At 31.7% G+C, this 72,089-nt stretch overlaps 1 protein-coding gene across 1 annotated transcript; it reads right to left on the bottom strand.

Annotated features, from left to right (window-relative positions):
• Positions 1–19,409: 19,409 nt before the first annotated feature.
• On the bottom strand, positions 19,410–65,241 carry LOC107848712. The gene is made up of 3 exons (XM_016693480.2): positions 64,242–65,241; positions 63,358–63,897; positions 19,410–19,898 (listed from the first exon to the last, which is right to left on the bottom strand). The coding sequence occupies exons 1-3, from the start codon at positions 65,049–65,051 to the stop codon at positions 19,800–19,802; spliced, it is 1,449 nt and encodes a 482-aa protein (XP_016548966.1). The 5' UTR covers positions 65,052–65,241; the 3' UTR covers positions 19,410–19,799.
• Between the last annotated feature and the right edge of the window lie 6,848 nt (positions 65,242–72,089).

Here is a 72,089-nt window from a genome sequence, read left to right as displayed (position 1 = left end):
AGAAATTCAAGTTCTTCAAGTTCAAGAACCATCAAGAAAACATCAAGATCTGTGTTTCCCAATCCAAGAACGTTCAAGAAATGTTAGTTATATTTCAAGATTTAAGATTTTGAGGTATGGTATATGTTGATTCATGGGTCCCGTTCACCCATGAAGTCCAAGAATCCTTTTTCAAAAATACAAAGATTATGATTTATGATTTTCATGCTTGAAATAGATTCAATTCATGTTTATGATATTAATTGAGTTTCAAATCATGTTTAACTATAAGTTTCCATGGAATTGAAATGGTTATATGATGAATTATATGTTAAAACCCTAGAATTTAAATTGAGTATGGTATTCATGATTATATGTGTTGACCATTGTTATGTGAAATAGTTCATGCTCCTTATGTGTTTGATGAAATGCCTATGTGAAAGAAATAGGGCTATTGTAACATAGTAGCATGTATACCCCAAGTATTTATAAGTAGATTCCTACAACCATTTGTTAAATTGTATATGAGAATGAAATAATGCCATTATAGCATGCCAACATGTATTCCCCACTCATGTATAAATTAATGCATTACAAGTGTTAGCTGACATGTCAAGATTATGCTTTGATTTACTTTTATGCCGTCGAGTCCTGGGGTATTTATACCCGACAATTTATCTTCTACCTAAAGCCAATATCAGTTATAGTATTCTCAATCATGTCATGAACAGTAGTATTCTCTGTCAGCTATGGAATTCAGTAGAGTTCAGTTGGCATCATGACTTAGCAAAGTTCAGTAATCTCAATAACATCCCAGTCCAGTTCAGTAATTAATTTAGAACTCAGTAGTACTTTGTTAGTCAATGAAACTCAGTGAAATCAGTTTAACTCATTTAATCAATTTGATCAGTAACAGATTCAGCTTAGTCAAGTACAATCTAAGAATTAGTTCAGTGTCTATTCAGTTGGGAGTAGGATTCAGCACCGATTAAGCCCAAGGATGGGAACTCACCTGGTAGTAGAGGGTGTGATTCTTAGAAGCAATCCTGAGCTCCAAAACTACGTAGCCAACGTAGGTTGAGATATCAAGCCTGTTAGATGAGGGTTCTGCCATTCTCGTTAGAGTACCTGTTAGATGAGGGTCACTAAAAGCTTTTCTTTACCCGTGGCACGGTATGACACCCTTCCAACTGAGGTTACAGGTTTGTAACAACTAGATTTTCTAGAATTGGAATGTCACATGGTGCTCATGATCCTGAAGGACTACAAGCAAACCCTCTAATAATATTTGTACCTGAATACTGTATAATATAGATAATAAATGCGAAAACTATCCATAAGGTTCAAAACATCTAAAAATACTCAAAATTGAAAACTGAACACTATACATCTATCCAAAAAGCCTCTAAACTGTCTGAGCTGTGGTGTTGATGGGAAATGTCCCCAACTAACTCCGTCTACTAAAAATAAACTAAGTCTAATGCGATAATAAAAAAAGGATCATCCTCGACTGAAGAGGACTCACTGCTTTGTCTACTACTGCTAACTGAGACTGAGCATCTAAGGGTACTCTAGATCTCGCGCCTCTGAACCTATGGTGTCAAATAAAATACCATAGCACAAATATGTCAGTACGGGAATGTATTGAGTATGGAGTTGAGGTAAGGCTAAATTCAAGGGCTTATCCATGAACAATTACTTAACTGAATAATCATAATAGTACTGAGTGATAACACATGCATGAATGCACAAGTCATAATCGAACTCATCGTGACTCGAAATACTGAAACTCGAATACTAATTTACTGTCATCCAAACTTACTACTAATTCCTGAGATACTGAACAACTAAATCATCTAATACTGATAACTGAGTACTGGAGTTGAGATCAGTCTTATCTAGCAAGTGATCTCGGGATCTAATATTAAGAATACTCAACTGAATCTAAGACTGAGATCAAGCCTATCTGACGGTGATCTCTAGATCTAATAATAAGAATACTCAACTAAATCTGAGACTCAGATCAAGCCATCTGATGGGTGATCTCTAGATCTGATAACAAGAATACTCAATTGAATCTGAGACTGAGATCAATCCTATCTGATGGGTGATCTCTAGATCCGATAATAAGAATAAGAAAACTGAATCTGAGACTGAGATCAATCCTATCTAGCAGGTGATCTCTGAATCTGATAACACTAATACTGAATAAATTTATATGGGACCAAACCTATTTGATGGGTGGTCCATGAATCAATGAAACTATTTGAGTTTCTCACTGAGATAGATGATTGTATCTGACAGTCCTGATTTCTGAAGATTGATACTGAAGAGGCAACTATGGGAAGTAGTCACTTACCGACATGCCCCGATTCTCAACTGTTGGGGTCCAACCTATAACCCCAGCTGGAAGGGTGTCAATACCATGCCATGAGTAAATATCTCTCTGGTCAAGCCTATCTGATGGGTGACCCGTGCAGAAAGTCAAGCCTATCTGACAGGTGACCAGCCTTTCTTGATGGGTGAATCCTACATCCTGCACTGGCTACGCAGTTCTACAGTTTAGGGATTGCTCCTAATGACTCTGCCTCTCTAATGGGGAGCCGCCATCCCTGCCCTCGCTCGGTGCTAGCTCCTACTCCTAATTGAAAGACTTTGAACTGATTCTTAACTAAACACAAACTAAGCTAAATCTGATACTAATCATGTTTCTTGAATGATCTGACTAAGTTAAATTGAATTTACTTGGTTTCGTATCTGACATAATACAACTAAATATCGCTATCTAATTGAACGACACTGAGCTTTGAATAGAGTACTTGATTACTATAGAGGTCAGAACTGAACACTTGAATACTACTAGATTTGAGCTAGGTACAGAAATGAGGCTAGATTACTAGCGATACTGAGATTACGGTGATTAAAGAGATTTCTTAAGTTCTATATTTGTATGAGAATATAGAGTTCTATAACTCACTCAGTTCTGAGAATTATGGCTCGACTGGAATTATCATGAAAACTGACACAGGCTCTAGACAACAGCTAAATTGTCGGGTATAAATACCCCCAGGACTCGATAACATAAAAGTAAAACATAACCATTCTTAAATAATCAAGACCATGGACAATCATTCACCATCACAATCACTAAGGAATCACTTCAAGCATTTAGGAATCCTAAACATGTAATAACATAAGGGGACATGCTATTGGATCATACTCCATTCAACAAGGCCTTGCATCAAGCACTTCGTACATATTTAAGTCTTGGCATGTACCGGAGAACACATAATTAGGGAACTTTATGCTATCATGTTACAATTCATTCATCAAACACTTAGCATGTATTTAAGTCTATGCATGTATCAAAGAGCACATAATTGGGGAATTTCATGCTATCATGCCACAATTCATTCACTAAGGCTTTTCAACAAACATTTGGCATGCATGGGCTTACACACAGTTGGGGATTTCTAGTCAACATTCTATAATGGCTCTAATTCATTCACATAAGCATTTTATCAAGCATATGGGGAGCATGCTTTTCTTATTCAACAATTTCTACACTAAATTGACATGAACACATCACTTAAGAGGCAACTTGAAGAGGGTTTGTTATGAACATCACATGGGTATCACATACTAGGGTTAAAGCTTGAAAACCTTACAAACAACCATGAATCAAAACTTAATAATAGCATAAACATCAATTTCAACTCACATAAATCATAAGAACTCATAAACATAAAATTTTTGAATTTTTAAAAAGGGTTCTTAAGCTTCTTGGATGAAAGGGACCCAAGAATCAATATCTACATACCTTAGAGAAACTCTTTCTTGAAAGCCCTTGGGAGAGATTCTTGATTTCTTGACTTCTCTTAAAGAAGAAGGAAGGGTTTTGATTTTGTAGAAACCTAGCTCTTGTTCTTGAAAAACTTTGAGAGAAAACTAGTATTTTTAGGTTAAAATAAGGACAAATCCCGTGTTAAGGAGTATATATAGGGGTTAAGAAAATACCCTTTTCTCCCTTGGAATTAAATTAAAAAATCCTAATTTTATACGCTGGCGTGATGCGCCATAATTGTGCTAGCTCACTAGAAATTGAACAATCGGGAAACTGCTTGATGGCACGACGTAGTGGAAATCATGTTTCCTCCTTGGTTACGAACTGGAAAGGCACCGCGATGCAATGGAATCGTGTTGGTGCACTGAAAATTGACAATCCTAAAATAAATCATTAGCGCGATACACCATAATCGTGGAGGCTCATTGAATTTTGATGATTACCATTTTGGCTGGATTCGCGATGCGCTAAAGTGCCAGGTGGCACATTGTCTCACTAAATAGCTCTAACTCTTTGCCCGAGTGTTGGATTTAGGAAAATTTGGTATCAACAGAAATCTTATTCGACGCTCTACATGAAAGAAAGTTGATATTAGGGAAATTATACACGGTTCAAAATGCTTCTCACTTGGGAAGACACTTCTCAACCTTTTAGGGCCAAATTAACACTTTACTGAACACGCTCTAAGGCTTGAACTACGAGAGAATTTTGTGGGGCCTTACAAGGTTGGACCCCAAATTAGCTAGAAGGGACATATCGGTTAGATGATTACTTCCCATATTTTTAGTTTTAGTCTCAGTCTTTAAGATAGAACTCAGTTCAATATTATAGAAGGCTATTAGATACAGGCCATCAAGTATTAATACCTATTATAGAAGTCAATACTGTTAGATATAGGCCATCAAGTATTATTACCAATAGATTTAGAGAACACCTGCTAGATAGGGTTGATCTGAGATTTTGTCAATCATTCTCATTATTAGTAGATCAATAGATAACCTGCTAGATAGCATTTGAGATCAACTTCAGTCAATCAGTAATAGTATAAATAGACTCATTTATTCTAAATCCATTTATTAGAATTTAGTATTCAGTGTTATTAAGATTTCAGTTATAGTTTATGCATTCATGCATGTATCCTTATTTAGTATACTCATGTTATTCAGTCAGTAATGTTCATGCATATGAACCCCTGCATTTAGCCTTACCGCATCCAGAGTACCAGTACATTCTCACATACTGATGCATACTTTTATCTTGCGCTATGGTGTTTTATACTATAGGTTCAGAAGCACGGGATATCGAGCACCCATAGCAGTTTAAATTCATCTAGCATCAGTAGACTTAGCAGTGAGTCCTCATCATTTGAGGATGTTTCTTATTTTATTTATTTCATTAGATTTAATATTTTTAGTAGATGGATTTAGTTGGGGGATTGTCCCACCAACTCCTTATTCAGACAGTTTAGAGGCTTTCAGACTAGAGTATTATCAGACAGTTGGTTTAGTTTTAATATTGTTAAACTTTCTTTAGTTTTATTTAAGTATTGAACCTTATGGAAAGTTTCCATTAATTTTCCACATTTTACAGTATATTATGCAGTACTCAGTTACAGGTATTAGTTAAGTGTTAGCTTGTGGTCCTTCGGGATTATGAGAACTATGTAGCATTCGAAGTACCAGACTCAGGGCGTTACAGTTTTCCATCTTGTTTGAGTTAAAGACTCTAATTATGAGGCCCCAAGTCTCGAGTTAGTTTCAATAGTAAGGGAATTTCTAGATGTGTTTCATGAAGACCTTCTCGAAATTCCCCCCAAAAGGGAAATTGACTTCAAAATAGACCTTCTTCTAGATACCCAGCCTATCTCTATTCCACCCTACAGAATGGCTCCATCTGAGCTTAGGGAGTTAAAAGAACAATTGAAAGATCTCTTAGATAAGTGATTCATCAAGCCTGGTATTTCACCATAGGGTGCTCCAGTGTGCAAAAAAAAGACTATTCTCTTAGAATGTGCATCGATTACTGTCATTTGAACAAATTCACAATCAAGAACAAGTATTCTCTCCCCAGGGTGCCAGTTATTTCTCTAAGATAGTCCTCAGGTCCAGCTATCATCAGCTCAGAGTCAGAGAATGTGACATTCCAAAAATAGCTTTCAAAACTTAGTATGGTCACTTCAAATTTCTAGTCTTGTCTTTGGTCTAACAAATGCCTCAATAGATTTCATAGACTTGATGAACAGAGTATTCAAGCAATACTCAGACATATTCATCATAGTCCTTATAGATAACATCCTTGTCTATTCTCATAATGAAAATGATCATGTAGACCACCTCAGAATAGTATTACAGACTCTTAGAGGCCATCAATTTTTTGCAAAGTTCAGTAAGTGCAAATTTTTGCTAAGATCTTTGTCTTTCCTTGGCCATATTATTTCTGGTGATGGCATTAGAGTTTACCCTTAAATGATTGAAGCAATAAAAAACTAGCCATGACCCATCTCTCCATTAGATATTAGGAGTTTCTTAGGTTTGGTTGGCTATTACTGACGGTTTGTTGAAGGGTTTTCATTTATTATGTCCCCCAGGTCCAGATTGACTAAGAAGAAAGTGAAGTTTCAGTGGTCAGATTGTAGTAAGAAGAGTTTTCAGGAGTTGAAGAATCTACTCACCTCAGCTTCAGTTTTGATGTTACCAGATGGTTCAGATATTGGAGTTGGTTTGGGTTTTATATTGATACAAAGAGTTAAGGTCATAGCCTATTCTTCTAGACAGGTTTAAAACCCCATAAAAAGAATTATCCTACCCATGATCTTGAGTTAGCAGAAGTTGTTTTTTCTTTGAAAATTTGGAAGCATTATCTGTATGGGTTGCATGTTGAGGGTTCATAGACCACAAAATTTTGCAGTATGTATTTTTGTAGAGAGAGTTAAATCTTCGTCAGAGAAGATGGTTAGAATTGTTGATGGACTATTGTATGAGTGTTTTGTATCATCCTGGCAAGGCCAATGTAGTGGTAGATGCCCTTAGTAGATTGTCTATGGGTAGTGTTGCTTATGTTGAGAATGATAAGAAGAAGTTAGTTCAGGAGGTTAATCAGTTAGCTAGATTAGGCGTTCGTTTGGTTGACTTGGCTGAGGGTAGTCTATGGGTTCAGAATAGCTTAGAATCTTCTTTGGTTGCCGAAGTGAAAAAAAGGCAAGATGGGGATCCCATTCTAGTTTAGTTGAAGGAGTTAGTCAGAGATCAAAAAGTAGAGGTTTTCTCCCAAGGGGGAGATAGTGTATTGCGTTACCAGGGTAGACTATGTGTGTCGAGTGTTGATGGCTTGAGACAGTGAATTCTGCAGAAGCGCATAGTGTGTGTTATTCTATTAATCCAGGAGCCACTAAGATGTATCGTGATTTATCAGAGTCTATTGGTGGAGTGGCATAAAGAGAAATTTCACAAATTTTATAGCCAAGTATGCTAATTTACAGTAGGTTAAGGTTGATTACTAAAGGCCTAATGGCACTATGCAGAAGTTCATCACCCACTTGAAAGTAAGGAGAGGTGAATATGGACATTGTGATAGGATTAACCCATTCGCATCATCAACATAACTCGATATGGGTTATCGTAGACAGAATTACCAAGTCAACCTATTTCTTACCAGTTTATACTTCCTATACAGTTGAAGACTATGTCAAGCTCTATATTAGAGAGTTGGTTAGGTTGCATGGAGTTCTATTGTCTACCATTTCGGATAGAGGTACTCAGTTTGCTTCTTACTTTTGGAAAGCTTTTCAGAAAGGTCTTGGTACTAAAGTTCATCTTAGTATAACCTTTCACCCTCAGATAAATAGATGGTCAGGATAAGAGGACCAATTAGACCCTAAAGAATATGTTGAGAGCATGTGTAATCGACTTTAAGGGTAGTTGGGATGATCACTAGCCATTGATTGAGTTTGCCTAAAATAATAGTTATAACATGGGTTTGTTGTTTCCTGTGATGCTTATAGAGTTGGTTTGGGTTGCGTATTGATGTGAAAAGGTAAGGTCATAGCCTATGCTTCTAGACATCTTAAAACCCCCATGAAAAGAATTATCCTACCCATGATCTTGAGTTAGCAGAAGTTGTTTTTGCCTTGAAAATTTGGAAGCATTATCTGTATGGGGTGATGTTGATGGGTTCACAGACCATAAAAGTTTGTAGTATGTGTTTCTGCAGAGAGAGTTAAATTTTCGTCAAAGATGGTGGTTAGAATTGTTGAAGGACTATGATATAAGTGTTTTATATCATTCGGGCAAGGCTAATGTAGTGGCAGATGCCCTTATTAGATTGTTTATGTATAGCGTTGCTTATGTTAAGAATGATAAGAAGATGTTAGTTCAGAAGGCTTTTCAGTTAGCTAGATAGGCATTCATTTGGTTGACTCGGTTGAGGGTAGTATATGGGTTCAGAATAGTTTGGAATCCTCTTTAGTTGCTGAAATGAAAAAAAAGAGCAAGATGGGGATCCCAGTCTAGTTAAGTTGAAGGAGATAGTCAAAGATCAGAAAGTAGAGGTTTTCTCCCAAGAGGGAGATAGTGTGTTGCATTACCAGGGTAGACTGTGTGTGACGAGTGTTGATGGATTGAGACAATGAATTCTTATAGAAGCGCATAGTGTGTGTTATTCTATTAATCCAGGAGCCACTAAGATGTATCATGATTTCTGGGAAGTCTATTAGTGGAGTGGCATAAAGAGAGATTTCGCAGAGTTTGTAGCCAAGTGTGCTAATTGTTAACAGGTTAAGGTTGATTACTAAAGGCCTAATGGCACTATGCAGGAGTTCATCACCCACTTGAAAGTAAGGAGAGGTGAACATGGACTTTGTGACAGGATTCACCCATTCACATCGTCAGCATGAATCGATATGGGTTATCATAGACAGAACTACCAAGTCAGCCTATTTATTGGTAGTTCATACTTCCTATACAGTTGAGGACTATGTCAAGATGTATATTATAGAGTTGATTAGGTTGCATGGAGTCCCATTATCTATTATTTTGGATAGAGGTACTCAGTTTACCTCTTATTTTTGGAAAGCTTTTTAGAAGGGTCTTGGTACTCAAGTTTATCTCAGCATAACCTTTCACCCTTAGATAGATGGTCAGGAAGAGAGGACCATTTAGACCCTTAAAGATATGTTGAGAGCATGTGTTATCGACTTTAAGGGTATTTGGGATGATCACTTGCCATTGATTGAGTTTTCCTACAATAATAGTTATCACTCCAGTATTCAGATGGCTCCCTTTAAAGCTCTATATGGGAGGAGATGTAGATCTCATATTGGTTGGTTTGAGGTAGGTTAGACTGTATTGATTGGGCTAGATTCAGTGTTTGATGCCTTGGGAAAGTTTAGTTGATTGGGGGGAGAGGCTTAAGACAACCCAAAGCTGACAAAAATCATATGCAGATGTAAGAAGAAGTGATATTGAATTTGAGGTTGGAGATTTGGTCTATTTGAAGATATCCCCACGAATGGAGTGAAGAGATTTGGCAATAAGTGGAAAATCAGTCCCCGATATGTTGGCCCTTACGGGATCTTGAGTTGTCTTGGGAAGGTGGCTTATGAGCTTGAGTTGCCTGCAGATTTCGTATTAGTACACCCAGTGTTCCATGTCTCCTTGTTGAATAAGTGTATTGGTGACCTAGCTATAGTTGTTCCTTTAGAAAGCGTAGATGTTCAAAATAGTCTTTCTTACAAAAAAGTTCCCAGTCGAGGTCTTAGATCACCAGATTTGTAAACTAAGGAATAAAGAAGTTCCCTTGGACAAAGTTCTTTGGCAGAATCAATCCACTGAGAGAGATACTTGAGAGGCATAAGCAGATATGTGAAACAAGTACCCTCATCTTTTCTCCGCAAGCTCAAACTCAATTCGAGGTAATAGTTTTCCTTTGATTATTTATTGTTCAGTCTTGGTTCTAACCATATAATTATCTTCATGTAATTGCATACATTCATGAATCTATTCAGTTAGTCACCATGTTTCAGACTCAGTCATGTAATCATGTTTTTAGTTATGCATGTTCAGTCTTTAATCTCAGCACCTCAGTATTTCTCAACTTAATCTATCTCATTTAAGGACAAATGTTCCCAAAGGGGAGATACTGTAAGACCCCATAAGATCCTATCTCATTTCAGCTTACTATTGCATGTTAAAAAGGGGTCCAAGACTTAAAGAATTTCACTAAGTGTTAAGACTTAGTCACTTTTGAAGCCCCTTGCACTTCAATGCTCCTATTTTTACCTTCCTGACCTTGGGACGTTAATTTCTAAGTTGTTTCATGATTGGGGTTGTTGATAGTTCATCCCGAGTGAGTTTTGAATTTTTTGAGCGATATTTGAGACTTGTTTGGATGATAAAAATAGCAAGGCTTTGCAATATGGTCGCGGCACGTCAGGTATCGCGTTAGAGGGGAACAACACAATGCGTCGCTTATTGCATTGACTGAGCAATGCGGCATGTCGCATTTTGTATTTGGAATTCCAGTTCAGTTTAATGAGTTTGGGTCCTTGGGGGGTTATTGAATAATTTCCCTCACTTTATCCCAGCCATAACATGGGAATTAGGATCCCAAAAGGCAAAAATTGATCACTCTTTCACAAATTCTCTCAAAAAGAAGTAATCCTCTAAAGAACAAACCCTAACCTCTTCCAAATTCAAGCTCAAGTTTCAAGAAATCACCAAGAACATTCACTAATTCTTCAATTAAGGTATTTTAGATGTTCATCCATGGGCCCTTTTCACCCATGGAGTCCAAGAACTTATTTGATGTTTTAATTCATGAATTTACATATTTACAATGAGTTATCTTTGTGAAGTTTTTATGAATTTTGAATATACATGATGTTTACATGTGTTTTTTGTTGAAAGTAGACCATACAAGTTTGAAAGAAGGAAATTCCATGTTAAATCCCCAATTTATGGTTTAAGTGTTATAATTATGTAATTCCTACATGTTTCAATTATTTCCATTCTTAATCCATGAATTTAAAGGATTTGATGAAATGCCTAAATGGTTTGGGCTTTTGAACAAGGACTATGTATTATATTTTTTTTAAGCTTCAGTATGTTCCTATTATTATTGTTATTGAGTCCTAGGGTTATGAATACCCAAAAACTTAGTTGTTTACTTAGCCTTAGTATTTTCAGAATGGTTTTGGATATGTAGGGGCACTATCAATCAGTCAGTTATCATATTCAGTTAAACCTAGCTCAGTTCAGAAATCAGTGTCTTTCAGTTGGGAGTAAAACTTAGCACCAAATGAATGTAGGAATGGAATCTTCCCCATCAGTAGACATGAGACGTTAGTAGCATTCCCTAGGTTCCAGACCTACGGTGCCACCGTAGACTTTGATGGGTCCCCCATCAGATAGGAATGAAACCCTCGTCCTTCGAGACATTAGATTAGTGGATCCACACAGCCAATGTTAATACTTGTGGCATGGTACTAACACCCTTCCAATCGGGGTTATAGGTTGGACCCTGATAGTACATTGGGGAATGTCGATTATAGCTAGCTCTCACAGTCTCAATCAAGTCATAGTTCAAAAGTCAGTTCAAGTTTGCTTGACCATAGCATCCAGTTATCAGTTATTCATTTATCAAATTTTAGTATTTCAATTTGCATACTACTTTGGTATCATTTGTATGCTTGGTCATGCATTTCTTAAATTTTACTTCTTTCACGCGTACTATGCATCAGTTATTTCATGCTATTTATTCAGTCAGTTATTATTCATACATATGAGCCAATGTATATCAGCCTAATCCCATCCAGCGTAATAGTACATTCAATGTACTGATCAAATACTTATTTTTTGAGTTATGATGTATCATATCATAGGTTCGGATGCTCGAATACTCGACCGCACTTAGACATTCCAGTATATCAGCAGTAGTAGTGGTGAGTCCTCATATTTTGAGGACCAATTATGTTATTTCAGTAATCAGTGGAGTTAGTTGGGTTCTTACCCCATCAACTCTTATTCAGTCAGTTTTCGAGGCTTTTGGACACTTCAGACAGTCAGTTGGTTTGCCATCACTTGTATCAGTTTTCAGACAATTGTTTTCCAGTAGCTATTTTTAGACTTATAATTAAGAAATGTTTTAGCATCTAAAACCTTATGGCATACTCAGTTATTCTGCATATGTGTATTTTATTATTAGTATTCAGGTCTCACGGTAGGTATCAGCTCATGGGTTAGCTTGTGGTCACTTGTGACCATAAGCACCGTGTGGAGTCTAGGGTGTACTCTCCGGGCATTATAATTGTACTCCAGTTATTCTTTCTTAGTCCTACTTAAATTGAATCTTTTGTATTTCAGGGTTTATTACCAAACCTCAATCTTAGCATTAACTTAATTGTAAGTCTCATCAATCAAAGCTATGTAATCTTTAAATAACATATACTATGACACCTTACCTTGGTCTTGAAATTGATGCATTAATGCATCCATCACTAAGGCAAATTAAAATGGACTAAGGCCTGAGCCCTGGTGCAACCCTATTTAACTTTGGAAGTTCTTCAAATATCATCCTACTCTCTTTTTAGGGTATTTTATCCATCATGCATGTCATTAATTTCCCCAATATACTCCACATGCACATTTTTAGACTCAAAGCATCTCCCTAGAACCTCTCTTGAGATTTTGTTATAAGACATCTCTAGGTTGATGAACCCCATATATAAGTCTTTCTTTCTCTCTTTATACGACTTCACCAATATCCTTACTAGATGAATGTCTTGAGTTATTAAGCATTCTAACATAAATTGGAACAAATTCTCAAAAATTTCCTCATACTCGTATTATAATATATTTTTGATTTAAGGCCCTAAGGTCTTAAAAAGGGATTAATATTTGTCCGTGGTATTATGTTCCCTCTTTGATTGACTTATTTATGTGTGTGTAAGATGTATAATATCCTCAACTAACATATTGTATAATCAACATAGTTGTATTTGGCAATGTTGCTTGAGTAATCATGAGTGAAAATTTTTATTCCACTTATTGTATGTTCATTAGGTTCGTTGATTATTAATTCACAGTAATGCTAAGAGGGAGAAGTTATATAGTTAGTTACGGACACATGACGTCACCCAAATTATACCTTTGAACAAAGCATAAAGCAATCTTTGAGGAATTCTAGAACCCCATGAGGGTGGGGTCAATCCTATAAGGAAGGTCGAATATCAATTAATATGTCTGTCGAAGCAATTTTTAGTAAGAAAAGGGGGGTTTGTAAATCAAAACATCAATAGTAACAATTTTTTGATTTCTTTGGATTTGCAATCAATGGATGTGAGGTACTAGGACTGTGTTTTCTATGTTTTCATAACTATGCAAATTGTTTGTACGAATAATCCATTATGAGCTGTTGCATGCAAAATCTAACAAAATAGGTTTATCTAAACGTCTCTCAATTCTAATCAATTAAATATCACCTTTCTCCTCTCAGTCTCTGAGTGTTTTATTTCTATCTCTTGTTTTTTATCTCAAATCAGCTCTCCCATCTAAGGTTGAAGTTATTAGTTGAAGGTTAATAACTTCAAATCTATATAGTTATTTTCTTTTCCTAATCTTCACTCCTCTCTCGATTAAGTTTTGAATTCAGGTGATTTCTTAACGTTCGCAACCATTAGAAAGAAATCACAGTGAAAAAAATAACAATACATACATACAAACTGATCTAGAACTACCAAGCACAGATTCTACCTTATTAATTTATCATGGTTCTCACAACCCTAGTCATGGTATTTAGCTACTCATTGTTGTGGTGATCATATCAATATTCAATCGAGAATGTATGATGAAAACACTTAGAATAATCAAGAAACTAATTGGAAAGATTATAGACGAATAATAGAGTGAAGAACAAATCAAAGTATGGAATTAATAGCAAAAGTATGATGAAGTAAGTTCAAAGTATGTTAGGATAATACCAAAAATGTGCATCTCTAAAATAAAACCATAAAATATGTATGTATAGACATAAGTAAGCATGTTCTAATCTAACTAATAGAATACAAAAACAATACGGCTCACATAAGCACTTGTAGAGTTGATTTTTGTAAAAACTCCACATGGGTCATATAAAGACAAACAACTCATATGGGTACTCGTATGGGCACTTGTATAGCTGATCTTTACAAAAACTTCATGTATTTTCCATGGTCAATCATATCGCTCGTACACTCTTCATACGATTCGTATGGGACTCGTATAGCTGAGCCTTCAAATATTTTCCAATATCTAAGTAATCCTCATACGAATAGTCATATGGTTTGTGCACCATTCACACAGTTTGTATGGCCTCTCGTATGGCTTCACTTGTCACTTTCCTTTCCCGTATTTCAGCACATAAGTATAATTCAGTCCTTTTAGCTTGCTAAGGAGTCCCAGACTTAGAAAATTCTAGCTAAGTATTCAGACTTAGTGTTATTTTAGCCTTTAAAAGTTGGCAATCTTATTTCGCGATCTTTACGTTCATTAAATATTGATATTTGAGTTAATTTATGATCAAGAATGTCAATAGGTATTTTCGAATAAGTTTCAGATTTTTTGGACCTTGTGTAGATCATGTTCGAATGACCAAAATAGTGATTCGACGCAATCTTGATGCGTCGCATCATCCATCCCATTGACAGATAATTTTTTCCTCAGCTCAGTGCAATTTCCAGTGAATCTACATGGATTCGATGCGGACTCGACGCGGTGCGTTGTCTATCGCTTCGATGCTAATGACGCGGCGCGTCGGCCTGCCCATCGATGATTTAATGTTTCAGTAATAAAAAGGCCACGTCCTCAGGGCTAATTAAGTCTTTTTTCCATGCCCTTCAGCCCTCATAACATGAAATTTAGCCCTCTTTTAGCAAAATATAATATTCTTTCACAAATTTCTCAAGCTCAAAAACCCTATGTGAATTAAATTCAAACTCACGGCTCAAGATCCACCGTTAATTTTCCAGAATTCGTCAACTAAGGTATGTGAAGTGTTCATCCAAGGGTTCCTTCCACCCTTGGAGTCGAAGAAACTCTTTTAAAGTTCATGTAGAGTGATTTCCGAATTTTTGTGATCTGAATTAAAGTGTATTCATGATTTATTGCAAGTTCATATAAAGTTAATTGATATGTGTGCTTCATCATGCGAATCCATGTTGAAACTCTTAGAATTGTGTAATTGGAATTGAATCATGATGCCTACATGTTGTGTTAGTATTGGGTGTATATATTGTGCCCCACAAGTGTTTGATAAATTGTCCATGTGAGTTGAATAATGAAATTATACCATGTTAGCATGTATGCAAGTTTATGTCATGCAAGTGTTTGCTTGAATGCCCAAATGAATGAATGATGACTAAGTAGTTAATTACCATGTCTCAAGATTATGTTATGTCTTTTAAGTTTATGCAATCGAGTCATGGGGGTATTTAATACCCGACAACTTAACTGCTTATCTAGAGACATGGTCAGTCACAGAGTGGAATCAGTCATATCTCGATTAGTAGAATTCAGTCAATTACAAAATGTAGGAAAACTCAGTGAACTCAGAATCAGTCCGCTTAGTTCAGTAAAATCAGTTCAGTTTAGTTATACGGTACGATCAGTAACAATTCGGTCTAGCCTAGTACAGTTTAGAATTCAGTCCAGTATCTATTCAGTTGGGAGTAGAATTCAGCACCAAGTGAACCCAAGGATGGGGACTCACTTGCCAGCAGAGGGTGAAATCCTTAAAAGCAGTTCTAGCATTCCAGAACTATGTAGCCAGTGTAGGTTGAGACATCAACCTACCAGTTGAGGGTTGATGAGGTGATCTACCTACCAGTTGAGGGTACCACTATTCTCGTTTAGAGTACCTTCTAGATGAGGGTGACTCAACACTTGTCCTTACACGTGGCACAGTATTTACACCCTTCCAGCTGGGATTACAGGTTGGACCCCAAATCAATTAGAAAAGGGGCATGTCGATTAGATGATTACTTCCTATAGTCTCAGTATGGAACTTAGTTCAGTTCTACTGATTCAGGACAGTCAGACACAGTCACTCAGCTCAGTGCAGGACTCGGTATAGTTTCAACAGAATCAAGACTGTTAGATACATTCATTCAGTTACCATTAATCCAGTATTCAGTGCTATTACAATCTCAGTACAGTTTACATATTTATGCATGTACTCAGTCATACTCATGATATTTATTTAGTATTGTTCATGCATATGAACCCATATATTTTAGCCTATCTCACTGAGCATACTAGTATATTCAAAGTACTGACGCATGCTTTTCTTTTGTGCTATGATGTCTTATATCATAGGTTCAGATGCATGGGCTCTCAAGCACCCTTAGCAGTTTGGATTCTTAGCATACAGAATTAGTGGTGAGTCTTTATAGTTTAAGGACGTGATTATTATTTCAGTATTTCAATTCATTTTTAGTAGTCGGAGTTAGTTGGGGACTTATCCTATCAACTCCATAGTTTGGACAGTTTAGAGACTTTTCAGACTAGAGTATTTTCAGACAGTTGTTCAGTTTTCAATATTGATGTTCAGTTTTGGTATTGTGATACCATATTCAGTATTATTTACAGTATGGAACCTTATGGCTAGTTTTTCGCCTAATTTTCACACAATTCAGTATTATTGTTATTAAGTTATTACAAAAGATACCAGTCATGGGTTAGCTTGTGGTCCTTTGAGATTATGAGCATCGTGTAGCGTTTGAAGTACAGACTCGGGCATTACAATATTAGCTATAATGAAGGGAACAAATATAGAATTTACGGTTTTTGAAAATCTTAACCAACCTCTTGAATATGCAAACCATATTAGTTCTACTATTTTACCATATGAAAGTATTTCTTTTTTATCCGATGTCTGTCAAGAAACAAACATCACTCATAAAAGTTGCAGTTGCATTATAATACACATTGATAGACAACCCAATTTTTCTTATGCTGAAAGTATCATAATAAAATCTTCTCCACAATCTACGAAAGTTTCCATTTATTAACCCAAATATTGAGGAAATTCCATAGTATTATCTACTGTCTTAATCACATGCTACATATATAAATAAATGTTATTATCAGTTCCCTCCATGCTCCTTGTGTGTTACCTTCACAGTGAGGTATTGTGTAGTATCCATGACCATGCCCACATGTACCACATAATTAGAAAACAACCAAATCTATTTTGAATAATTTTCTATTGTAGATGGTACATTAAATTTTTTTTATAGTTTTCTAGACTAGATGGATATTTGAAAGGCTCTATTAGCCCAAACATGAAATTGTGATTTTCTCTACCTAGGTTAATTAATTTCTCAAAATTCTGGTGAGAGTTAACTGGCCTAATTTCATAAGGGAAACGTTCAGAAATAATAAACTAGACCCATTAACAAAGAATTGGATAGAAATCTTTCCTAATTACATGAAATAGTAATATGCATATGTGTATTTGATGTGCAAGACAACATAAAATATATATACAAGTACAGTTAATTATCTTATTTTTAGGCAACAACTTGAGTTTAAAAAAAAGAGTTTCAACTTCATTAAATCGCATTCACCCAATTAATTGAAGATCCTATTTCTAAATAGGAAGTTTTTTTTAAAATGGATTTCAAAAGTTCTCCCAAATTTTCTCTCTTACTTATCTTCTATCTCTAGCCTCTCTTTTTCTTCCTATTCTCTTTATCTTTTTTTTTATATATATATTTTATACTTTATCTGTTCACATCTCTCCCTTTTTATATTTTATATTTTCACTACTTTCTCTCTCTTTCTTATTTTTTTACATTTTATCTTTTATATTTCACATCTCTCACCCTTTTTGTATCATACTTTTTCTCTTTCTCTTTTTTTTTCTTTTATACTGTATTTTCTTTTTAAATCAAAAAATACACTTTATATAAATTGTTTTGTATTTGCATGTTAAATTCATTATTTTTATTTATATATAAGCAAATATTATTTGTATCTGTATGATTCAAGTTGTATAAACATGAACCATTTGATATACATGTATCATTTGAGTAAGATATATATTTATCAAATACAAACTATTTTTATGATCTCAAATATGTATCACATAACTGTTTTTATGACCTCAAATACATAAAAATCCCATAGAACCGTTAACAAATACATTTCTATCATACAAAAGTCACTGATACAATTATACAATTATACAATTATATACAAAAATATATTCCAATTTCAAGAATTCACTGATACAAATATATTTGAATTGTACAAATTCACTTTGTATTGGATACAAATATCAAATGAAACTAAATAATCTAAAGTAAATTTATACATCAATACAAATATACAAATGTATACTCAATTTATACATTAATACAAATATACAGATAAAACATAATTGAAATCAAAGAAATTAGATGAAATAGAATGAAGAAGGGAAGAAAAATAATAAAATAAATATGAAAATACAAATGACACTCTGAATGTACTTTAAACTTATATCTAAGAAAGAAATTAAATATTTCAATCGTAAATCTAAAAACGAAATCTTGTTTAGTGAGAAGCTATGTTGCATCAGACAATTTGGAACATTGATTTATCTTTTTCAATTACTAAGAACAAAACTGAGATTAAGTCTTTTTGAAGCCTTTAGGAAGATAAAAAGAATAATTATGATGTATAAATCATTTGAATATATGTAGAAGTTGAAAGAAAAATTGTAGGAGATAAAATAGGTAAATTAATAGAGATGGAGATTCAAAAAAAAAGTAGAATAAAGCGCATGAAATCAGGGTCTCTAAAAGTATTGTTATTTCTGCTATCTAAAATAATTATGTTAAGGTGTTACTATGTGATCTAATAAAAGGCTTAGGTATACGAAGAGTAATGTTTTCCAAATCTATAATAAGGCCTTCTTTATCAATAATGAATTGATTTATAGGCAGTAATGAGTAACTGTCTGATTGATAGTGGATTTTCTATTTTTCCTTTTTCTATTTTGCCCTTTGTTATGGTTCCTTTATATGCTACCATTTCTTTGTAATATGTCGGTGTGCATCATAAAATTGGTAATGATCTATAATTTCATATTAATTGAGAGATGTGTCAATACATTTTCTTTGTTGCTTCTAAAAAGATATAATTTTATATTATAGTATCTCCTTGATATGATGCATGTAACTGTAAAAAGTATGATACTACAATTTTTAAAAGACCAGACACGAACTTTAAAAGCTAAAACAATTGCAATACAATGGATATTTTCCATATGCAATTTCAATTATGTGTTGTTAAAATATTTAAAAAAATCATCAAAGTAAATTTGTAATATATTAGATGAAAAACATAAGAATAACTTATACCAATTTGTTGATTATTTATAATAGAGATCGAAGTAATATAACAAAAAATAATTAGAAAATATTTATTTCTACCTCCAAAATAAAGAGTATTCACTTTCGATAGCTATTTTAGTAAGGTTATGTTTTACAATGATAATAAATATCAGAAAGGCTCATCATTCAGCAGTTTATGTTTGCTTAATTTTGTTTCGCAATTTATGTAACTCATTATACACATATACTAATATTACTTTTATTATTATCAAACATTGTATCAATGAGTACATATCCATCTTTTTTTCTATACAATAAGAGTCCTTGTTATAAATTTTCTCTAGTACACACACTCAACATCCACCTCATCATCGCATAAAATATGTATACAGTATACTTACATAGAATGTGGATCCACGCATATAATTAAAGACTTCATTTAAATATTTATTTTATCTTACTTCGAGATTTTCTTGTGAATACTTTATTTCCTTGTTGGGTAATGTTTTGTTAAATTTCTGTATTTTTCTTTAAGAAAAAAAAGATGCGTACAAGAGACAAAGCGGATGGTCATACTTTTAATGGTAATTAAACAAAAGTAACAAAAATGCTTATACATCAACTTGATCAAGCTATTATCTCATTTATCCCGCATTCTCTATACTTGATAGCAGCTTTAAAGGATCCAGCCTTATGAATTATGTCACAACATTCACATCTATCAATCTGAAAGAAAAATAATAAATTAAATTAAGAAAACTATAAGGATCATATTAGAGATCTTTTTGTAATTTTCATACAATTAGTAGATGTCGTTTTTCACATTTTTCATATTAGGGAGGGGTGGAGAAAATATGTTATTCAAAATTCCTTAATTCTGCTTAGTATATCTAATAAGTTTTATTTGAATGTATATGATGTATGTTTTACTTAAATTCATCTTTTGGATGAAGTAAAAATAAACATACAAATAAAACATCAACAAATAATAAACTTTAGCAATGCGACCCCACATTTAGAGTAATTGCATTGTTTTGAATATATCTTTTATACTGGAATAACAATTTATGATTTTTTGGTATAATTTGGTTTATTCTTGAATGATTCTCATGAACTAAAAATCAGGTCTGTCATGATTGTAGTCTGTATGGAGTAAAAATCAGATTAGACATGTGGTTTAATTAGGGAAGGAAACGAAAAGATGGATAGGTCAGGTTTGACTCACCGTTGAACAAGAACCAGATATCTCACTTATAAAAATTAGAAGTTATGATCACGTTTGCATAGAAGTCGGATCGATGACAACTGACAATGATTTCACGCGATCAAGCTCTAGCTATGGTATCGAGGGACTAAATATCGTCATGATTGGGTCAAGCTAAGGTCAAAAGTAAATCTATTTTTGAATGATTTGTGTTCCTCTCTCAGCTGTTAAACAATAGATGCAAATGCTAGTAAATGGGAGTCTTCATGGGGCCAAGCTCCAAGAAGCTACTTCCTAAGGTATTAGTTATAAATAACCTCCTAGGAATTAATTGTATGAATCGAATTATCATTCTCTCACTAAGAAATACATTGTTCTTCTATGCTCTCAAGCTCTTAAGTTCTGTTATTTGTTCCAATTCACATCAATAGGATCAAGCATACCTAGTAATGTTGCCAACTATCAACACCAGATCTCGGTTTTGTTCTATTTTTTATCTTGTTATTTCTGTTCAATTATGTATTTCCTATATTTTCTGTTATATTCACATTAATTAAGCAAGTTATGATATAAAATCATGTATTTTGGTCATCTTATTTTGCATGAACTTGAGCCACACTTATAAACCCAACTGTACCATTCTTAAGAGTAAATAATCTGACACCAACTATGATGACATGACAATTACGGTATTATTTTTACCTACTAATCCACTACTAATTTTATTGGTTTCTCTGTGTCATGCAAAATTAAAGTTCACCAATGATGAATCCTAATGAAGAAACATGCTATCCAAAGTTGATCAAGGCAATAACGGCTTACCAGCTCATGAGAAAATTGATGTACTAATTGATTTCGATGGAGATTAGTAATACAGTACCCAAATTTGAAAAAGAGATGGATATGTGAACTTATTCACTTGAGTGGATCATCGAACTTCATGAAGTCATACCTTCAATGACTTGTATAAGGATAAAAGTGATTATGACAGTCAAACTTGGGGAATGACTAAAACTTGTCAGAACTAATATAGATCATAACTCAACAATAGATAGTTAATCCAAGAATTCCAGTCCCTTCTACCATCACTACTCTAGTCTAAGAAACTCCAAGCGAATGTCCAAAATACCTTGGGGGCCGACTTCCAAATAAATAATCAAGAAGGATAGTAGATTCAAAACTGAATATATCAATATATATGCTTTTTCAAATTAGTTCATAAAGTGAGTTAATGATATACATTCCTAGATGGATCAGATTTGGGGTGCACCCCCAATCTAGAAAGATTCAAACTCTTAGAAATACTTATTATTTTCTTATAAATCCAGTGCAACTCCAATACTCATTCTAAATAAATTCAAGATATTGTACATTCTCAATTATGAGGGTGCCACTAATCCACAAAAGCATATAATGATGTGATCCATCACTGTCAATGAAGAAATGCATCATGATCATGATCACTGTAATGTTTCATCTTTTACCATTATATTTATTAACTATTTCATTATTTACTATTTAGTTAGCCTACAAAACTAGTTAATTATTTTTGTATTAGTCAGTTAGTTGAGTTAGTTAGATGGTTAGATGTGAGCTATTGATGAGTTGTCATCGTTAGTTGGGTAAAATATATTTTTCACATATCCATGCTCCATCTATGAATATAAAGATCAGAGCAGTTATTATAAGATTTTTCATTCAGATGACCATTGAATAAAATTTTATCTCTACTTTTTTCACTTTATTTTCAATTTTCTATCTGGTTTATCAATAGAGTTTGAGCTTAGAATATTCAATTATCACATAGTATCAGAGCAGTCGATTGTGGATGTTTAGATAAGTATTTTGATAGAGTAAAGATTCTTACTATTAGTTATTTTCAATTTCAATTTACCTCTTCATTTTCTTCTTCCTTTATCTGAATTGGTTAATGTAGTTTTAAGTGTGTGTGAAGAATTTAGATCTCTTATATTTAAAAGATTAACAGTTTTTGTTGTTCTAATATCAATAATGGTACCTCAAAAAATCAATCAAAAGGATTCGATGTATATCAATCCATCAAATACTTCAGGAGTAGCATTGATTCCTATCAAATTGATATGATCAACGAACTATGAAATTTGAAATATATAAATGACCATTGCATTGTTAGAAAAGAAGAATTATGGCTTCATCACAGGTGCTTGTACAAGAAGATTGTATCAAGATAATCTGCAGGAACAATGGAAAGCGTGTAATGCAATTGTGTTGTCCTGATTGACTAACACAGTGAATGAAGATATCCTTAGTGAAATTTAATATTTACAAGTGCATTTTATGTTTGAACTAATTTGAAGGAGAAATTTGACAAAGTTAATCAAATGCACATCTATCAATTACACAAGGAAATTACTACACTTTAACAAAGTACAAATTATGTTGCACATTACTTCTCCAAATTAAAGATACTTTAGAGTGAATATGATCGTATTATACCACTACCTTCTCGTACATGTACCCTGTCTAAAGAGTATGTAGAACACAGGGCTCAAATGAAGTTAATTTAATTCTTAAGTGGTTTAAATAATTCATATGATCAGGCTAGAAATCAGATCTTATTGAAAAGAGTTACTCCTTCTTTAAGTCAAGCATATGCCATGATAATTAAGGATAAAACACAACACTCAACATGTATGGCTAGTGGTTTTTGTGAAACCAGAACTAGTGGTGATGAATGTTAATAGAAATTCGGGAAAAGAGTATTATAAAGGAACAAAATGTGAATATTGTCATTTCATAGATCACGCTAAAGAGAAATCTATTGGTTATCCCACAAATGGGAAGAATAGGAAAAAGTCTAATTATGGATAAAACAACAACAACGTCAACGGTCAAACAACAGGCCAAACTCATTCTTAAGGAAATAAACATAATGCATATATTGGTGGTTTTGTTGAGCAAGGACATGTTACCTTTTGAAAAATAGGAGAACATCCTTTATCAAATAATGTGTCTAGTGGTGTACGTGATCAGATACAAATGGCCTAATCCATATATAGATCTAATAATGCTTCTTTAGCTAAGGGACCAGTTTTTATTGAGGATAAATACAGACAGATCCGTGTACACATTGATTTGGAATGTGAAATTTAGTAAGAAGGCTAATATAACAGTTATTATAACTTATTTACTGACAAATATTTTTACACAACAATGGATTGTAGAGTTTGGTGCCTCTCATCATATTGTAGCAAATAAAAACCCGTTGCTTAGTAATAATGCATTGGTTAAGTCTTTAAAAGACTAATTACACTTAACTACATGTGATAAGGTGGAAATTAAATGCATTGATGAGCACTATTTTTTGAGGATGACTCTCAGAAGAATATCCTATATATACCAAACTTCAAGTTTAACCTGTTATCAGTTTCTAAAATCACAAGGGAATTACCTTTTATCCTATTTTTTGTGTTTTTAGGACCCCTTTAGTGGTAGGGTAACGGGTATTGGTAGAGATGAAAGTGGTTTGTATATATTCAAGATTAAAGTTGAAATAATAAAGAAGACATATGATTAAAAAAAGGTGTTTGCATGAGAAACAAGGCATGATGTCAGTTTATGGCAAAAGAGACTTGGTATCCCTCTTCTCGGATATGAAACATCTAGATTTGATTCACCATATTAAAGATCATGAGTTACTCAGTGATTGTTCCATCTGTCCATTATCTAAGCACCCTAAGATTTTACATTTTTGTAATTGATTCTAGAGCATCATGAGATTTAAAATTGTCCATATAAACTTGTGGGGACCATATAAGACACCTAATGTAGATAGCAAGTATTACTTTTTTATAGTAGTGGATGACTATAGTAGATTTGTATGGATTCACTTGTTGTAGTTGAAGTTAGAACTATTGTAGCCATTAAAACTTTTTTCTGGATGATTCAAACACTATTTGGTGCTCATGTTAAAGTTTTGAGATCAGATAATAACATTGACTTCTTTAATTCATAATGCATAACTTTATTTGATCATTTAGGAATTCTACATCAAATTAGTTGTCCTCACACACCATAACACAATGGTGTGGTTGAGAGAAAACACAGACATATTCTTATCATTGATATAACTATTAGATTTTAGTCTCATATGCCCATTAGATTTTGGGGATATTACATTAAAGCATTAGTATATCTAATGAATAGGTTGCCTTCTGCAACTCTGAACAATGAAAGTTCATATGAATTATTGTATCTTAAGAAGATAATATTGTCTTACCTAAGGGTCATAAGAGGTTTATACTATATCTCAGTCTTACCTAGAGGATATAAGTTTTCAGAAAGAGTTATTCTTGATATCTTAATAGGATATTCAAAGTTACAAAAGAGTTATTTACTCTTTGATATTCAGTCCAAGAAGTTATCTGTGAATGGAAATGTAATCTTCATAGTAGAATTATTTCCTTTTAGTTAGACCACTACAGGTCATACCAATACTACCAATCAGTCCTCTATTTTGTTAGGATTTTCTTTGGAGGAGGTAGTACATGAGTCTGATCATAGTGATGAAAATGATCTACCTGTAGAGGTACTACATGCTTCTTTTTTTTTCAAGACTAGATATACTTATGAAATTAGATAAAGATATTATTCGACTAAGTCCTATTGAATTTTTTTTATCCACTAGTTTGTCTGTTGAAATGACACCTCTCATAAGGGCTACTAGAAAAACCAAATAACCTACTTAGATAAAGGACTACACCACTGTTGGTATTAATCAGAGTAGCACAAGATATCCCATGATCAACTTCTTCTACTGTGATCATACTACTCCTACATATTAGAGTTACCTCACTAAAGTTTCTGATCTCAAAGAGCCTAAACACTTTAGAGAAGCAGCCAAAGATGAAAAATGGATATAGGCCATGAATCTTAAGATTCAAGCCCTTGAAGACAATAAGACTTCGAAATAGTAGATTTTCCAGAAGAAAAACATGTAGTAGGTTCAAATTAGGTACATGAAATCAAATATCAATCTAATGGTGAGGTAGAAATGTTCAAGGCTAGACTAGTAGCCAAACAATATAGTTATCAAGAGGGTCTAGATTATTATGACAGATTCTCTCCTATAACTAAGATGGTGACAGGTAGATGTATTATTGCCTTATCTAATTCAAAAAGGTGGAGTTTATTTCAAATAAATGTGTATAATGCCTTTCTTCAAGGTGATTTTGATGAAGAGGTATAGATGAAAATTCCTGAAAATTTTAAGAAACATAGTGAAACCAACGTATGCAAGTTGTGTAAGTCACTCTATGGCCCAAAACAAAAATCAATAAAGTGGAACATAAATCTCACTAGTGCCTTGCTTATTTCTGATTTTGTTTAGAGCTTATATGATTACTCATAATTTACTTTCAAGTAGGATGCATATTTGGTGCTTGTTTTAGTATATGTGGAAAACTTACTCATCACTAGTAGTAGTGCATAGTTGATTGATACAAAAAAACAAATACTACATTAGCAGTCAAGTAAAAGGATGTAGGAGATCTTCTAAGGGTTTTATTTTGAATCAAAGAAAGTACATCTTTGAACTTATTTTGATGTTGGCTTGAGTGCCAAGTATGCTAGTATTCATAGAGGATCAAATTTGAGGTTAACATTAGTGGAATATGATCAAGCAAATGGTGTTGCTAGTGATGCTATGCTGCATGATATAATATCTTACCAAAGATTGGTTGGCAATCTCTTTTATGCCACTATAATAGACTAAACATTATCTTTGAAATTTAGACTCTCAACCAATTTATGCAACTTCCTATGAGATCACATTAGGATTTTTCGGCAAAGGTGGTTAGATAATTGAAATGCATAGTTAGATAGGGGTGTGGTTAAAGGTACACTAGCTACAACTCCAACATATTGGTGTGACTCAGATTGGGTAGACTATACCACCATAAAAATATTTATCACTGGGTATATGGTTAAATTTGATTATTCCCTAATCTCTGAAAAATCCAAGAAACAACAAACTGTGTCTAGAAGCTTAGTTAAAGCTGAATATAGAAGTATGGCTTTAGGTGTTGCTAAAATCACTTGGGTATTAAGCTTTTTTACTAAAGTGAGAGTTTCTATTCAGATACAAGTTACAGTCATGAGTGATAGAAAATCAACCATACAATTAGTTGTTAATCTTGTATTCCATGGAGGAACTAAACATATTAAAATTGATTGATATTTTATTAGGGACATAATCAAAGACAAGCTCATTGAGACATCTTACATTACTACTCAACATCAAATTGCAAATTTTTACCAAAGGCTTAGGTCATGCTTGCCATCAGCACCTTGTAGGCAATCTTGGTGTGCTTAATATTTTGCACCCCACCACTTGAGGGGTGTGCTAAATTGTATCATGATCACTAATTATGATCACTGTAATGTTGCATCTTTTACTGTTACATTCATTTATTGTTCCATTAGTTATTGTTTAGTTAGCCTGCAAAACTATTTAGTTATTTTTTTGTATTAGCCAGTTAGTTGAGCTAGTTAGATAGTTAGATGTGAGTTGTTGATGAGCTGTCTTGGTTAGTTGGGTAGAAAATATTTGTCACATTTCATATGCTCCATCTATAAAGCTAAGATCAGAGCTTTTATTGCACTGATTTTTCATATAACCATTGACTAAAATTTTCTCACTACTTTTTTACTTTCTTTCAAGTTTTCTCTCTTGTTCTTTAACAAAGTTTGAGCTTAGAATGCTCAATTTTCACGGTTATGGGGAGTGACCTGGTGTATTGAAGAACCAGAGAGAAAACTTTATACAACTTAGTGGATTCCAGATGCACTGGATATCAACTTTTGAGCAAGTTATATTTAAATCCTATACGTCAATGCACATTCTAAACTTCAATATTAGCCCCATCGAGTTGGTTTCTACCATGAAAATCTTAAAAAGGCAAAATGGATAAAACTGATCCAGTTTGATCCTAATATAAGGGATGCTAGCCTACAGTGTGATTATCATAGGATATATAAATTGTCAACACTTATGAAAGAAAGTGGTCCATCTCTATAAAAATGGTCATTAGAGGGAGGTCTTAAGTAACGATCCAACACCAACTATGGTCAACCCAAAGATAGGAGAGGGAAACCAAAGCTCACTGCCCTATAACACACCATTAACATAGAATTATAAGGGGAGAAAGATAGCTAAATAGTATTATCAATAGCTAAGAAGAAACATATGTTCATTACACACTAAAAGGATAGGCAAAGTACTAGACAGTGACACCATCATATTCAATAATAAAGATACGTAGACTCACCCTAGCTCCCTAGTAAAATCTCTTAAAATATTATATTTTAAATTTATATATATGTATATATATATATATATGCTAAGTCATCCATGTCACTCGGTAATATGATTCAACTTCAGGTTCTTAAATAAAAAAGTTATCCAAAAAATGGTTCGATTATAAATTACTGGTCGAATTTAACATGGCGAGTGGTACTTAGAACTGGAAGAAGCCATCCACTTCATTGACTTCCCTAAGAGAAAGATATATTTGGGTATGGTACTTAGTCCTAAACTCAGTACAAACTCATTGATTTTCTTAAATCTAAAGCTAATTATTTTGCATGGACATACTTATATGACAAGTATCGAGTCATAGATAGTAACTCATAATCTAAGTATAAACACTAGTTACTTTCAGTGAAGCAAAAGTTCTCAATAGCCATGCTCCAAAATAGGGTTTTTATTAAAGAAAAGGTAAAAAAAATTAAATATAGGATCTATACAAGAAGTGAAATAATTTTGATTGATTAGGAAATGTAGTGGTAGCACCAAAAAGCTAAATATGTTTAGAATGTGCACTGACTTAAAGGCTTTAAATGCAACTTGATCAAAAATTGATATTCAGTACATCTAGGATCTACCAATTTGTATAAAGATTTTAAACAACATTATTGGTGTTGGAGCATTGAAGTTGTTATATCATTTTTTTTGGTTGTGATTAAATTACCAACATATAAAGGTTGAGCATTGAAAACCTAGGGTTCTAGCTCAGACCATCAAGATTCTACAACAAAAGTGAGAGATGATTAATATAAACTTTGTTGTGGGCTTACCCAGCATGAAGATCAAGTATCATTTGATATGAGTATGAATAAACTTACAAAATGCATTCAATTTCTTCATATGAAGACAATAGATACGACAACCCATTCTACTAAGTTGTACTTGAAGGATCTATCGAGGTTTCATGGACATCTGTCATCTATTATTTTAGATAGAGGTACACAATTCTCTACTAACTTTTCGAAGTCATCCCGAGTGTTTGGGGGATTGTATTATTTTAAGTACTGCTTTCTATCTCCAGATATATAGGTAGACAGAAGGGAATTTTTAGACTTTAAGAATATGTTGAAGGTATGTGTGATTAATTCTAGAATAACTAGGATGAATATTGGTCTCTTGTTAAATTTTCTCACAATAACAACTATCAAGCGAGCATCAAAATGAATTCATATTAGGATCTTTATGAGTGGCCTTGCATATCTCTAATTAGTAGGTTTAACCTTGATAAGTTGAACTATTGATTCCTAACCTAATCTGTATGGTATTGAGAAATTAAATATTATTGTGCATCGACTTAGGAATGCTCAAAATTGAAAGAAATATTACTAATATATATGAGATGTTGCGAATTATAATTTATCATTGGTGACAGGGTATTTTTAAAGGTTTTGCCTATAAAAGGTTTAATGCATTTTGGCACGAAAAATAAACTTAAGTCCATAATTCATTGTCCTCTGTGAAATCCTGTGAAGGTTTGGAAGGTGGCATATGAGTTAAAATACCATTCAAAATGTCCACGATACATTTTACTCTTTCATGTGTCTATCTTAATATTTTATAGGCATAATCCTTCTCACACTATGTCTCATGAAGAGATTAAAGTGAATGAGTATCTGTCTTACAAAGAAGAGCATGTATAGATTAGATCCTTCAGTTAGTCTATTGGAAACTAATTATATTACATCGATTAAGATCTTGAGGCCATAATCATAATATTGAAGAAGATAATTCAGAGGTTGATGAGGATATTGAAAGAAGATATCCTCACTTCATCCTAATTTAAGATATGTGTTAAGCCTTTTCACTATCATATGCTTGCAACATTTGCTAGTGGCATAGGTCATATTACTTCTTGAGAAGACTCGATCACTAATCCAAGATTTCTTTTTTGATCTTTAGGTGTTATGGGGATGGGAGACATCATGAAAGCATAGCAATATTACAATAACAATAGTTTTCTTACTGAGAAGGATTGGGCTTCACATTTTGGAGAATAAAATCCCACTAACTTGGCTTCTTAATATGAAGGATGGCTTGCCAATTTAGTTAAATAGTAAACTGAATCATAAAAGTAAAATCGTTTCCCTATAAACATGGGCTGGATTTTCCTACCCAAGCTACAAGAAAATTTTTACACTACTAAAAGATTTATTTGTAATGGATCTCAAAAAAACATTATAATTGCAACAAGTTAACTTGCATAGTATTTCCTTACCCCAAAACTCCACAAAGGATGATCTTTGTATCCCTTTTAGAGAGAATAAAAAGAGACTACTTTAGAAAATAAATATTTTATTTATATCACAATAATGTATCAGAAGAGAAAAAGCTAATAGACGATTCCTAACTATTCCTTACCTTCCGTTATATAGGAGTAGGAAAACAAGTACAGGATACCCTGATTTCTAAAACTAGTAAACTTTATTTTATATGACACACCTTTATAACATAAATTATTTAAAGTACATGGCACTCTTTTCTTAAAAATTGAGCCCCATAAAAATATGAAGGAGAACAATAAAATAAAAAAACACAATCTAAGCAGAACACAACATCTACAAATATGTGAAGTTGTAATATATACATGGGAGGCATCTGGTAGTATGTAACAGTAGGGTCCACTTTAGTCTTCTTTTGAGTAGTATGTGTAAAAGGGAGGGTAATAAGGATGAAAATAGGTGTATAAACAGAAGTTGGATAAGCAACTTGTATGCAGGTGGACAGGCAAACTTTTCAAGAAAGATTTATTTTAACATAGGTATTAAACTGTTGTGGGTAGTTTGTGGAGCTAAGATTTGAATTTTTTACATATCTCATCAAACATCATCAAATATGGTGTAGTACTTGAAAGTATTTATGGCACACTTTTGTATCCTTCCCCCATCCACTAGCCAATGCCATATTTATTTTTTGAAAAGCTCTATCTTATCTAGGCTTTTTATTGACCTTATATATTAACTTTTTCTATTGGATGGACCTACTACATTGTGCTCCCATTTTTGTAAGGGAACATTTAGTTTTATCTTGTTGAAGGCTTGAGTGGTTTCATCTCTGGTGATCCTATGAAACTTAATACTACTTTGTCATTTGTCGAACCTTTTTCTAGTGGGATGGTTATTGGTTTAGATCCATCATACCCATTTTTTGGCCATATCTCTTTTTCAATGCATTTATTTTATTGAAAGATTATTCTTTTTGCTTCATAATATTCACCTTTTAAGGATAAAATAAAAATGAAAAACTTCCGATGGAAAAAAAATTTTGATTGATCCTAGACCTTATTGTTAATGATTTCCAACAGGCGATGTAGCATGAATATCTTGACATCATTGAGATCTTTAAAACATTTAACCCGATATCTTTGTGGTTTGAACCAAAGTAGAAACATTTGATAGCAATTTGGATTCTATCAAAATCCCCAAATAGATTACAGTTTAACTTTATGAGGCTATAGTATTAATGATATAAGTACCAAAAGATCCATAAGAGTTCTTAAGGGAAGTCACTAGAGAATGGTATGAGCACATGGCATAACAAAAATTCTATATGAACTCCAAACGAATTAAAGATAGATATTCCATATTTTTTGAAAACTCATAGCTCATATAAAGTCCTTATTCCTATAAGGATGGATGGATCAAATGGGTCCATGCACTCTTTGAATAACTCTCGTGGATGATTTGCCATTTTAAAGGAAATTGTTCTTGGTGTGTTAAGCATAAAATATGGTTAGATGGCTTCTCTTTGATCTGCTCTTTGTTAATGATGTTGAATAACCTCGAGACTTTGATGGCTTGAATTGATTTTGTAAAGTTATTACCTAAGTTCTGGTCTCCCAACGATTCTGAGATTTTTATAAATATTAAAACCAATAATGAGGTCTTTTGTGGAAACATCAGAACTAAGTAACTTGGTCCTAAATAATGATCTTGGAAAGACTTCAGTCGTGATAAGATCATTTATGATAACCCTAGTAGTGAAGATACCTTTTTCATATAGTATTGAAATTCTTGAAATAAGGAATCCATTGATCTTCTGGAAGGACAACTAGGTTTAACATTAAAGATGCCGCATTAATATTTATGAAAGTTATCGCCTGGATCGGTTTAATCAATTTAGATATATAGATATCTAGTTGGATATGAAGGGCTTCTACATCTGAGATGATATTGATTTCTTCTTCCTTTACTTTAGACATTTGGTAATGGTCATGCCCATATTCCTTATAGACATTTATATCGAAGAGAGTTTACTTTGCTAGTTCTTAATTTAATGAGAAATTGACTCAAGATCATCATCTCTACTATGATAGATGGATGTTTGATCTCCTATCTCATCAAGAATCTAGATAGACTTGTTGGACCATCTAGATTAAGGAAAATCCATTGTGTAATATCTAACCTTATTGTAGAAGAAACATCTTTCATTTTTTTGGAAATTTCCAGGGCTTTTTCTAAAGTACATAGTACACCTGGTGAACTTGGATCTCCATTCTAGTGGATTCGAATCATCTTTATTTTTTGTATCTTCCTTGTTATTTAGTAATAGGGAAAAAGTAATTTGATTTTATGACTAGATTATATTTACCACATGCTCTATCTAGTGATGCATTGTTTTGTAAGATCTGCTTCAAAATAAATATTTTTGTGCAAATATCACTCAGTAAAAGATTTCTTACCAGTGGTTTCTTAATACAAGTATCTTTGCCTACCTCAAAATATATTTTTGCTATTTTTTGAAAGTGGATAAATGATATCTCAACCAAATTACACATACTTCATTTCAAAGAATTTTCTTAGCAGCTTTTCTTATCTTTGGCATATATCTTCATAGTAGACTTCGTGTAGGACTGATGTTGAAATCAAACTATTGGGATTTAAAAAATATTTTTTATCTTGTATCTCAAGTGAATTTCACCAATCTCTGAGAATTTCAGAGAACGTTAAAGTGAATTCTGACAGTATTATGTACTTTTCTTGTTCAACAATATTTTTATCACTATTCAAGTAAATAAATCTTGGATCCTTTGAGTCCTGGTTGAAATCTTGGTATCATCAAGAGTGAATGTAAGAAATCTAGTTTCAATAAATTTTTATGTTGTTGGTTCTGATTTTTTTCTGTTATTAGCTCATTTACTATTCTATCTTTATTATCATATACTTCAGAGACTTATAATTCTTTTATGCTGATTCATTGCTATGGGTGGATAGTATTTTTCAGATAAGCCAAGTGAGGAATCTTCACTTGCCTCAAAGATTTTTTGTCATCATATGAATATGTACATTGCTCAAAGTACTCTTTGATAGGATTACTATCATATGAATCTTGAGTATTGGATATAAGGATATTATTTACCTGTAGGCTATAGAGGTCTGGGATAACTTGATGTAATAAAGTCAATTCATCTTTCGACATAGTATGATTGAGATGATTAAGTCATCATTTGGAATAAACATAATCTGAAATCATTAAGTGTTCTTGGTCTGGATCTTCTGGACTTTCTCCAAATTCTTTTTCTTAATTGCTTTTAAACTACAATAGAGTCTTTTCTTTACAGAGAATGAAGAACTCAACAAAGCTCACAGTGAATATACAAGATGGTTGGGTATACAAGACAATCTGTTTAGGCAAAAAGCTCGAATAAAATGGTTTGAAGAGGGTGACAAGAACACTAAGTACTTTCATTCCATTCTAAAGAACAAGAGAAGGAGACCTCATATCCAGAGAATTCAAAATCATAAAGGAAGTTGGGTCCATAGTAGTGACAAAGTAGCAAAAGTTTCTAAAAGACACTTTAAAAATCTATTCAATCTACCAGGCCTAAAGATTCATGATGGAATATTGAACACCATTACACCTTGTATTTCAGAAGATGACAACCACATGTTAACTTGTATCCCTGATGGTGATGAAATTAAGAAGGTCGTATTTGATATGTCTCCAGAAAGTGCTGCAGGTCCAGACGGCTTCAATATAAGTTCTATCAGTGTTGTTGGGAGATTATCAAACCCGACATCATTGAGTTTGTTCAACATTTCTCCAGAGGAGGTAACATCACTAAATTTTTCTCCCATACTTGTGTAATTCTTATTCCCAAAAATGATGCGCCTAAGAGCTTCTCTGAAATGAGACCCATTAGTCTCACTATTTTCTCTAATAAAATTATCTCTAGAATCTTTGCCACTCGGCTTAGTCTGTTGTTACCTTTCTTAATTTCTGAGAACCAAAGTGGCTTTGTTAAAGCTAGACTTATTACTAAAAATGTTTTGTTAGCACAAGAAATTGCGCAAGATATCACTAAGTATAACAAAGGTGGTAATATGATAATTAAGTTGGATATGGCTAAAGAATATGATAGGATGTCCTGGTCTTTTCTAACTGCTGTTCTTACTAGATTTGGTTTCTCTTCTGTGGTACTCTATTATTATAAATGGTGTTAGACATGGCTTCTTTTCTTTCTCTCAAGGTTTGAAATAAGGTGATTCCTTATTTCCATCTCTATTTATTTTAGGAGCTGAAGTTCTTACTAGAATGTTGAATAAATTAAATCACCATCCCAATTTTAGTCCTTTCTTCATGAATCATAATGGCCCTATTATAAATAATCTGGCATATGCTGATGACATTATGATCTTCATGGGTGGTAATAATAAGTCCACTAAATTGGTTATATGATGTATAAGTGATTATGAAAAGATCTCTGGTCAAAAGGTTAACTGTGATAAAAGTTTTTTCATAACTCATCCCAAAGCTTCTGCAAGCAGAATCAATAGAATGGGGAGAATGACTAATTTCATGGACAAGAGTTTTCCATTTAATTATCTTGGCTGTCCAATTTTCTTAGGAAGAAAATTAATTGCTTACTTTGATTGTATGGTTGACAAAGTGGTTAACAAGCTAAGAGAATGGCAAGGTAATATGCTCTCCTCTGGGGTAGATTAATTCTTATTAAACATGTATTGCAATCACTTCCCATTTACACTTTGTCTGCTCTACGCCCTTCAAAGGGCACCCTCAATCTTATTGAAAAATATTTCTCTGACTTCTTTTGGGGGTCCTCCGAAGATAAGGCTAAGTATCATTGGTGTGCTTGGAAGAAGATGTGTTAGCCTCAGGATGAAGGAGGTATTGGAATCAGGAGCATGGAAGAGATAAGTACCACTCTGGCTATTAAAAGATGGTGGAGATTCAGAACCGTCCTATCTCTCTAGGGAGATTTTTGAATGCTAAGTATTGCAGTAGAGTGCATTCTATCGCAAGGGTTACTACCAATAATACTTGACAATGTTGGAGAGAAATGATGCACATTAAATACTTGGCAGAACCAAACATTATCTGGCACATCAGATAAGGAAATAGTAATTTTTGGTGGGATAATTGGTCTGGCATAGGGGCTTTAGCCAGACTTACTTAGGGAAGATATTATTATTCTAAAGTCTCTGTTAAGAATTTCATTATTAATGGAAAATGGGATATTTCTAAACTAACTAATATTTTAACCGCGGTAATAATTCAACACATTCTAATTGTGCCTATTGGAGATAGGAATGAAAAGTATTATGCTATATGGAACAAAAGTGAGGATGGACAATACTCCAACAAGTCAGCTTGGAATTCTATCAAGTACATCAAAGAGATAACTTTTGATACAAGCATGGTATGGCATTCCTGTCTCCCTTTTAAAACTTCCTTTATTGCTTGGAGGTTATTACTTGGTAAGTTGCCTATTGTTAAAACTTTCACCGATTTAACTAATAAATGTAATTGTTGTACTAACTCTCAATACGAGACCATGTCACATGTTTTTTTAGGAGAAGAAGCTGCTAAAAAAGTGTAGATGCATTTCTCCAGCAATATGGAAGTGGACTTTAATCCACGTAGCATCAGACATGTCACTCAAGCTTGGTGGAACACAAACTCTAGAAACAGAGTTCATAGACTGATGCTCAACATCACCCCAATAGTTATCATCTGGGAAATATAGAAAGCATTCAGTGCATACAAGTATGGAGACCAAAAACATATTTTCCTGGCTAGGATGATTTACTAAACCCAAAGAACTATCATAATTGCTTTAAACAAGATATTTCTAATGTTCAATATTAACATGCCACTGCATACTGTTTGTGACTTAATAAAAAAGCTAAGACCCATTCCCAATTGGAAGATTGTTTGCTGAAAGAAGCCAATGACAGGTAGAGTGAAACTTAACACCGACGGAAGATATCTTCATGATTCTGGGAAAGCAGGTGGAATAATCAAAAACAAAGATGGAGACTTGCTAATGGCTTTTTCGGTTTTGGTTGTTTGTAATAGCAACAACATGGCAGAGATATTGGAAACTAGTTATGGTGTTAATATTTGTCTAAGTTTGGGTTTCATAAAACTAGATTTGAAACTGGACTCGGAGATTATCACGAGAATGTTGCAAAATAAAGTCACCGACAACCTGAAGCTTAAGAGAAAGTTGGATGAGATCTTGAGCAAGTTGAGTAGAATGAATACAAAAATTAATCATTGCTTCAGGGAAGAAAATCATGTGGTAGATAGCTTACCTAAGATTGCCTCGAGCAAGAATATCAGGCTTCATTTTGACTTGGTCCAGGCCTTGCCTAAGGAAATGAGGGGTCACTATCAATTAGACAAACAACAACTCCCTAATCTTAGGATTAGATATGAAAAAACTATTATTTTGTTAGTTAGGCTTTGGTTTGTTAGAATAGGCTCCCTGTATTTAGTCCTACTCCCTTGAGTTTTGACTAAATTGGTTAACCAGTCAAGTGTTGTATTTCTTAAGGTCAGGCGAAGCCTCCATCCGTGTAATTCTTTGCTGAAATACAATGGACACTACCATCTGGTAGTTTAACCAAAAATAAAAGAGTCTTTTCTTTCCCACACTGATTTTGTAATGTCAAATTCATATTGATATTTTTATTTTTGGTAAAAGACATGGGTGCTTGTGAATTAGAAATGTAAGCAGAAAAGAAATGGTCCAACTTTGGTACTGGATATATTTGTAACGACATTAGAAAGAAGGTGAGTTTTGTAGGGTAACTTTGGGGGGTTTTGTGGTTCAAAGGAACCATATTTCAATTGCTAGATTTTTTTCTCTAAAGTAGCCATCTTTTAATTGTTGGTTAAAAAGTGAAAAAGTGAGGTACCTGGTAGATAGATCTCGAATTGCATGTTTCTTAGTCACAGTTCTAGGGCTTTGATAAGTCCATTATGTTGAGCGCTTATTCAATTTTCTTCTCTATTTTCTATACCTTACTCATCATCTTGTTTTGTATGTGAGCAACAATACCAAGGGAATTCAATTGAAAATTGTATGTGATTTAGTTGCAATTCCAACGCTTTAGTAAGTCCAACATGTTGATAAGATGCTTTCTCAACTCTTTTCTCTATTGTTAAGAGAAAGCACAAAACAAGTCTCAGATGATGACCTGAGCCAAGACCCATGGCCAAGCCTCACGGGTCATCACTTGGGTCAAAACGGACTCCAATGCTTTTTCACACAATTTTAAAAGAGATGATTGATCTTTTTCCATTCTTTTAACATCAAACCTATATTTTTTAAGTTACTCCAAGGCTGATATTAAGTTTAAAATTACCCTAATTCCCTATTACACAAAATCATTTGATACTTAACCTCAAGAAGAGAAAAAAATGATTATTATTCTTCCAAGGCGAACTAGGGTTCATCTCTTTCAAGATCCAAGTTCAAAGAATTCACTAGGTTTCCATCTCCAGATATGTGAGATTTCATCAATAGATTCTGTTTCACCATTAAGTCCCAAAGTTAACTCAGTTCATCAAGTTTAATTTACCCTTCAACCTCGGGTTTCCATGAAAAGTGTGAATTTCCTTAGCTTTTAGTTTCTTGCTACGACTAAACAATGAATATATGTTTTTCCATAATTTGAGAATATTTGGATATGCATGACTATGAACTCTCATTATACTGATAAATTCTTGATTCTTCGGCTTGAGTTATTAAATTTTTTACTACATTCAGTTTATAGAATTGTCATAGCAGTTGAATTCTTCAGCTATAGTGGATTATGAACACCCAATGACCCAGGATTTCATACGTATATTTATAAATATTCAATCCTTTAGTTTTCATAATTTGAATGCTTTGAGATAAAGTACTTATTTTCACTTTTCTAAATATTAATATTATTAAGCATTCTAATTATCAGTTGTATTCTAATTTCAAAAGTGTTGGTCACATTCTCTCGGATGAAAAAGCAAGTTCAAGCAATGATTCGATCTCTTCCCAATAGTTGGGAACAACTGAAGTTCAACTTAACCCACAATGACAACATTAAAACTTTTTTTGATGTTGCACATCACATTGAACTTGAAGATAAGTGGCTTGGTGCTGCTAAAGCTGCTTCTAATACCTTTATGGTAGAATCAAGTGGTAAGAACTCTTTAGGATTCAAGCGTAAGAATAAGTGGAAAAAAACAGAAGGGTAAAGAGATCGAAGAAGGACCCTCTGAGAAAAGAATAAGCCAAACTTCAAGAAGGAAAAAAAATTTTCAAGAAGAAAGACAAGAGCAAGATGAAGTGCTACAATTGCCAAAATCTGGGGCATTTTGCTCGTGAATGTCCTGAAGGTAAAAAGGTAGCATTTCTAAATGCATCTCTAAGTGCTATATATGTTTCTAGCACTATTTTATTAACTGAATCTTATCCTATATAGATTGTAGACTCAGGAGCCACCGACCATGTGAGTTGAGATCGAGAAGCATTTGTGGAGTTCCATCTAGTTTCACCTGGATCAAGGTTGATCTATGTAGGAAATAATGCAAGACTTGAAGTCAAAGAGATTGGCACTTGCAAAGTAGATTTGCGTGAAGGTCGGTCTTTAATGTTGCATGACGTCCTATATGCTCCAGAAATTCGACGAAACTTAGTATCTGTGTCTGTTCTCTTAGATGTTGGTTTTCATTTTTTCTTTAGTCGTAATTGTGTAAGAATTACTCTAGATAATATTTTTTATGGTTTTGGACATCGCTATGACCACTTATTATTTTAGATTGTAATCCTTCAACTTATAATTATTATGTTGACTGCTGTGTAATGCCGTGCTATTCTAGTAATAATGATGTTGAATTACTTACATGGCATGCTAGATAGGGTCACATAGGGCAAGATCGAATGAATAGATTGGAAAAGAAAGGACATATAGGTTCTTTCTCCAAAATTGAAATGTTAACTTGTCAAAACTGTCTTGCCGAAAAAATTATACGTAAACTATTTGGGAAGGCTAAAAAAGCCGAATTCCCATGATAATTAATCCATTATGATATCTGTGGTCCAATGAATATGAGGGCAAGGACTGGTGCTTCATATTTCATTACATTTATTGATGATTTCACATGCTTTGGTTATGTCTATTTCATATCTCATAAACCAGAAGCACTTGAATGCTTCAAAAGATATATGAATTAAGCTGAGAATCAATTAGTCAAAAGTATAAAAACATTAAAAACCGATAGAGGTCATGAATATTTGTCAAAACAGTTTGAAGAACTGTGTATTGGAAAAGGCATTATCAGATAATTGACTATTCCTTATACAGCTCAACAAAATGGTATAGCCGAAAGAAGGAATAAAATATTGTTGGATATGACAAGGTCTATGATGGCGCAGGCAAATTTACCAATCTCTTTCTGGGGAGATACGTTATTAACTGCAAGCCTACATATTGAATAAAGTGCCTTCTAAATCAGTAACTTCTACTCCTTATGAATTATGGACTGGTAATAAACCAAACTTTAATGATCTACGACCTTGGGGTTATGTAGCATATATTAAAGATCGTTTTGGTAAATTTGGAAAACTAAGTCCAAAAGGAAAGAAATGTATCTTTATAAGATACTCTGAACACTCCAAAGGATATGCGTTCATTGGTGAATTGGAAGATGGAAGTACGACTGAAATTGTATCACGAGATGTCACATTCCTAGAAAATAATTTTTCAAAAAGGAATGAAATAAAGGAAAATGAGCCTCTTTACGAAATGTTGAATTCAGATGACCAAATAATGTCGCAGGACATGCTTGATAATTCAATTGATCAAGAAATAATTCCTGGTCTAAGTGGGAGTTGTGCATCCCAAAATCCTATTGAGGAATCTGAACTTCAATTATGTAAGAGTACCAGAAAAGGTGTTCCTAAACTATCTTATGAGATTGAGAATTACGTCTTTCTGGTATCTACCACAGAATTAGATGAACCTAATTTTGTGATTGAGGCTTTATCGAGTCCTAAAAAGGATTAATAGATTGAAGCGATGAAAGAAGAATTAGAGTCCATGAAAGTCAATAAAGTCTAGGATCTAGTTGATCTTCCTTTTGGGCGTAAATCTATTGGGAACAAATGGATTCTCAAAGTCAAACGCAAATCAGATGGATCAATAGAAAGTCATAAAGCACGATTGGTGGCAAAAGATTTTACTCAAGAAGCTGGAATAGATTATGAGGAAACTTTTTTGCCAGTTGTGAAATTCACCTAAATTCGTATGCTTTTGTCTATAGTTGCATGTTTAGATTTAGAATTACATCAAATAGACATAAAGACCGCTTTTCTCAATGGAGAACTAAAAGAGAAAATCTACATGGAACAACCTCTAGGTTTTGTTGTTAAAGGCCAAGAAAAGAAGGTTCGTAAATTAAACAGATCAATATATGGCCTTAAGCAATCTTCAAGGCAGTGGTACCTGAGATTTCATAAGGAAGTGAGTTCATTTGAATTCACCATGATCGATGAAAACCATTGCATCTATGTGAAAAAGTCCAATGAAATGTTTGTAATTCTTTCGCTTTACGCAGATGATATTTTATTAGCCGAAAATAATTTAGAGTATGTAAAAACTGTGAGGTCATGGCTTTCAAAGTCATTTGATATGAAAGATATGGGTGAAGCAGACTATATATTGAGTGTTAAAATCCAAAGAAACCATTCCAATAAAATTTTGAGTCTATCTCAAAAAACATACATAATGAAAATTTTGGAACGCTTTCAAATGAATAGTTTCAAATTCATGGATACTCCTATAGCAAGAGGTGAAACTTTAAGCCTTAAAATGTGTCCAAAGACTGAAAAAGAAGAAAAAGACATGTCTCGAGTACCATATTCCAGTACAGTTGGGAGTTTGATGTACGCTATGATGTGTACTCGCCCAGACATTTATTATGTCGTAGGTCTGGTTAGCAGGTATCAATCTAATCTCAGAAGAGATCATTGGAAAGCAGTAAAGAGAATCTTTCGATACCTGAAGGGAACTACTGATTATTCACTATGCTATAGTGGATTCGATTTATTCATAAGAGGTTATACAGATGCTGATTGGTCTGGTGACCGGTATGATAGAAAATCAACTTTCGATTACGCTTTCTTGCTAAATAGTGGTGCAATTTTATGGAAAAGTAAGAAACAAATTTGCACAGCCCTATCAACTATGGAATCAGAATTTGTGGTTTGTGCATCTGCAGTACAAGAAGCTGTTTGGTTGAAGAGATTCTTTGAGCATTTGAACATCGCAAAGAATTATAAGGGCCCCATGATTTTATAATGTGACAGTGAAGCGACTATCGCGTATATGAAGGATCCTAAATATCACAGCAAGACCAAGCACATAGATATTAAGTATAACTTTATAAGAGACATAGTAGTAAGTGAAGAAAAAAATTTACAATACATTCCTACAACAAAAATGATAGCTGATCCCTTTGCTAAGACGATACCTACAGACTTGTTTGAGAAACATGTTATGTCTCTAGGTTTACATAGGATATGATTATGTTTATGTATTATAGATGACTTGATTATAATTATTATCAATATAAGAATCTTGAATTTATGTTCAATCTCATATGCATATGAAAATGTATTTTATTAAGACAATGTGTCAAACAAGTCGCGAGATTGGCTCTCTCACACGAGCAATCTCCTCTTACATCGAGGAACGTGAAGAGAAAATTTCCACCATAAGATAATGACTTATTTCATAAAGCCAGATGTGAGTTTCTGTAATAATATGGATTTAAGGATTATTAAAGAAAGAAACTCAGGTTAGACATTTAGAGACGTCTAAACCTAGATTTGTACAATGTTGAGTCACTAAAAGAATAAGACACACGCACCAATATAAGGTGATAACATCGTAGCACGTGTTTTATACTACGTGTGCTTAGCGACCAATGGGTTAATGGAAGAATGAATCCCTACTTCTTCATTGTGTGAGACCCTAAAAAGTTATTTTAACTTTTTATTGAAATACCTTTAGACCTTTAACTGTTTTTTAAAGTTTCGATCGGTGTTGCTACTTTAGCATGTTACTAATAGCCATGAGAGATCCGGCAATACGATGCATGTCTAAGAAAGCAGTTGATCAAAACAGATAGATTCGAGCAGAAACGAAAGACAATTAAAATGAATATTTTAACTTGTTTACACAAGCCGGCCATTACACTAACTATGTAAGAGTCAAGTGTAATTGTGTATATAAAGTTAACCATGATCTCGAGTTCACCTTTTTAAGAGGATGAGGGATCGGATAAGTAACTACTGAAGTACTGAATGATGTCTGGGGTATTGTGAGTATTAGTATCCTCATATTAGTAGAGAATTCTTTCCACAAGTGATTGGATTCCTAAATGTTGCTTGTAAAACCTTATAGGTAAAGCTCGTGATGCTCACAGGTCGCACAAGCTATTTGCCGTATGAATTGGTGATTTGTTGATATGGTACTGGTGCGGCTCTAGTCCACTATGTGCGAAGTGGGAGATGTAAGATTATGGGTCATGGGTCGCCCATGTGGACCCAACCCGACCCGATTTTGCATTTCTAATTATCTGGTAAAAAGGAAGATAAGAATGGAGCCAATTTTATTTGAAAATTAGGGGGAACAATTACTCGGTAACTGTTTAGCCGCCTAATGCTCCAAAATATATAGACTTCTTCTTCTTCAAAGCAATAGAGATAAGAAAAACGCAAAAAATAGAACAACATCAACAAAGAAGGCATTTGGTTTTGTGAAATATCATTCCGTTTCCAAGAGAAACGAAATCGACTTAGAGCAATATCCTTTCGAAAGCAAAATTCAAGATCCGCTGCAAATTCTAAGGTTCACAACTTATTGTTTTTGCTCCAAAATTACTTTCATAAAGAGATATTAAGAGGATGAGCTCTAGTAATCAATTATTTAACATTAAGGTTGCACGTAAGATTCTTTACAAAGATTAAGGTATGTATACTTTCGACGTGTGTCAATTTTTGAAAACCATCTTCTCACGTCTCTTTTCAAACATATTCTCAATCTTAAGATGATTTGAACTAGGGCTTTATACATGAGTGGGACAAGCTCACATAGAGCCTTCATATTTGATATTGTACTATACTATATAGTATGTAAATTAATATGATTATGAATGGATTCATGACACTTGTAAATATGATATTAATGAGGTTGTGAATTTTAAAAGGGTTCGATTACCATGTGATGACATCAATTGATTTTATTTGGTCTTCTATATGACTAGGGGATTTGAATGGTCTCCCTTCAGTGCCTTTGGGTGTACTAGGGATTTAAAGGATATTGCTTACCTTCGGGCAGACAAAGAACCTCAAAGGGTTTCCCTTTATTGCCTTCGGGGGATAAGGGGCTTCAAATGGTTTTTCTTTATTTCCTTCGGGCGGACAAGGGACCTTAAGCTGGTTTTTCCTTTTTTTCATTTATTTAGGTTTCCCTTTGTTGGCTTATTGACAATAACTTTATTTGAATCAATTGATGCATTACTTTTAAATATAATAAACAAGAAATCAAGACTTCTTTGAGTTTATGCGACTTCACTATTTTACTGAATTTGAATTGTTTTAAAATGATACTATTTGTTATCACTTATTTTATTATTATGAGTATTATTCTATTATGTTAACTCTTTCCCTGAAGTTATGGACAGAGGACTCAGTACTCAGCTATCACATTATTATTTTTAGTGATTTATTAGGTAAGGAGGACCAAGTTCTAGCTTTAAGAGAAGCCTCGGAGAGACTTACTATTCATCTGACTATTGGTGAGCCCACATTCTGGATATGAGTGTCATTGGCTATTTTACTTGTTTTATGAGACTTTTCAGTTGTGTCTTGAGTTAGTTATTATTTTATTGATGTATAATTACATAATTCCATCCCTTTGAATATTTCTTTTTCTGCTGGAAGCTTTTAATGAACAAAATACCTACTGATAACAATGTTAAGAGCCCACCTTGATAGTCCATGAACATTTTATACAGATCAACCTAGTTACACAATGACGAAAGTTGGTTCAGATTGTTGAGAAGGCCTGACCACAAATGAGAATAACTAAAGTCGAAAAGTTTTATTCAAAGACCTTACCACAAATGAGAATAACAAAAGTCGAAAAGTTCTATTCTGCGTCAGATATAAGTAGTGCGTGACAGACGTGAGTTGTATAAGGATTCACTCATATTTTGTTAAATATTTATTCGGTCCCACTTTTCTGTTAGAGAGAAGAATACGGGGCACTTTTATGTGGACCAAAGTTTCCCTCCCTGGCACGATTCTCTCTCCTCATATTTTGAACTTTTCTTTTCCATTTTTTTTGTTTGTAAGTTTTCATGCTAAACAAAATTAAAAGAGTTATGAAATATAAAATAAAAACAATAAGAATAGAGAAAGAAGAGTGAGTGATTATTATTTTTCTTGAGAGATTTTTTGATGGATGAATTACAATGAACGAAAATTCCTTTATTTATAAGAAAAAATCAATTTTAGCGATTCTAATTTTTTCATAAATAGACATTCCTTATATATGGTAAAGTAGACATTCACTATATATGGTAAAGTAGACATTCTGAAATATGGTAATATATTTACAACACTCCCCTTGAATGTCTAATTAATAGATAGTGTGTCTCATTAAAACCTTACTAGAAAAAAATCCAATGGAAAAATAATCTAGTGAAGAAAAAAGAGTACACATCTCTAACAATACGCATATAGGCTGCCTCATTAAAAACCTTACAAGGAAAATCCAGTGGAACAAAAACTTGTAAGGAAAAAAGAGTACAACACGTATTAACTCCCTCTAATGAGAACATCCTTGAACCTTTGCATCCCGATCTTATGCAACTTTTTTTTGAAAGTTGCAGTTGAAGGAGACTTGGTAAATAAACCAGCCACATTGTCACTTGAACGAATCGGTTGCACGTTAATATCATCATTCTTTTGTAGCTCGTGTGTATAGAAAAGTTTTGGCGAAATATGTTTCGTTCTATCTCCTTGAGTCCTACCTTAAGTTGTGTTATGCATATTGCATTATCCTCATAAAAAATCATGGGTACTTTATCGCATTTCAAATCACATTTTTCACGAATGAGATGTATTGTGGACCTCAACCATATGCATTCTCGACTTGCTTCATGAATAGCTATTAACTCAGCATGGTTCGATGCGAAGCTACGATTGATTGCTTTATATATGTCTAAGATATGGCAGTACCCCCTCATATGAACACATAGCCTATTTGAGATCGAGTTTTATATGAATCAGGTAAGTACCCAGCATCAGCATAACCAACAAGATCGGGACTACAATCTTTAGAATAAAATACGCTCATATTTTTTATCTCATTTTAATGTCTCCTAGTAAGAGAAGAACTATTCCTTGCTATCAAATTAATCGAAAGACTATATCGGGTCTTGAAGTATTTACAAGATACATAAGTACACCAACTGCACTAAGATATATAACCAATTCAATTCGGTATTTCTCATTCAAGAAAAAATAATCTATTGCATTTGAAAACTCTCCAAGAGTTTGAATAATTTTCAAGTTATAAATTTATGCAATATAAGGATTATATATAAGTTTCCTAGAAACTTTTATATGCTTCAAATATTGTGGATCCTTAAAAGTTTTAATATAAATTTTGTCAAGTGACAATATTTAGGAAGTCATGTGTGATATCTTCAAGTGTCTGGACTGCAAATCAAATAAGTGTTATGCTTACCAAGATGCATCCTTTTAGGTCACTTGATAAATATTTCTATGTCAGCATGCTTAAATAAATATAGAATTTAGTTTCTCATAATCTTTTACAATATTGCGCGAATATTGTATTAAAGATATTGATGATGTATCATTTAATATTGTTTCACAGTGTGACATAACATTTTGAGATCTCATCACTTCATTATTTTCAGGTACCTGAACTTCTCATAAGGTTTCATGAAGTATTATGTCGTAGGCTCTTCAAGAGCACATTGTCTTCTTATTATGATTATTTGCTCTTTATTTTTTTCAAGTACTATTTCATTTGGAACTGATTGGTCTACCATATTTATGTATGCGTAGACTTTGTCCTTTAGGGGCACACAACAAAAGCACTTGCAGCTTAAATATGAGATTAAATTTGAGTCAGCAAATGCTTTCGATATTTGACTTGAATTATCTTTTGAATGAGGATATAGTGATAATTCCTAACATATTTCATAGCTGCATATAATCTCCCCAATATGTTAGGAAAACGAACATACATCCTCCATCTTATTTAAGGAATCCATCTTTGTGCATCATGATATATGTATTAATCGTATACCACACATTAATACTATTGATGGATAATGTGTGGTTCCTGACTCAAACCCAACTTTGAGGGGGAATTAATCATAATTAATTGATTTGATATATACAAGCACTTTTGTATATAATATATCATATTTTAAATCAACACATGAAGCTTTGTTTTTATTAGCAATGGTTCACCTATTTATCGAAATCATTCAATGTCAAACCATCATCATCAAGATGAATTGTCTTGATTATACAATCTGAAAGTTATAATCTTAACTCAATTTTATTGAACAGACTTTATGAATGTCAAACTGCAGGTTGAAAATAACGTAAAAGTGATCATCTTTTATCGATGCATCTTAATAGATCACATGATTGATGAATAAGTCCATATTCACCTTTTATATTTTTCAGATTTTGAGGGATCAAATCCCAACATTAGTTGGTCCAACCAATTTATCATGAGAACAAGAAAAATTATAAGTTCAGGAAGAATTTTCTAGTTCTTCAATATATGTTCAATACTCACTATACACATCTTTAGGATGTAGCATTTGTTCATGTCAATTTATGAATTTTTATTCTAGAAAACTCCAAGTTCACCATGACATGTATCTTTTACTTTAGTAAATTATCTTTTACTTTAGTAAATTTCATATTTACTTTACAAGAATAAACATCATATTTACTACATCTGAGAAAATTACAGAATATTTCTTCTAAATTATTCTACCTCTTTCGTAGGTGAGTTGTGGTACCATCACAATCAAGTGCACGTTTGTATTGATAAAGTTTGCTAAATATTATCACATTCATCCAAGAAAATGAATTTGTGCTTAATAAAAATTCTCATTCTCAAGAATGAAATATAATCGTGTCTTTAATCTATCAAATTGTGATAGCTTATAACCTCTTTCTAAATATTCAAGAGCAAATAGAGGTGTGCATATAATGTAGAGAATTTTTATCTAACATGTCTTATAATCATAATAAGCGTATGAAAATAATATCACTTTTGATGATTATTATCATATTGTTCCTCCACGTTGATATTCGTGTGTTTAATTACTTGTCTTCTTTCAGACATATTATGCACTACTACCACATTCCCTTCAAGAATGTAGCAAGTTGTCAATTTTTAGATTCATCATATATTGCTACCATATTCACTTCATGGAATAAAGCATATTAATGGGATATGTTTCATAACTTTTCACCAAACACTCATTCTTTTACCTTAGCCATCATAATATCATCAATATGGTGTATTGAGATTCAAACTCAATATCTTATCCATATAAAGGCATCTTAGGCTATAACTCATGGGACTTGAACCCAACATCTTATCATCATGGTGCATTAAAAATTTTAACCCAATGTCTTACTCTCTTAATGAGATGAGACTTAAATTCATCATCATATTTTTTAACTATATTGTTCTTCATGAACAAATTTAAAGTATAAGTGGTTCCAAATCAATTATTTTTTCCCAAATCCAATAATAATTATATCATTAATAGCAAAAGACAAATAACATAAGGAATTACTTATCTTGAAATTACATTTAGATTTATAATCTCACCTTGTTTGACAGAGTCTCATGCAGATAACATGTTATGAAATATAAAATAAGAACAACAAAAATAGAGAGAGAAGAGAGAGTGATTATTATTTCTCTTGAGGGGTTTCTTGATGGGTGAATTACAATGAATGAAAATCATTTTATTTATAGGAGAATACTAACCTTAAGATTTTTAACTTTTTCATAAATAGGCATTCACTATATATGGTAAAGTAGACATTTACTACATATGGTAAAGTAGATATTCACGATATATGGTAATATATTTATAACAAAAAACAGATTTTGTTCTTTTTTTTATCCTTATAATTATTTTCTACAGATGTCGATTTCTTTTTATGTATTTGAGCATCATGACCAGCCTACTAAGAAATAATTAATATATTGAAAATCATTGATTCAATCACTTCATCTTATTTTGCTTGTTCATTACTTATAGAATTCTTTTGTTTGATTATTATACTAATTTAGCCAAGGGCGGCTCAATATAATTGGTGGCCTAAAGCAATGCTTTAAAATGAGACCTTAATTTGTTTTAATTAAAAAAATTATATAGTATATATGTTTTGTTTGAAGTCTAGTTTCATAGCTTTTTGAGATGCAAAGTAATGAATAAATTTATTTTCTAATCGATTTCTCCCAATAATTTTAATTTTAATTGTAAGTATACCTAATTTATTCAGTTTCTCTTGAGACGTTGTTGACCTTAAGTAATATTTTATTTATTCCAAATTTTAATAAAATTTTGTCAACCAAGGCAATTGCTATAGAAACTCTATAAGCAATATATGCATTTGAAAAATAATAAAATCGTTTTATTTGATAGAAATAATTCTTACCTTTCTACTCCCTTGTGCCACTTTGACTATTGTTTTAATTCTATCATGTTCATTAAGCAAGACAATGATGCACGGTATAGTTTACTAAGTTATTTCAATTTATTAGATTTTTGTTAGGATTGAATAGTATTCAAAATAAATCTTTTTTAATGTGGTATAGTTGAAAACAATTGTCACTTTTATTTTTAAATTTCTAAAGTGAAGCTAATTTTTGAGTCGGAGAAAATATTCAAAAATATTCAATATTTTCTAAAAGAAAAATTCCAACTATAAACATACAATTATATAAAAAAAAAAAAAAAAAAAAGCCCAAATAATTGGGGGCCTAAAGCCTTTGATTGAGAGTCTTCATCAAGAAGCCGGCACTGAATTTAGCAATTTAGCATCAAAAACTTTATTATTTGGTCATCTTGACATGTGTCTCCTTGAACATTAAACAAATTAAATTGTTATTTTAATCACAGAGTCGGGAGTAAACATTTTAATTTGTTTATGGTGAATTCACGTTAACAACAAATATTGAATTATTTGATTGGTTTCAAGTAGAAGCAGGGACATCTCAATCATATTGGAGGTTTAAAGTCAAACATTAATGAGGGACCTTAATATATGTTATATATATATATATATATATATATATATATATATATATCCGAAAAGTGATCCGAAAATATTTTTCTTCATAAAAGTACATTCAAAAAATGTTGAAATGTTACTTGAAAGGGATACAGCCCTTCGAGGATAAGACACACTATTTCAAAAAAGGGGTGACTATTCGATCGGATGTGACTATTCAGAAAATACATACTATTTTGGAATGGACAGATATGACTGTTTCGAAGTGATACACCCTTTCATGAACCATTACTTTCTTTTCAAAGGGGCATGTGATGGCTATAAATACCTGTATTTTTTCCACAGATAGACAGGAAATTTTCTATATTGCAAAAAACTCTTCTACTTCTAAAAAATCTGTGTGATCATCTATCATTAAGTGAGTTCGAAGAATCAGAAGATTTGAGGTACCATTACATTCTGATTGTGAGCCATTTTATGCTGGGAGAAAAAATTTCGCATCCTAGGGTACTTAAGGGGAATTAATTCCTTAAGGACACTCCATGAAATTGGAGGACTTGGCTCTTTTTCTACTTCATCTTGTTTCTTTAAAATAACACACTTCTTTGATAGTTCATGTTGAACTTATGTTGAAGGTGTTGAAAACTTCATTGGTCTTCTTGAACTTGTGTTGAATTATTTGAGCAAACATATAGATTGTGTACCCAAAACAATAATCTTAAGAAATTAAACTTTCATAATCTGTATTGTTTGGTTTCTAGAGATTAAAGCTTTATTTTTTCTACTCTGTTTGAACTTAACAAGTGATTTGAAGAAATAAAAATTTCATCGCAAATTAAAGCTCATTTGGTTAACGATTTGAAGACATAAAAACTTTATCGTTAAACTAGAAACAAATATTGTTTAAAGTTGCTACAAACTTGTAATTAGTCTATTTTTATACTAAAGTTGACTGTCTTTTTGTGACAAAAAAATGACTACAGAAGGTCATGTTGATAGTGTGACGAGCGTGGCAGCAATAAATATTGCTACAACCAGTCGCACAACTGCGACACCCACTAAGGCACTAGCGAAAAAACCCAAAAAATTTTCTGGAATAGATTTTAAGTGGTATCAACAGAAGATGTTCTTCTATCTGAAAACCTTATGCCTTCAAAGCTTTATATCAGAAGATGCTCCAGAAGTGCCCGAAGAAATTTCAGACAAGGAGCAATTCGTTATAATAGAGGTATGGAAACATTCTGATTTCCTATGTAGGAATTATATCCTAAGTGGACTTGAAGATGATTTATACAACGTTTACAGCGGAATAAAGACATCAAAAGACTTGTGGAATGTGCTGGAAAATAAATATAAGACTAAGGATGCTGGAACTAAGAGGTTCTTTATTGCAAGATTCCTTGAGTACAAAATAATTGATAGCAAGACTGTCATATCTCAAGTACAGAAATTGCAAGTCATCATCCACGATCCTTGCTGAAGGTATGAATTTAATGAATACCTTATTTGAACATGTTAAAAATATTTTTAATGTTCACATGAACTTTGTTGTAGGTTTGGTTGTGAGTGAGATATTTCAAGTTGCTGCAATAATAGAGAAGTTGCCACCTTTGTGGAAGGACTTCAAAAATTACTTGAAACATAAATAAAAGGAGATGACAGTCGAAGACCTCATTGTGAGGTTGCACATTGAAAAAGACAACAAAGTCGTAGAGAGAAGGTCTAAAGAAAATTATGTAATGAATAAAGCTAATATTGTAGAAGATGACCCCAACAACTCAAAGAAACGAAAGAAAGTTGGACAACAAAGCAATCAGCCTAAGAAGAAATTCAAGAGAAAATGCTTTAACTATGGCAAGATTGGTCACAAGTCAACAGATTTTCTTACACCAAAGAAAGACAAAAATAAGGATCAAGTGAATATGGCTAAATCCAAGAATGAAATGGACGATCTATGTATTATGCTTTCTAAATGTAACTTGGTGGGAAATCCTTGAGAATTGTGGATGAATTTTGGTGCCACCTACCACAGTTGTACAAATAAAGAATTGTTTGCTGCATTCGCTCTGGCTTAAGGCAAAGAGAAGATCTATATGGCAAACTCCACAACTGCAAAAGTTGAAGGGACAGGAAAATTCTTCTTGAAAATAATGTCAGGCAAAGTGTTGACTCCCAACAATGTCCTTTATGTACCGGATTTAAGAAAGAACTTACTTTCTGTATCACTTATTGACAAAAGTGGATTCAAATGTATATTTATTTCTGGCAAGATTGTAATTAGTTAAGGGGAAGTATACATAGGAAAAGGCTACCTCACTGAGGGCCTTTTTAAGATGAATGTAATGACAATTAGTATCAATAAAAGTTCTGTTTTTTCTTACTTGCTTGAGTCTAATGAATTGTGGTATGAAAGATTAGGACATGTAAATTACAAAAAATTATGAAAACTGATTAACTTAGAAGTATTGCCAAACTTTGAGTGCAATAAATCAAAATATCAAACGTGTGTGGAATCCAAGTATGCTAAGCATCTGTATAAGTCCGTTGAAAGGAATTCCAATCCCTTAGACTTAATCCACACTAACATTTGTGATATGAAGTCAACACCATCTTGTGGTCGGAAAAGTATTTTATAACTTTTATTGATGATTGCACTAGGTATTGTTATGTCTATTTTCTAAATAGTAAGAATGAAATAATAGATGTCTTTAGGCAATATAAAACAGAAGTTGAAAATCAGTAAAAGAAGAAGATTGGAATAATAAGAAGTAATAGTGGTGGAGAATATGAATCTCCCTTTGATGAAATTTGTGTAGAAAATAGAATTGTCCATCAAACTATGGCCTCGTATTCACATCAATCTAATGGAATTGCGGAAAGGAAAAATTGAACCTTAAAAAAATGATTAATGTCTTACTTATGGTTTACCTCAAAACTTATGGGGAGAAGCTATCCCTACAGCTAACCGAATATTAATAGAGTGCCCCGTAGTAAGACACAATCAATTTCATATAAAAAATAGAAAGAAATAAAATCCAACTTGAAATATTTCAAAGTGTGGGGGTGTATAGCGAAATTCCAAGTTCATGTGCCTAAAAGAGTGAAGATAGGACCTAAAACAGTGGACTGTGTGTTCATAGGATATGCTAAAAGTAATAAAGCATGTCAATTTTCGGTTCATAAATCTGAACATCCGGATATCAATGAAAATATGGTAATTGAATCAGATAATGTTAAGTTCTTTGAACATATTTATCAGTATAGAACTAGATATGAACAGTCTAGTGGGGGATCTAAACGACCTTGAGATGAACCAAGTGAGGATGTAGATAATGATGAGAATCCAAGACTTAGTACATGTCAAAGAAGGTTAACTTCATTTGGATCAAATTTTGTAATATTTCTCTTAGAAAATAAGCCTCGAACATTTAAAGAAGTGATGTCGTATTCAGACTCATCCTTTTGGAAAGAGATAGTCAATAGTGAGATTAAATCCATCTTGAGAAACCACACTTGGGAGTTAGTTGGTCTTCCTCCAGGGAATAAACCTTTAGGTTCTAAATGGGTCTTCAAAAGAAAAATGAAAGTGGATGGCACTATTGATAAATACAAGGCAAAACTTATAGTAAAAGATTTCAAATAGAAGAAAGGTCTTAATTACTTTGATACTTACTCTCCTGTAATAAGGATAACATAAATTCAGATGTTAATTGCCTTGGAGGCGGTATATGGTCTTGAAATCTATCAAATGGATGTGAAAACAGCATTCCTAAATGGAGAATTGGAGGAAGAAATTTACATGAAATAACCCGAGGGTTTTGTGGTTCCTGATAAAGAAAAGAAGGTGTGCAGACTTATTAAGTCACTCTATGGATTTAAACAAGCACCTAAACAGTGGCATGCAAAGTTTGACCAAACCATGCCGGCAAACGGGTTTAAGATAAACGAATGTGATAAATGTGCTTACATTAAAGACACTCCAAATCACAAGGTCATTGTTTTGTTTGTATGCGGATGATATGTTGATCAATAGTAGAGATATTTCTAACATAAATGCTACGAAATGAATACTCGAGAGCAAGTTTGATATGAAAGACCTTGGAGTTGCGAATGTGATCTTAGGAATAAGAATTCATAGAAATCCACAAGGGTTGGGTTTATCATAATCTCATTACATTAAAAAGGTACTTGACAAATTCAAGTATTTGGAATTTGGTATTGCCAAGACTCTATTGGACGTGAGCTTTGCCCTTCAAAAGAATAAAGGTAAAAGTGACTCACAGTTGGACTACGCAAGAGTGTTGGGATGTTTAATATATGTTATGAACTGTACATGTATAAATATAGCATGTGCTATTAGTAAATTGAGTCAGTACACAAGTGATCCCAATAAAACTCATCGGATGGCAATGAAAAGAGTTTTGGGGTATCTTAAATACACTCAAAATTGTGCTTTGTATTATAATAAATATCCCATGATAATTGAAGAATATAGTGATGCAAATTGGATCACCGGATCGAATAAAGTAAAATCCATGAGTGGATATGTGTTTACTATAGGTGGAAGAGCATTCTCTTAAAAATAGTCCAAACAGATATGTATTGCTCGCTCTACAATGAAATCTGAATTTATCGCATTAGATAAAGCTAGTGAAGAAGCAGAATGGCTCTGGAATTTTTTGGAAGATATTTCTTATTGGCCCAAACCATTAGCACCAGTATGTATAACTGTGATAGCCAAACGGCGATTGGGAGGGCTAGGAGCATGATTTATAACTGTAAATCTCGTCATATAAGATGGAGATATAATACCATTAGAGAACTACTCTCTAATGGAATTATTATTGTTTACTATGTGAATTCAAAGGATAATGTATTAGATCCACTTACAAATTGCCTATCTAGAGAGAGAGTTGAGAAAACATAAAAGGGAATAGGTTTATGGCCTAGGAAAAGTCAGCATGGCGCTAACTCTATCTAGCATACTGGAGATCCCAAGAGTTAGGTTCAAGGAGATCAAAAAAAGTTGTGACTAACAAATTTAACATTGTCAATATACCCAACCCATTCTCATAATGTAGATAATATTTAGTAAACAAGGATAAAACTTGTGGTGCGAAGCCTTTTAATGATTATCTAAGTTTGGCAAATTTGAAAAAATAGTTTAATCTACAGGATTGAACGTTTATAAATCACCTATGTGGGGGTGAAGTGAAAGCTGCTTCAAGGAGAATGTTAGTAAAGACCTATTCTCTAAGCTCTCATGAAACCAAGACATGTTCATGGTTGAAATGAATAAAATCGTGAGAATCATAAATGGTAAAAGGTTGGTTGTGTGACATATGTTGTCTAGGTATACATTAAAGTTCGATGGTTTAAAGATATCAAATCTACCGATTGACCGAGTGCATCCGATATATGTTCACTACGGAAACTTCAAGGGAAACCCACTTATCCAGATGCAATCAGTCTTTTCTTGCTAATAAGATACTTGTCCATAAAGTTTTATAAATAGTAGTCATTCCCCATTCATGTGGGGGATTGTTGGGTTCAATTGGTGTGAATAAAAAATGGAGGAAAAGTCTTGAAGGAAAAGTGTACTCACTTAAGAAAGTATACTTCTCCCACATTGGTGGGAGAAAGCAACTTTAATATATTTTTATTAAGTAACACTTCTTCAAGTGGATAGCGAGGCAAGAACCAAGAAGTGCCTTGCGCCGTCGTCGTCATCGTTCGCTCGGCTTGGCTTCGGATTTAGATTTGGATTTGAATTTGGAAAATAATCGATCGATGAGATTAATTTTATTTATTTCCAAGGAAAAATCAAAAACATTTTCTCTCCATGAACGTGCATGTAGAAAACATTAAAACGTTACTTGAAAGGGATACAACCCTTCGAGGATAAGACACATTATTTTAGAAAAGGAGTGACTGCTCGGTCGGATGTGACTGTTCTAAAAATACATACTGTTTCAGAATGGACAGACATGACTGTTCCGAAATGATACACCCTTCCATGAACTATTGCTTCCTTTCCGAAGGGGCATGTGATGGTTATAAATACCTATATTTTTTTCACAGGTAAATACGAAATTTTCTGCGTTGCAAAACACTTTTCTACTTCTAAAAAATCTATGTGATCATCTACCGTTGAGTGAGTTCGAAGAATCAGAAAGTTTGAGGTACCGCTACATTCAGATTGTGAGCCATTTTATCCTGGGTGGAAAAATTCCGCAACCTCGGATACTTGAGGGGAATTAATTCCTCGAGCTATTTTCTTTTTAATGCTAACAAAATATTTCAATAAGAAATTTCTTAGTAGTATTTATAGCTAGTTTTAACGAAAATATGGGGCTTCTATAATATGAAAATCCTCCTTTAAGTTTTTTCCTATTTCTTGAGGTTATTTGGTGGATATAAAAGTATATTTGAAGGTTGAAGGGTGCCTACTTTTTCTTCTTTAGATTACTTTTGCTATGCATTTTTTTGTTGCTTCTACAATACTTTTTCCTTCCTCCCAAAATTTTTACAATAAACTTCATCAAGAAAAAGGGCAGACAATTTATTCAACAATAATATCAAAAATTGTTACTGTCTTGTTAAAAGAAAAAAATAATAGCAATAAGGAGAAGAAAAATAAAACAAACAATCAGTGTTAAATTGCTTGAAATAAAAAAAGATAAGCGAGAAGGAAATTTCTCAAAATAAGAGAGTATTTTCATTCGATAGAGTAAAAGAAAATTAAAATATGGGGAGAGAGAAATAGAGATGAAACTTTCAACAGTTATTTTGTTGAAAAGTGGGACCCAAATCCACATGGCAATCTATGAAAGCAACCTCACACAACTTATGGTTGTCCAATTATTGTGCCTTGTACAAAATAAATTTTTCCACACAGTCACATGAAACCTTCCGGGACTTTGGATTAAAAGGGACAAACAAGTTTTTCAATTAAGTAAGGTCCTTCAAGTTTTAAAAATTAGGTGAAAGGGACAAATTTTTTTCAACTTTTTTTAAAAATATTTTCGTTCCAACAACTTTGCGAAGTTGTTAAGGTTCTTCAACTTTTAAAAATTAGGTGAAAGGAATAAATTTTTTTCAATTTTTTTTAAAAATATTTTTATTCCAACAACTTTGCACAGTTGTCAAACAACTTTAATAGTTGTTCGACAACTTTGCGAAGTTATTCAACAACTATCATAGTTGTTTGACAACTGCGTTAAGTTGTTCAACAACTGCGTAAAGTTGTTCGACAACTGTGCGAAGTTGTTCGACAACTTTGCGAAGTTGTTCAACAACTATGCGAAGTTGTTAAGACAACTAATACAATTGTCGAACAACTGTCCCAGCTGTTGAAGCGACTTTATTTTTTTAACGTAATAAGATTGTGGGACCCACTTATCTCCTTTTTTTAATTAAAGACTTGGGAGGGTCTATGGACTCATTTTTCTCGAACCTTCCCCCTGAAGATAAATTGAAGTTGAATAAATGCGACTAGTGTTCAAAAGGAAATCCTAGGACCAGTAGAGGAGGAGGCTTAAATAGAAGATACATAGGATATATTCTAGTTTCTTTGTTATTCCCTTTAGTTATCAATTTAATTATGTAGTTGAGACAAAAAGGCCTTGAACTTTGGTATCCACTGGTGCAAGGAAGACAATCTCAAGAATATTACAGTGGAGATGGACTCATTATTGGTAGTAATTAGTTTATGAAGAAGATTAATCCTCCATGAAATGACACAATTCAGGAATTACCAATTCAAGACAGAGGATAATTATGCTTGAACAAGTTTCAAGTGTCAACCTATAGAATAAGCCCGTCCAAAAAAGATATTTTACATATGATCTTGATATCAATGAGCACGGTGAGGGTAATTATTGTTATTTTCTTTCTGATATAGAGGACTTCTCCGTATCTTATGTTTGGTTGTTAAATTCGGGATAACTTATCCCGGGATTAACAAATAGTACCGGGATAAGTTATCCCACCTAAGGGGTCGTATAAATAATCCCACCGTATATTAACTTGGATAAAGTCATAAAATGATAAAATTACCTTTCAAATTCTTTAATTATCATTTTTCATATATATATATATATATATATATATATATATATATATATATAAAGAGAGAACGTGGGATTTTAATAGTTTTTAGATTAAAGTTTTTTGATAATTTTATTCCTGATTTAAATTTTAATTACTTTGCAAATTTTCGTTCATTTTGGTAAATTTGAACAATAATATCGACTTAACTATTTATACAATCAATTCAAAATTGATCCAAGGGTTTATTGTCTTTGTATTTTTTAATTATTAATCTTACTTCAAATTTTTATTTTTCCTAACAAATTTATCATGGATAAGTAATTAAAGTATCTTGACATTTCCTTTCTAACTTAGTACATGCTTGATTATCAAATAAAAAATTATTTTTATATATAGTTAAACATGTTTGAAAAATTAACTTTTAAAAAAATACAATTCAACTTTTCAAATATTAGTGATACAATTCTTTTTCAAATTAGTGATACAATTCTTTTTCACATTTTTGATGATGAATCTTTTTTTAAAAAAAAAAAGTGGGAGTATCAATATTTTATAAAATTTAGGAAAAATAAGTAATTTAACATGAAATATTAAGATAAATAAAGCGAAAGATATTTTTGTAAATAAACTATCTATTCTTAGAAAGGCAGTAATATCTATCATTTTTAGTACCGCAAATCAAACAATCACTAAAAAATAATACCAAGATAACTTATTCTAGGACAACTAATTCCAGTATAACTAATCCCAACATAATTAATCCTAGCATAACTTGTTTCCCAACCAAACGACCCCTTAAAGTATTCTCACTATTTGTCATATACCACTTCTTTAAGCATTTGCATCCAAAATGTAACGGATTGGGCATGCCCAATACAGATCTCTCTTTTGAGGAGGTTAGGTGAGAAGATTTGGGTAAATGAACATTCTGAAAACTTATTTTGAAAAATAAACATCAATTTCTTTTTGAATTAATTTTCTAGTGTTTTGGGAGAGAAAATAGAAAAGGTGTGGAGTATGGGTTATAGTGTAAAAAACAAAAAGTTGTTGACACCTATTAAGTCTTTTTTAAATACTTTTCACACCCCACTTTCTATAAAATACCCAAAAAGACACTCTCTCTCCTCACTCTCACTCCCAACCCCACCACATTTTCCCTTCCTCTACCCCTAACCTCCATTTTCAATTTCTATCTTCTCTAAAGCTTTAAGATCTTTTCACCTTCCACTTTAAGTAATTTCTCTTAATCTCCCGAGTAATTTATTCTTCATATTGATGAATTTTATTTTTTTTTACTTTTTTCGGTTTTGTTTTGTGGTGATTGAGTTGGTTTTGGAGGAAAGAATTTTAAATTTTTTTTTTTTGAAAACTGGGGGTTGATTTTACTGAATTTTTTTATTTTTAAGTTGGTATTTGTTTGATTGTCAATGGATATTTGATGGATTATGATCCTTGTCGATTGCATGGTGAAATTTTTTCACGAATTTAATCGGCTAATATGCCAAGAAATTTGAATTTTCTTCAAATTCTTCTTTAATGTAATGGTGTTTTAGATGCATGTTCTTGTGGGGGATGGTTTCATTATACGTTTTTATTGTTCTGTTAATAGACCGTTCGGTTGATTAAGTATTTGTTTAGTTTGGATGAAAAAATTTGACTTTTTTTTTAAATAGAGCTTCATTTTACTGAAAATCTGTGATTTTAAGTTGAAAGTTGTTTGATTGTTGATGGATTATTACTGTTTTTGCCGATTGTATGGTGAAATTGTTTTTCAAATTTCATCGGTTAGTGTGCCAGAAATCTGACAAAGAGGACAAGTTCATTTATGATCCTAAACTTAATAGATTGTAGTTATCTTTTTCTTAACTGATTTTCATAAAGTACTTGATATTACTTTTTCGATGATCACCGAAATAATGCAACGAATTAAAGTTTTGGAACAAGCTAAGGAGTGTTCCAAATGAGAATCGGAGAGATTGTTATTGTTGAATAAAAATGAAAAAGGGATGAACAAATGAATATGGAGGAGCTCAAAAAAGTCTCTGTCATTTATATAGTAAGGCTACCAAAAAAGTCACCGATGGAAAAGGTCTAAAGAATGTTTATGTCTTTTATAATCGATTATTAAGGTTTACTATAGACCCTATCATTGTATGGCCTGAAAGAGTTGTAATTTCAAATCAGGCGCAGTTGGAGCTTCTTAAAATTGGCGAAGTAAGATAAGATCGAACAAATACTAGACTATGCAAATTATTTATTATATACTGACGCAGTTGTTGATTTCTTCACATGATAGATAGATTATCAATTTTTTGAAAAGTCGATTATTCACCAACTCATAGGTTTATGATTAACTATCAGAATATATAGACAAGTTAAAATAATGATAAAAAGGAGAAATTAAATTAAAATATGACAATTAACATCTTTCAAACATTGTAAAGCAATTTAGATACATCAATTGTGACACCAAATCACTTTTGAATATGATCAAGTGATATTTAAGGCATGCTATAGTCGTTAATCTATGAGATGAGACTTAAAAAAAAGAAATAAAATAAATAAGTATTATTCAAGCAATGCAAAACAACAGATATCATCAAATGAGATTAGACGTATCTAATGAGCATAAAGAAGAGTGATGATTGTGACTTGTGGGTGTTCATGGGACAAGTAGTCTTTCTCAATGTAGACGTTTATTCTGAGTAATTGATTGTTACTACCATTGCTCTTTCTTATACTCATTTGATCTAGTGTTCAATTATTTTCTACTCTCATATGATGAGATTTAGTCACTTTTCATTACTTGAATAATGTTAATTTATTTTATTTTATTTTGTTTCTCTTTTTATAGTCTCGACTTACTTTTCACTAGACTCAATTGATCGATACATGACTGTTAATTTAGCCTAGTATAGATGCATACATTTATTGATAATATATGCACGATATCTTTACAGGTCTAGCATCAATCATCTAATTCTATTGACCAGTAAGACGAGACTAAAAAGTAGAGAAATAAAATAAACTAAAATAAATAACATCATTCAAGCAATGAAAAATGACTAAATATCATCATATGAGAGTACAAAATAATTGAACACTCAATCAACTGAGTATAAGAAAGAGTAATTGTAGTAACAACCAATTACTCAGAACAAACGTCTGCATTAAGAAGGACTGCTTGTTCTCAAACACTAATTGTCCCATGAACACCCACAAGTCACAACCATTACTCTTCCTTATACATATTAGACACGTATAATCTCATTTGATGATATCTAGTTGTTTTGCATTGCTTGGATGGTGCTTATTTATTTTATTTTATTTCTTTCCTTTTTAATTTCATCTCACTAATTTATGGCTATAACATGCCTTAAATATCACTAGATCATGTTCAAAATTTATGTGGTACCACAATTAATGTATCTAAATTGTTTTACAGTGTTTGAAAGGTGTTAGTTGCTATACTTTAATTTTATTTAATTTAATTTTTCTTTTTTTGTCATTATATTAACTTGTTCATATATTCAAATAGTTGATCATAAATCTACGAGTTGGTGAATAATCGACTTCTCAAAAAATTGATAACCTATCTATTATGTGTAGAAATCAGCAACGGCGTTAGTATACAATAAATAATTTACATAGTCTAGTATTTTTCAATCTTTTCTTACTTAGAATTATATAAATATTCTTGTCCTTGAATGTTTGTCCTACACAAAGATCAGTATCATCCGAGAAAGAGTGGCTTCCTTGTGGTTCGGACTGTCCTTCCTTACCCCGTTCATACTCCTCTTCTTCAAATTCTTCAAAATTATCCCATTCATGACCACCCATGCACTCGTATTCCATTGACCTATTATCCACTATCTTGGATGGGGGTAGGGCTGATGTGGAAGCTTCTTTTTTACATGGACTAACTGTAGTTTCAAAAAAATAGGGGTTGAAATGGGGGTAGGACTAAAGTGCACGTTTTTAAACTTGTGTGCTAGGGTTGATACTTTTTAGTGGACCCGTTAGGGTGTCTATTTTCTCAATTCTTTTTAACACGTATCTATTTATCAAAATAAATTGTCAAAATTTCCTTTTATCAAATTTTCTCGGTTATGAAGCTTAGGTACTATTCCTCCCTCCTTTATGTTTTTAGCTTTACTCTCTTAATTTATATGATAGAGGTCTACGTCAAACCCTCTCCAGTATAAGGTAGCTTAATTAAAAAGACTAGAGAATTAGTTTCAAAGCTTGTTTTTCATATGATTGTAATCATGTGTTTTGAATATAATGGAATTCAACTTATATGCACTGCCACTATAAAGAGTTCTTATAATTTCAATAGAATGGGGTCTAAAATGTCCTTCAATTATGTGAAATGGTGCGAAAATGTCCCTCGTCTATCTATTGGGCCTAGAATTCCCTTCTTGTCTACCTATTGGGTCTAAAATATCCTTTCCGTCTACCTATTGAGGCTATTTTGCCTTTTTATTTAAGAAAAAATTATATAACACCACAACTTATCTTTATTAAATTACATCAAATCCCTATCATTTTTACTAATGTTAACCAAATAAATAGTGTAAAATATCAAATTTTTGTCATTCTAAACTGATCTGATAAATAAAAAGAAAAACAACATAAATAGCCATTTTAAAAAAATTAATACATATACATAGTCGTATTAGTTGGTTGTCAGATATAACATATAAAATATTTTATTTTATTATAGATTCTAATATATAGAAAAATAATTATATATTAAATTCCCATATTTCTCATTTATTGCCTATTTTTATGAAAGTCTTTGCTCATTTATTTTTTATATACTACATCAAAATTTTATGTTTTTCATTTTCATTGCCTGTTTTCACGATACCTTCATAAAAATATATGGTATATTTATATCATAAAATTCACTGTATATTTCTAAATTATACAAATTATATTTATATCATAAAAATACATGGTATATCTATACCATACAAATTATATTTATACCATATAAATTATATTTATACAATAAATATAAATGGTATATTTTAGATATAAAATTTTTATACAATGTAATATTGAAAATATATATTTATATTTAATAAATAATTTCTTAATAAGAATAGTACTTCCGACATAATGAGATATATCATGAATATTTATCCCATAAATTATATAAAAATATAATAATAATCTGACTGTGACATAAATTATATTTATACAACAAAAATACATGGTATATCTGTACTTCCAACATAATGATTTTTATTCCATAAATATTTATCCATAAAAAATTATGATTAATCCATTACATTAGAATTAAAAATACGCGATAATGAAATAATACTAGATGATTAACATACATGAAAACAAAACGAAACATACACAAGCAAATAATGGAATACTTAATTTATTTAAAAATATTTGAATTTTGAATATAAGATAGAGAATGATTTGAAAACAAGGATTATATTTTCCATTTTTGATTTGAATATTGAAAATATATCTCTTAAATTAAGGTGAATTGATAATTAATTATAGCATTAAATTAGAAATTATAATTATCTTTTATGATTTTTTTAAATGGTTGTATATGTAAAAAAAAACCTTTTATTTTTGTAATATTGAAAAAATACTATTATTTATGTATTTGAGTTTTAAGTATGGTCTTTCCATGTAATTTGCCTAAATAAAAAGGCAAAATAGGCACAATAGGTAGACGGGAAGGGCATTTTAGGCCCAATAGGTAGATGAGGGCGTTTTTGTGCCATTTTACATAGTTAAAGGACATTTTAGGCCCTTTTCCGTAATTTCAATATAGTTTAACATGTTCACTCATTGTAGAAGGTAATTTTCCTTTATCTCAAAGTTATATATCCCCTTTCTTTATTGACAATATATGTTATTCTCTGTTGAAGAAACTTCACAGTCAGTGTACAAAAATTAAACTCATGTATAGTTATAAGAGATTCAAGTAATAAAACATTACCTGGATGCGTTTTGTCGCTGGTGAGTAAACATGAATTTCATTAACATACTCCGCAGGATACTTTTCAGCATGCAAACAAACTCCTATTCCTCGAGGCCATGCTCTAGTATATTTTGTAAGAATTTTATTTCGTCGTGTTTTCACAATGGACTGGAGGAAATACATATGAGGCGCTTCACAAGGATCCCAAGAAAAATTTCTAGTATCAAACAAATAATGTGGTGGAAACGTAATGTTACCCCATGGTTTGAATGTTTCAATAGGATTTTTAATCAAACTTCTAGGCATGATGTTCTCGTATATATGAGCCGAGTATCCCCAAGAAACTGAAAATGTCCAATTGTTGGCTCTTTTGAAGCAGATGGTTTGCTGTAACATGCGGGATTGATCAAATTTTGCAGCATTTTGGAGGTGATATGCAGATTGTGCACGGTCCATAGAGGGAAAAATTGGTTCAACTGTGTCAAAATGGTGAAGGGACATTAGTAAAGATTTTGGATGGGATGATAGAAATCCTGTTAGATCACCTCGTAGATCAATCTGTTGTAAAGAAGAAACAAAAAATTAATAAATGTAAATAATTGATAAAACATTTTTTTCACACTCAATGTATGCTAGTAATTAAAAGATGTGTATAACTTAATGGGTAGTTTTCATTTCTCTGACCTTTAAAATGGCGGAGACACCTTCAATCAATTGGTGTCCTTTGACATTGCTACAACGGAAATTTTAATAAAGGAAAATCTCTAAAATTCAGAAAAGTATAGATCTATTTTTATCTATTGAGTAGACAAGTCTTAATTTTGACATTTTTGTTCGACTTTTGAGGATCTAGAGGAAGGAGAGAAATCACTCTCCGATGATGTTTGAGAGAAAACTTATACCTGATGCATACCCTGAAGAGGAGAAAGATTGACTCCAATATCAGCTGTGCAACTCATTGTAGTTTTATCAGCAGATTTGTAGTGAGCATATCTCTTTAAGCAAGACATCACATTTTCCGCAAATGCTTTAGCCAATGGATAACTCAGTATGATTCCAGCACCACCAAAAGCTTGATGAAATGAGAAAAAAGAATTCGCAATTATAAATTCCGAGTGTCCTCCAAAGTAATAGTATTTCGTATGATCATATTGCCCAAGAATATCAACCATATTATCCACGAAAAATATTGAATCATCGTCCCCCATAATTACCCATCTTACCCCTTCATGTGCCTCTCTAACAACCTCCATAATACCATGAACCATTCTTAAAACTCGTGGATCAACATGATTAGTTTCATTAACAAGTTTCGGGACATCATCTGATAATCTATAAGGCGGTGAATTTAAGGACCATGGGAGAAGATCTTCGCCTTGAGGAGGAACATCTAGTAAAAGAAGTCCTATTGTAACATTTGGTCTCCACCAAGATTCAATATAAGGTTTTCTATGGTGCCATGCTTCTTCTGATCCCAAAAGTCCAAAAACAAGGTGACTAATGTTAGTGTCACTAATACTGATTTGTGTAACAGTTGATGATGCATTTGATTGAGAATTATCAGGAAGAGAGACTGTGAATTTTGAAGAAGAGATAAGATCGGAAGATGGACATACATTGAGAAAGACAATGGTGGCCACGTATAGGACTACCCCACAAATTAGCACTGTTTTGCAAAACCAAATCACAATAGGTGATTCAAATGTAGACATGTTAAGAGAGATTGGGTGGAAGACAACTACATAATGAAGTTAACCAAACTTTGGTATCTTACTATTTTATTTTCAGGTAACTTAGTTACAGAATCATGTTGCAATCTTCAACAATAAATCCAACTTTTAGTTTTGTCTATTATAGTCTATAGACCTAAAAAATAGAATGAAGATCCTAATTCCGTGTGAGCTCCGTTGTGACACATCTCTGCATAGGCATATTATTTATACGATTCTTCTGTTAAGCAAATCAATTAGTGGAATGCAATAAAATTAAAAGTTAAATTTCTCGCCCTGTCCTACAACACTTGTGCACAATACTAAAAATAAATGTCCAATAATATTTATCTATAATCTATATCTATATAATAATTCTAGTATAAGTATCCTCGCGATGCGTGGAATATTTCTTTATAAAAGTATCGTTAAAATATTCTTATTCATTTGAAATAATTAAATTAATTTTTTTTAAAATAATTATTGTATCATTACATATTTTAAAATTGATTATGAAATATTAACTATAATTTTTAATAGTGAAATTATAATTAATTGTTAATATATAACCGTAGTCCCGGCTATTTTAGATATTTTGATATGAAAAAGAATGAAATTAATAGTTTTATCATATTTTGTTGCTGGTTTTCAAAAATAATAGGTATAAAATATTAAATAATTTTTTGTTTTGTAGTTGGACTTTTATATTTATACTTTTGACCAATATGTGATTACATTTTTTATCTTTTGTTTCAAACTTAAATTTTTTAATCTAACAAATCAAAATCAATAATTAATTGCACTAAAAAAAACTCGATTGTATCAAATTTCAAAATTTTTTATTCCAAATTTTAACTTTTACTACCTTCGATTGAAAAGTTATGCACATACAATTTATAAGATTGCTCGTTAATAAAAAAATAAATATTATTTTCTACGGCATCTCCTACCACCACCACCCCCCACATCCCTATTTTTTTTTTGAAGAAAAATAATTTTACCCTATCTAGCCACCCCCACTACCCCACCTACCCTGTACCCCCTACACCCCTCACCTGGCCCACCCCCACCCAATCGACCCACCTTGATCCCCTGCCCCCCTCGCCCTCCTCCAACCATAATATTAAACACTCTATAACTATTCATGCTTATTATTTTGTTTATATATTCAAATGCTTTAAGAAAAATATTTTTTGCTTGCATATAGAACACAAAAAGATCAGTAAGTAACAATTTATTCTTTAAAAAAATTTTCAAAAAAAAATTCACACTAAACACTCATATAGTAAACTATTTCATCCTATCAAGAAAAATCATTCAATTAATCAACAAAAAACTTTAAGAAACAAAAGGTAAATAAAAAAATCAACTGGTAAACAAATTATTATATTTATGATTAAAAAATTCTTTCGCTTATTGACATACTTTTTTGTGTTCCTTTATCCACATTTTATTCCTTTTTAATTGATTTGTCAATATCAATAAGTTAATTGAATAATTTACCATAATATGAGTAATAAGTTAATATATCTAATCATAAAGAAACAAAAATAATAATAATAGATCAAAATGACAATATCTTGCAATTTGATACAACTAAATAGAATCACAAAAATTCAAAAGTTGATAGAGTTTCTCTTTCATCCCATTTTGTGGATTTTATTTAGAGTTTATTCCAATATTTCTCTCTGTGAGTTATGTGATGAATATATCATTATGTCGGATCCGACTCCTCTCCATTTTCCCTCTCTTTAATTTTTTCAAGTTATAGAAGACACATGTCACAATTTAACATTAATGATTGAAATAACTAGTTAAATCAAAAATCTAACCATGGTTATCTACTTTCATATATTTAGTTATATTTGTTCCTTAAATATCCATTATATCTTTTACTCAATATTTAAAAAAAAAAATTGCTGCCACAAATATATATTAAAAACTTTTCCTAAATATTTTTTTCAAAATTCATCATATAGTTAAAATTTTAATTTTTCTAATTGAGAATTCAAAAGAGCTAAAAAAAGAAGAGTAATGAATTTATTTGACACAATCTTTATATTTGATTTGGGACACGTATAATGAATTTATTTGACACACGAAGATAATAAAATTAGAAAATTTTAGGCCACAATCTTTATTTCTTTTATTTGAAAAACATTACTTAAGAAAAATAACAAACATTAGCAAAAAAAAAAAAAAAGTAAAAATCCAGCAGAAAATTATTAAAGGATAGAAAAAATAGTTTAATATATTTGAAAAAAATATAATGAATTGTTAAAAATATTTAAGCAACAAATATATGGTAGTAAATAAGTATGGTTAGAATTTTGATTTAACTAATTAAATCTCAATCATTAATTTTAAACTATGACATGTGTTTTCCTTCCAATCAAGAACTTGAAAAAATTGGAGAGAAGAAAAATGGAGAGCAGCCCAATCCCATTATGTTACCCAATGAGTTTCATTTACATTATTTTTTTTTGGGTCAAGTAAAAGTTCATTGAAAAGCTATAGTTGAATTTTTATAGAAATTGATCAATTATCGTCTAACAACTGTTTAGAAGCTCTTATTCTTTTATGATTCACTTTGAAATGTTATTGCTTCCTTTATTGAACAATAATAATCATCAGAAGCTTAATTGTTACATTAGCAATACATCCTAGTTTAAGATTTTTAATTGTTGCTTTCATATTTCATTGTTTTCTCTCACAAGACATTTTATGAAAATATTGATGATTTTAACATTATTAATTTTTATTATATTTGAAAATTTTGAACAAACTTACAACAGATGATTCAAAAACAACAAAAAAAACTTGTGAGAATTGATTTAAATTTCGTTGAAATGCATCGTTATTCTAATTGAAAAAACATCGTACAAATAATAAATGAAATTAAACAAATTAACTTATTAATATATGAAAAATAAAAAGTGACATAATGTAGGAAAAAATAATATTCTTTCATATCTTAAAATATAAGAACATGCAAATCCATAAAAATCCAACCATCGCAAATCCATAAAAATTCAACTATCTTTACTTTTATAATATTTAATATGACCAATTCAAATGAATTTATCATTACTTTTGAAAAAGTAAAGTCATTAAACAACAATAAAAGATTAATCTTTAGAGCAAAGCGAAACAATGCTCTACAACTCCATATTTAAGATGGAACAAAATCAACTTCTATTGACTTGAGGTAACTTCATATTTAGTTCTGTTTTTCTCTATTAACCTCAGTTAATAATCTGAAGTATTCCAAAAAAAAATATAAAATAATTGCTAAAGATGATAATTCATATTGTTTTAATCATTATATAGTAGAACAATATTATTATTATTATAGGAGATCAATTTATATTAAAAACGTCATGTCTACACATCACGTCTCCTACTTGTATTATCAAACCTCATTTATTGATCATCTTTATATCGGTAAATAAAATTAAAGCTTTTATATTAGTTAACATAACTCGTCTTAACTTTAATAAAATATCATGCACATAATTACTTCAAATTCACAACCAAACAAACGAAGCGTCTTACTAATACGCAAAAAGCTTCCTGCACTTTTAATAAATAGTCAATCATGACAATTTTTGTTTTGATGGATAAGGCCAAGACCGTCTTTTTTCAAGTTTATCTCTCCCCTCTTCCCCTACCTTACTTGAATTCAAATGTGGATATTGTATGAAAATCATTAGCTTATATGATCATTACTCATCTGCATTGTAGTATGATATCACTCACCTGCATATAAAAAATGAAGATATTAAAAAAGAGTTTCTACCATGAAAAAAGATGAATATAAAAAACACAATTAACAAATCCACCAATAAAGCTAATGATTAGTAACAAAGGAGAGAGAGGGGGAAGCTTAACATTGAATAATATTGTAGGAGTATATATAAGAGATTTTATATATAAGAGAGGTTTATAAGGAGTTAGAATTTCATTCCAACTCAAATTTCATTCAAAATACAAATTCAAATAGAATTATGATTTTTTTCTGATATATTTAAATTGAGAGGAATTTTTAAAATCTTAGAAACTAATCCAAATATTTATTATAGGTAACAATAATGCAATAAAAAAGGAGCAGGTTGTTGTTGTCCTTATCTCTAATTTTTGCTATTATTTTTTCAAAACACTACGTTCTTATAGAATGAATTTGGATCACTTTCAATTAAAATAAGGGAATCTTTCAAAAATAGCAGTATTTTGCTATAAAACCCACCTTCCAGAGTCATATTTTACATAATTATCATTTATAGCCGTTGTATTCAATTTATGCCTATTATATCGATTTTACAGATTGTATGTATTCATATAGTCCCGCCAAAAATGAAATTAAATATTTTTAAAAAGAAAAAAATCTCAATCACACTTATCTCGTTGAACTGAATATTTTCTTGCCTAACACTATCATTATCTTTTTTTATATTTTTTTATTTTTTGTGTTTTTCCTATTTTTTCTTCTTCTTTTTTCTATTTTTTCCTACTTTTATTTTTTTCGTTTCTTTCTTTTTGTTTTTTTACCTTTTTTCTCTCTTTAATCTCAAACTTCTATTTCTCTTTCTTCTTTTCTTTTCTTCTTTGATTTTTTTATTTTATTTTTTGTACTTATTTTCTTTATTATTTTTTATTTTATTTTATTTTTTGGTATTTTCAAAAAATATGACTAGTCGAGCACAAGTCATGGATGATAACGTAAAAACTAAAATTATTTATCGTATTTGTAGTCACACCGTCATTTATATTTTTGTATTTATTGATACAACTGTATTTGTATTTGTATTTTAAAGTTCGTACTTGTATTTATATTTTATAGTTCGCATTTGTATTTGTATTTAATAGTTCGCACTTATATTTGTATTTGTTAGTTTACGCCATCATTTATATTTTATATAATTCACACTTGTATTTTAAAGATCTATTTTGGATTTGTAATTTATAATTGATTACATATTATATTATATTGGATTATATTTATATTATGGTTTTATTGTGTTTGTATATTTAAATTATATTTGGATTATACTTGTATTTGTATTCTATTTTCTTCATTACCTTTTTATTTTTAAGAAATTATTTTGCATTTGTATTTGTAAGTTGATTGCATATTGTATTTAGTCGTGACTATGTAAAATTTATCATTTGTATTTGTATACAAACAAGTAAGTGCATTAATTGTATTTTCGTGATTCTAAAATATATAAATATGTAATGTATCATTTGATACAAATGTACCGTTTTGTATTTGTATATCAAAATTATCATTCATATTTGTAAATAAACAAATATCACTTAATACAAATACAATGACAAACAAATAAAATAAATAATTTTACATACATAAATATTGTATTTGTATAAAAATTTGAGTTGTATTTATTTGTATAAATAAATACAACTAGTATCAATTAATACAAACAAGTATTCGTTGAAAGAAAATCAATCGTTCCTTTTCAATAATTAAAAAATACAAATGATAGTTCACACTTATATTTATATGTTATAGTTCATATTTGTATTTGTATTTTATAGCTCACACTTCTATTTATATGTTATAGTTCGCATTTGAATTTATATTTTATAGTTCGCACTTGTATTTGTATGTTATAGCTCATATTTATATTTGTATTTTATAGTTCACACTTGTATTTGTGTTTGCTAGTTCTCACAGATGAAAAGAAGGAGCGAAATTGAAAAGAAAAAAAAAGAAGGAGAAAAAATACAAAAAAAGAAGAAGAAAAAAAAGGAGAAAAATGAAAAGGAAAAAAGAAAAAGAAAAAAATGAATAAAAAATAAAAAGAAAAAAGTGAAAAAATAAAAAATAAAGAGAATGCAACAAAAAAAGGAAAAACTGAAGAAAAAAAACTGAAAAATCAAAAACAAGAAGAGAATAATAGAAAATAGAAAAGAGAGAAAATACATGAGAAACACTATGAATTGTAATTAAGAATAATTAATAGGCAAGAGGGGGCTATGAATTATAATTAATTAAAAATTAAGCTTTAAGTTGTAATAAAAGTCCAATAGTGGCTAATCCAGGTAATTTTCCCTTAAAAGTAATTGCATGTTTAGTAAATAAGAACATGGACTATATCTCTGTTTAGATTTAGATATTATAGGATCTTATAAATAATAATAAAATTGGATTTAAAAAGATTTAATTAAATTTTAAAATTTGCCTGTTTATTACAAACTCATATATCAATTCAAAAGTTTTCGTAAGTGCAGTATAAATATTTAATAATTGATCATAGGTATAAATTGTTATTAGTAGTAAATAGTTAGAGTTTATTTAGGACTTTTCAATATATTAATTAAAAAAAATTAGTTTGTTATTCTTTTTATCCTTATTTTTTTAAATGTGATTTACATTTACCTAATAATTTATATATTTGAATTGAGATAATAATTTAAAACAAGTGAGATCATCATCATCATCATAGTAGTTGTTGTTGTCGTCGTCGTCATCATCATTATTACTATTATTATTATTATTATTATTATTATTATTATTATTATTATTATTATTATTATTATTATTATGTTTTATCTTTGTATCGAATGTATTAAAATATAATATATTATCCACTAAAACTTTTATTTAGCATTCATTCATTCATTAATTAACATAAAATAAGACTAAAACATTCTTTTTAATTGTTGCTATATTTAATTAACATAAAATAAATCAAAACTTTCTTTTTAATTGCTGTCTAACCATAATTACGTAAAGTAAGAGACCTTTTTAATATTATTATTTAATTTAAATATTTAATATTCTTTAATTTAAATTTTTTATTACAATACTTAAGTTTTGTCCTAAAAGTTACCATGTGGCGTTTTAAAATCTTGCCACTTGGCTTCTTCTCGTTGCTTCGTCCTCTGCTTTATAATATATATAGATAATATAATAATACACTAAAAGTGTGAAGATCTTTAAAAATGTGATTTGAATTTTTGTCCTTCATTAAAAGACTCCTTTAGACAAAACTATTTTTTTACTATTTTTCTCAATTT

The sequence above is a fragment of the Capsicum annuum genome, chromosome 11 (genome assembly GCF_002878395.1).
Source record: "Capsicum annuum cultivar UCD-10X-F1 chromosome 11, UCD10Xv1.1, whole genome shotgun sequence".
NCBI lineage: Eukaryota > Viridiplantae > Streptophyta > Magnoliopsida > Solanales > Solanaceae > Capsicum > Capsicum annuum.
This window is presented reverse-complemented; position numbering and strand designations above follow the sequence as displayed.

What these genes read in the sequence shown, in the direction of transcription:
- LOC107848712 (XM_016693480.2), bottom strand. Translation starts at nt 65,051, where the DNA reads ATGTCTACATTTGAATCACCTATTGTGATTTGGTTTTGCAAAACAGTG. An exon ending in CTCTTCAGGGTATGCATCAG is followed by an intron (nt 63,898 to 64,241) that starts GTATAAGTTTTC and finishes TCTTTACAACAG; the next exon opens with ATTGATCTACGAGGTGATCT. An exon ending in CAGCGACAAAACGCATCCAG is followed by an intron (nt 19,899 to 63,357) that starts GTAATGTTTTAT and finishes TTTTTCTTTCAG; the next exon opens with ATTGATAGATGTGAATGTTG.